The sequence below is a fragment of the Cornus florida genome, unplaced genomic scaffold, assembly GCF_030987335.1.
Source record: "Cornus florida cultivar Cherokee Brave unplaced genomic scaffold, ASM3098733v1 CherokeeBrave_3.0.0_Hap2_Chr08, whole genome shotgun sequence".
NCBI classification, from domain to species: Eukaryota; Viridiplantae; Streptophyta; class Magnoliopsida; order Cornales; family Cornaceae; genus Cornus; species Cornus florida.
Window position 1 is genome coordinate 63,644,778 of NW_026775578.1, and position 71,889 is coordinate 63,716,666.

A 71,889-nucleotide genomic window follows, 5' to 3' on the forward strand; every position below is an offset into this window, starting at 1 on the left:
TTGTAATATATGCACCCTAACCATGATCCTTAGACTTAAACTCATATCACAGTACCATAAGTATATATATAAATCCCTCCTAATACAGAAACATAACACAAACATCCGTTATGTCGTTCAACTATTTTAATTGACAGGACATGCATACATATAGGATTTAACTGTTTTAGTTAATCCATTTTGTATGTATAAACAAGTAGGACTTAGCGTTTTGATCTAATCCGTCCCAGATATGCCACCATCCCATACCGGTGCATATGATGCATATGATCCATAAATGATGCACACTCAAATGAACATCAAGTACATCCAGAAACCAACATAATAGAAATCAGTTATAGATAAGTGATCTGCGCTGAAACGTAAGTATTTAAACCCCTTAAGTTTAGGCATTCTAGTACCTTTATCTATCTTACCTTACCGTTTTAGATTGATTTCGTATTATTTCTATTTTCAGGCACTTATCCCGAAAATAAGCTAACTCGGCCAAATAAGAGCTTAATTGAAGCAATTCTGGGATGAATCAAATAAATGAGCCAAGTAGAAGTAAAAGGAAGAAAATTGTGAAAATCAACATCTTCGATCGATCTCAGATCAAAGTTCGATCGATCCAACATGATCGATCTCAGCACTTCAAGATGGATCAGAGACATGATGACATTTTCGGAGATCTCAAAAGTTCAATCGATCCAACATCATTCTTCGATCGATCGAACTGCTTTGTCGTTATCCAAATGATTGATCTTATCTAGTTGTACCACCCTACCAACCACTTTTGTCCTTTTCCCAAAAATATCTTCAAAATATCTCAAATTTGTCTTTATCCAAAAAGCACCACCAATAAAGATCGATCCAGCCTAAGTTCGATGGATCTCAGTAATGTTCGATCGATTCAAGTCCAAGGTTCGATCGATCGAACTTCTTCCAATGCGAAAAGGTTAAATTTCCAGCTCATTGAAAGTTGTCCTTTATCCAATCATTAGGGAATATTGTGTACACGAACCCAGCTCATTTTTGGGTGTCATTTAACTTACCTATATAAGGATAAGGATTGCTTTTTACAAAAGGGGGAGGGGGGAGCTAATATCATATCATATCATCTCTTAGAGAGCAAGCTTAGAGCAGGAGAAGGCTAGAGAAACCATTGGAGTTCTTCATCAACAAGGAGCAGATTTCTTCCAAGGAGTTAGCCCTTGAGGGTTGGAGCAACATCACCATGAGTGGCTAGACATCCTCTTGGGGCTAGAGTTAGCCCCAAGCATGCTTTCTATATCTTAATCTTGTGTATTATTGAGGGATTAGTGTTGTAATTAATGTTTTGACACTTTGATATATATAGATCTTGATTGTTCAATGATTTATGTGGTTAAATGCTGTCAATTGATCATTTCATTCTATCCATATGTCTATGTATGTTAGAATAGATGTTCGTGTGCTTGTCTCTAGATTTTGTGTTATTGATTCATGTCTATGTGTATTGATGCTATAGATTTAGAGATTGTCAAAACATAGTACTTAATGAAATGCTCTTGTGATTTTATTGATGGTTCATACTTATTCCTTGATGGATTATGCCTCTCCCTTAGTTTATTTTCATGCTAGTAGTGTAGTTGTAGTATAGTTGTAGTGTAGTTGTAGTGTAGTGGTAGTGTAGTGTTAAATGGGAGGACAATCCATACTTGTTGTTTGATGATCCATGCTTTTGAATGCAAGTAACATATGTCTCTAACCTTGTGTTGTATTTGGATTGTGAGCTTAATGAAAGGATTAATGACTTTGTTTTGATTTATTGTGTCTTTCACATGTTGTTTAGACAATATATGCTTCATTGCTTGATATATTGTGCCTTTCACATGATGTTTAGACAATACATGCTTAATTGGTCATCCTTGCTAATTGAAATAACTTTATACACACACACACATCATTATTGCAACACATCTTTCCCTCATTAGTCACTTGTCAATGGTATAGAAATGTATTGCTTGGTGGTGATCTCTAAACCCCAAGACTCTTCTCTCTCTTATTTGCTCTTAGTTGCATTCTTTTGTTATCACTTAGTTTAATTTAGTTGCTTTCTAGTCTAATCAACCAACCAACCAATTGTTTGATCACTTGACCTACTAGCCCTAATAGCAATTCCACAACCTTGTTCGACCCTCACAATCCCTTGGGACGATCCCTACTCGCCCTAACTATATTTATAGTGAAAGGTAGTAGTGGCTTTTATAAATGTAAAACTCTTGGCCCTCGCCTAAAATTCACACTCTCAAATTTGATGGTAGTGCGATAGACCAGTCAGTTTTTGGTGCCGTTGCCGGGGATTGATTTGATTTGGCAACGTCGGAATTGTGGAATCAATTAGGATTAGTACTCTTTTGATCATGTCCTTACTTTATTTTTATTTTTCTTTTTGGTTACTTATTGTGTTGTTCTTACTTGACTAGGTGCATTGTTGGAGAAGAAGCAAGCAAAAGAGCATTCAAGCAAAGAAAGTAAAAAGCTAAAAATTTAAAAAATTTGTTGAGCTAAGCTTTAAATTTGGAGTTGAAGTGCTGAAGGACCTTTGTGAGACTTTCTTTACTCAATCCCTTAGTTAAATCATCGGCCCGCGTGGAGGCTTGTTTTTAATTGTTCTTTGCATCATTGTTGTTAAAGCATGGGAGTATGAATTAAGTGTTTGTGGAAGAAGTCTAATTGCATTGTTGTGAAGGTATAGTGTTTGTCATTCTTTGTGCTTGTTGTGTTTTGCATTGTGCATGCATGGTCGTCGTTCATTGAGACCAACTCTTGTCCCTCTTGATTTGCATCTTGAATCCGTAGTTAGAAATCCTAAGGGAAGAGGAAGTTCTAGTTCTACCCGATCCATTACATCAATGGATGACCATAATGATGATCATGTTAAGGACCTTGGTCACATAGACCAATAAGGTATTCTTCATCCTAATGTGCACAATGAGAACATACAAGTACTATTAGGAATGCCTAGGCCATATATTCACCAACCACCACAACAACAAGGCCAACCTTCATATGGAATGCCAAGGCCAATGTATGCTCCACAACCTTCCATCATCAATCAAGGAATTCAAAACCAAGGTGTTCATGTTGCACCTCAAGTAGTTAATCCACCTCTTGCTTTAAGAGACCATTATGTGCCTAATGAGTATAATGCACCTACATGCATCTAATTGCCTCCATTTAGAGCACATCATTATGAAATTAAGCCACAAACCATTCAAATGCTTCCTAACTATCATGGACTTCCAAGTGAAGAACCTTACAAGCATTTGGATGAGTTTCTTGAAGTATATTCCACCGTAAAATATACGGACGTGCCGGAAGAGGTCTTAAGACTCAAACGTTTTCCATTCACCTTAAAAGACAAGGCAAAGTATTGGTTTAACAATCTTAGGCCTTTTTCAATCACTTATTGGGCAGAAATGCAACAAGAGTTCTTGAAGAAGTACTATCAGGTTTCTAAGACCAATGCCATGAGAACCTCAATTCGAGAATTTTCACATGGGGATGGAGAAACGTTTCATGAGGCATGGGAACGCTTCAATGAATTGCTTAGGAAGTGTCCACATCATGACATGGCCAAATGGAAATTAGTTCAATATTTCTTTGAAAGCTTATCGTACAATTATAAGGGTATGGTTGATGCTTCCATGGGTGGCTCATACATTGATAGGCATGGGGATGATGTGTGGCATCTTTATGAGAGCATGAGTGAAAATTTGTTGCATAGAACATTATCATCTAAGAATGGTAGAAATTCACAAGGTAGTAAGAGTGTTGGCTTACATCAAGTCGACTATTCAAATGAAATAGCCGCCGAAATGAAGTCTTTATCTCAAAGGTTTGATCAATTTTTTATTAACTAAAACTCGGCGAACCAAGTATCTTCCTTCCCTAACCATTCTCATCGTGCATCAAATGAAACATGTATGACTTGTTCTAGTGTTCTTCATTCTACTTCTCATTGTCCTCACGGACAAGTGCAAAATGAACCTAATGAACAAGTCAATGCAGCTTTTGTGAACTAAGGGAACAATCCTTATGGTACTCATTATAATCCAAGTTGGAGGAATCATCCGAATTTCTCTTGGAAAAACCAATGTGAGGGCTCAAACCCTTCCCAAGGCGATTTTCAAGGGAAGTACATTCCACATCCACTTCAAAACCAAGGATCCTAAGGTCATAGACCTTATCAATCACAAGGGAATCAATTTGCTAATTCTCATTTTCCCAACCAATCTTATTCCCAAGGAAATACTAGAAGTCCCACTTTTGAAGAAAAAGTTTTGAATGCTTTGGGCACTTTAGAGGCTAACACACAATTGCTCCATTCTCACTCTCAATCTATTGCGAAGCTAGAAACCCAAGTAAGGCAAATAGCAAGCACTCTTAATGCAAGAGAGAAGGGAAAGATGCCTATTAATGTCCCACCTAAGCAACAATGTGTTGTGGAAACCCATTCCTTATCGGAAGGCCACACCATTGAATATGTTAATGCGGTGACTACCTTGCGGAGTGGTAGGGTTGTGGACAATCAAGTAGAAATGTCCAATGAAGAGAGTGAACTGGTGCAATCCCAAGTTGTCACACATCGCGTTTCACATCACATTCCTCATTCGTTGCATATACATGATCTTGTGAATGAGAAAGTCTTGAAAAATGAGTTTGAAAAAGAAGTTTTGAAAAATGATGATGAAAAAGTTTTGCTGAAAAATGATTTGAAACAAAGTGATTTGAAAACTTCTTGTGTTGAAGAGAGTTCAAAAGAAAATTCTGAAAAAGTGTTTGAACCAAAAGTTCCATTTTCAGATGCCTTAAAAGGATCCATTTCGAAAGAAAAGCAAAAGGCAAAAACCAATGAAATCATGGAAATGTTTAGGCAAGTAAAAATCAATCTTCCACTTCTGGATGCAATCAAGCAAATTCCGGCTTATGCCAAATTCTTGAAAGACTTGTGCACCCAAAAGCGGAAGAACAAGAGCCAAGCACCAAGAAAAGTGGTTTTGACCGAGCATGTAAGCTCAATTTTGCAACATAACACTTTGTCAAAGTTTAAGGACCCCAGTTCACCTACTACTTCATGCATCATTGGTGATCATATCATTAATAGGGCGCTTCTTGACTTAGGAGCAAGTGTTAACATTCTTCCATACTCGGTTTATGTCAAATTGGGCCTAGGTGAATTAAAACCGACGTCGGTAGTTTTGCAACTTGCCGACCGATCTATCAAGAAGCCTAGGGGTGTCATTGAGGATGTTTTGATTAAAATTGATAAATTCTTCTTCCTAGTTGATTTCGTTGTCATAGACACGGAACCGGTCCCCAATCCTAAAAGCCAAATTCCCGTTATCATTGGCCGTCCTTTCTTGGTAACCGATAATGCCAACATCAATTGTAGGATGGGGATAATGAAGATCTCATTTGGCCATATGAAGGTGAAGTTGAATATCTTCAATCCCACACCTAATTCATTTGACAAATATGAAGGAAAGGTTAATGTTGTAGATAAATGTCATGATCTTCAATGTCAAGGAAGTGAGCTTTTGTGTAAGACCAAAACTTCAAAGGGATCATCTTCAACCTTGCATTCTCAAAGTGTTGTTTCAAATTCTTGCTTTGAAAGGGCATGGAAGCCCAAAGGTTGTGATTGCATAGACAAAGGATCAAAAGTTTCTTTTGAGCTTAATCCAACAAGTTCTTCAAAGAACCATTTGTTAGGTGGAGTTCAAAGCATCTATCACCCCAATAAGGAGGGGATGCATTACAAGATCTTTGATCCGGGCTAAAAGTGCCCAATGTCTTGCTAGAGACGTTAAAGACTAGCAAAAACATTTCGTAGGGTGTCAAAACCCTATTCCTCCCTCATTTCTATCTTAAATTTCATTTCTTGCGAAGTCTAGATACTTATTTTTGGTTCATATGCATTGCTAGGAATTATGATTAGGATTGCATGAATTATTGTGTTGTAATTGAGCATTTTGCATAAGTTCGATCGATCTCAAATGAGAGTTCAATCGATCGAACTTCCACCTGCATCTAATACTTAGAAAATTGTTTGACCTGCATCCAAATCACCTCTCTGTCCCATCCTTCGAACTTATTCTTAGATCGATCAGGAGACCTTCGATCGATCCAACTTCAAAGTTTGATCGATCTCATGATCCAATACTTAGAAAAATTTTGAGCCCGCATCAACCTGCATATTCACCTCTCTGTCTCATTGATCAAAAACATTCCAAGATCGATCTGAACTTCTTCGATCGATCCAACTTCAAAGTTCGATCGATCTTCAAGTTCCAACACTTAGTCAATTTTCTGAGCCATAAACCTGCATATTTTTGCCCTCTGTCTGATCGATCGAACTCTTGTTCTGATCGATCTCAGTTCTTCATTTCATTATTTTGACTTTTCAAATTTCAAAAATCCAAAAATATTTTCATTTTTATTTTATTTTATTTTATTTTCATTTCATTTCATTTTATTTTTCAAAAAGTTTTCAAAAATACAAAAATATTTTAGTTTATTTAGTTTTTAATTATTATTGATTATTCAATTAAAAAAAATTCAAAAATATTTTATTCTATTTTATTTTATTTTATTTTACAATTTTTAATTTTAATTCTAATTTTTAATTTTAGTTTTTCATTTTTCAAAAATTTCAAAAATATATGTGTAAAATATATGGCCGGGCACAAGATCCAGCGGAAAGGAGACTATTTGACAGCCCTCTACGCATTCTACACAGGCCACTGGGTATCTATTCCCGCGCTCATCTGGAGCGTGATGAGGAAGCTATTTGACAAGTATATCAACAAGGAGAAGCCCGGACGGGCTAAGTCTCTCCCATTCGGCCACCTCATCACCCAGATTCTGATCGACCAACGCTACCCTATTCATCCTCGGGAGCACCCTGAGAGAGGTTCCTATCATTTCTTGAAGAAGGACTGGGACAAGAGCTACAATGCCATCATTACTAGACTGCAGGACCACGCAGTAGTGGCTGCAGAGGAGCTAGAGGCTGAGGAGGCAGAGGCAGCAGCTCAAGCAGTAGCAGCAGATCCCGCAGCGGACGATGTACCAGTAGGTCCAGCTACCGAGCATATAGACATTGATTTGGAGGGACCTGCAGATGACGCAAAGCAGCACTCTCCAGCCAGGTCGCCAGTACATGAGGATGAGCAGACTCAGGATCTTTCTTCTGACTCTTCTATACCTGAGGCTCCAGATCAGACCCCCGGCTTTGGAGTACGCCTGCAGACTCTTGAGGATGCTGTTGTTGCTATACGAGCTGATCTTACGGCCCACAAAGCTGATTTTGCTACCTTCCGTACGGATGTCGCGACTATGTTTCGAGATCTATCCAGAGATATTCGCGGAGCCCGACTTGCCCGTCCTACCTCATCGTCCTGAGTTCCTAGTTCCTTCTATCTTTTGATCCATCTCTGTTCTCTGATCTCTATTTTTACCATTGTACAGTACTATTATTTTTGCAGCCGGTCTGTCGGCTTTGATATTTAGGTTGTACCTGCACTTTATCTGTTTTATATATCTGTTTTTGCTATGGATGTTATATATTACATTCTCATATCTGTATGTTTGACTCCATCAGGTGCATCATAGTGACTTTAGTGAGAAAGTGCTACCTGATTTTCAGGACCACCCTTATACCTCTCTCATCTCTTTATTTGTTTATCCCATTTATACTTGCATGTCCACTGTGCACTAATTATCCCATTTTGTTATCTGATGAGTTTATCCAAGTGCCAATTTTTAGGACCACAGTTCATTCCAAGTTTAGGGGAGCCATGCCACCCACTTTGGATACTTCAGTCCCAATCATTCTTACTTAGTTGCACTGGTATACTCTTTCTTTTGTTCTCTTTACACATTGAGGACATTGTGCCATTTAAGTTTGGGGGAATGGTGCTTTGCAGTGTTAGCTTTAAATTTCAAGATTTTGAGCATGACTTCTGTAATTAATGGAATTTTCTATGATTGGTCCATATCTAGCGATGATTTTGATCTTTTGAGGACTATATTGCTTAAAATTTAAAATTTGTTTGACTTGAGAGTCCAATACTCCTTGTATGCTTTGTGGAAGCCATTTAGGAGTAAATTTTTCAAAAGATTGATATCTTGCTTGCACTTGTGGTCTACATCATCTTAATTTTGTAATTGTTTTGAGATTTATTCTAGGATTATACACTAGCACCAGCGCACACTAGCATTCATTTGTGGGGTACTTGCTTTATTGATTATTGAATTGGTTATATCCCAATTGAGCTAGTAGTGCATTGAAAGCTTTCATTCTTGATAAAGGTGGATAACAACCCATTTTCACTAAGTAGCCGGAATTCTAACCTCATCACGCACTGAACTTCTCGCGGCGAAAGGTGGAGGGCCCCAACTCTAGGTTAATAATTGAACTTGCTTATAAAATAAAAATAAATTAAAAAAAAAAAAGAGAAAAAGTTGTAAAAGCAATAAAAAAAAGTGAGGACTTCTTGAGAAGTGGGAAATGATTAGATGGAGGTTGTCTTGATTTGTAGCCTAGTTGATTTGAGCTAGTAAGTCCGTAGGGGTATTTGAATGCCTAATGCCCTAAAGCCGTCTGGTTTGGGAGTTATTGACCTAACGCTCGACCTCATGAATTACTAGAAAGCTTAATAGATCAACACATTGCACCATGCTTCCATCTTTGATCCTATCCAAAAAAAAAAAAAAAAATCGAGTGAAAAGAATAAGCGCACCTAGAACAATAAAGCTTTAATAAAAGGTCCACTTTTTGTCTTGATGATTGGTACTAGATTTGTGTGCTAGTTTGAGGGTAAGGATGTGATCATTTCTCTAGGTGGCTAAGATAGCAACATATTTGATGCCGGTCCACTCAAAAAGGATTCTAGAGTTGTTTTGATTTGCATGATCATTTTCTTGATGTGTGGAGGACCATACTTGTTTGCTTGATGTTGAGATTTTAGGAGATTGCTTGGAAATGTTTGAAAAATCGCATACTTGAGGTAGTTTTCTCCCAATGCTTGTTTGCAATATTGGTACCTCTTTTGAAAGAATGAGCTTAATGTTTGTGGGTACCATTTCTGGAAACCCTCACGAGACTTCACTCGTCTACTAGGGGTAACCTAAGGGTTTAAAAGGCTTATTGCATATGCTAAATGCAATCGTATTCCCTACAAAAGTGGCGTTATCCATTTATTATTTTCTAGTTCATAGTTGTATAGTTGTTCATTTCATTCCTTTACTTTCTAATTCATTGCTATGGACTAGCAATATTTAAATTTGGGGGTGTGATGAGCGCTGAAAAGTGCGTATTTAAACCCCTTAAGCGTAGGCATTCTAGTACCTTTATCTATCTTACCTTACCGTTTTAGATTGATTTCGTATTATTTCCATTTTCAGGCACTTATCCTGAAAATAAGCTAACTCAGCCAAATAAGAGTCAATTCTGGGATGAATCAAAGAAAGGAGCCAAATGGAAGCAAAAGGAAGAAAAAGGTAAAAATTAACATCTTCGATCGATCTCAGATCAAAGTTCGATCAATCCAACATGATCGATCTCAGCACTTCAAGATGGATCAGAGCCATGATGACATTTTCGGAGATCTCAAAAGTTCGATTGAACCAACATCATTCTTCGATCGATCGAACTGCTTTGTCCTTATCCAAATGATTGATTTTATCTAGTTGTACCACCCTACCAACCACTTTTGTCATTTTCCCAAAAATACTTTCAAAATATCTCAGATTTGTCTTTATACAAAAAGCACCACCAATGAAAATCGATCCAGGCTAAGTTCGATGGATCTCAGCAATGTTCGATCGATCCAAGTCCAAGGTTCGATCGATCGAACTTCCTCCAATGCAAAAAAGTTAAATTTCCAGCTCATTGAAAGTTGTCCTTTATCCAATCATTAGGGAATATTGTGTGCACGACCCCAGCTCCTATTTGGGTGTCATTTGACCTACCTATACAAGGATAATGATTACTTTTTACAAAAGGGGGGGGGGAGCTAAAATCATATCATATCATCTCTTGGAGAGCAAGCTTAGAGGAGGAGGAGGAGGCTAGAGACACCATTGGAGTTCTTCATCAACAAGGAGCAGATTTCGTCCATGGAGTTAGCCCTTGAAGGTTGGAGCAACATCACCATGAGTGGCTAGACATCCTCTTGGGACTAGAGTTAGCCCTAAGCATGCTTTCTATATCTTAATCTTGTGTATTATTGAGGGATTAATGCTGTAATTAATGTTTTGACACTTTGATATATATAGATCTTGATTATTCAATGATTTATATGGTTAAATGCTTTCAATTAATCATTTCATTCTATCCATACGTCTATGCATGTTAGAATAGATGTTCATGTGCTTGTCTCTAGATTTTGTGTTATTGATGCATGTCTATGTGTATTGATGCTATAGATTTAGATATTGTCAAAACATAGTGCTTAATGGAATGCTCTTGTGATTTTTTTGATGGTTCATACTTATTCCTTGATGGATTGTACCTCTCCCTTAGTTTATTTTCATGCTAGTAGTGTAGATGTAGTGTAGTTGTAGTGTAGTGTTAAATGGGAGGACAATCCATGCTTGTTGTTTGATGATCCATGCTTTTGAATACAAGTAGCATATGTCTCTAACCTTGTGTTGTATTTGGATTGTGAGCTTAATGAAAGGATTAATGACTTTGTTTTGATCTATTGTGCCTTTCACATGTTGTTTAGACAATATATGCTTCATTGCTTGATATATTGTGCCTTTCACATGATGTTTAGACAATACATGTTTAATTGGTCATCCTTGCTAATTGAAACAACTTTATACACACACACACACATCATTATTGCAACACATCTTTCCCTCATTAGTCACTTGTTAATGGTATAGAAATGCATTGCTTGGTGGTGATCTCTAAACCCCAAGACTCTTCTCTCTCTTATTTGCTCTTAGTTGCATTCTTTTGTTATCACTTAGTTTAATTTAGTTGCTCTCTAGTCTAATCAACCAACCAACCAATTGTTTGATCACTTGACCTACTAGCAATTCCACAACCTTGTTCGACCCTCACAATCCCTTGGGACGATCCCTACTCGCCCTAGCTATATTTATAGTGAAATGTAGTAGTGGTTTTTATAAATGTAAAACTCTTGGCCCTCGCCTAAAATTCACACTCTCAAACTTGATGGTAGTGCGATAGACCAATCAATAAGATCCTATCATGCATCCAGTATATGATTATAATCATAAAACCTCCGTTTAAATTGCCAAAGTAACATTAAACAATTCAAACTATCCACATCCACATAATTCACAGAACCGGAATTAAAACAGTTCATCAATTAACATCCACAACATAGTATAATGATAATCAGTGGTATCAACTGAGCATATCAAACCAAAAATCCCAAAGATCCTTTCATACTAGCCCACTAAATTTAATAAACAAGACTAGTAATTTAAACCTTCCACTATCCTTAACAGCATGCAACTTATTATATAAATTTCATGATGTTCATTAAATCCTTAATTATGAATCCAAAGCCTGTTATAATCATACTCAAATCCCCCCAAATATATTCATATTAGTCCGTTTATTTTGCTAATCCAACCAACAGTAATAAAGCTTCCCTATTCCGTGACAACATGTAAATTATTATTTAAATTTCATGGAGTCCATTAACACATTATAAACCAACATTCCTGGCTTTCATTAAATTATATATATATATATATTAATTACATAAAAACCAAACCACAACTCTCATACCAGTCTGTTTAGTTTGCTCAACAAACTAGAAATCAAGTCTTCCTCCTTACTCGACAGTATGCATATTTATCTTTAAAAATTCATGATGCCCCTTAATATTAGCACACTAGCATAGACTAACCATTTTAAGGCTTTAACATGTTAATTTCAAACATTTAAAACCCCACAATATTTTCCCGAAATTAGCTCCAAGCCCCTGGAATCTGAAAAACATCATAAAACACCCCCGTAGGGGTATTTTTGCAAGGGAGCCGGCTCCCCCATCATGGGAGCTGGCTTTTAGGCTTCCAAAGCCAGCTCTCCCTCATGGAGAGCCGCTTTTAGGCTTCCAAAGCCAGCTCTCCCTCATGGAGAGCCAGCTCTCTCATCATGGGAGCCGGCTCCCTCCATTAGGGAGCCGGCTCTTTCCCCGGGAACCCCTCTCTGCTTCGTCCGTTTGTCTTCTGCGCTTCCGGCGAAGTTCAACATCCTTGTCCCAAATATTTTTAACATTCCTAGGGTTCAATTTAAGTTCTTATAGTCCTAGAAACTCCTCACATTCCAATATAAATTAATTGACAAAAATCTAAAACGGAAACAAAACAGTTTATGCAGGAAACCGACATCAGTTAATTAAACATACAAACAGTTTACAGTCTGATAACTTGCATCAAATTTCTGTTTTAAAGTTGAATCAATTCCTGGAGACCATATAGAATGCACAGAAAACAATTTTATAGGAAGGAGATAGAATGAAACTTGCCTTTAGGTTTTTGGTTTGAAACCTTTCAACGTCGTCTCTAAATTCCGGCGAATCCCTAAACTTTTCTCCACCTCTATTCACTGCTCTCTCCTCTGTTGCCTCTTGGTTCCTCTCACGAGTAACTCCCTTTCCTTAATCTCTCAAGACCTTCTCTGTTTATCTCTCAAAACCATTCTGTATGCCTCTATTTTCCCTCTCAAGACTATTACGTGAATAGGGTATTCAACCCTAGTAGACTATACTGTTCTATATATATAGGCTGTTATCTTAAGTCGGCGACCAAAACCTCCTAAAAATAAAACCCTAAACCTAAACTATAAATACGACCATATCAATTAAACCAACTAAGTCACACAAGTCATTTAAATAAAATACGTAATTAAAAATACCAATAAATCAAATAAATAAATTAAATCACAATTACACACTTAAAGTAAAACAAATAAACAATTTAATTTAAAACAAATGCACAATTCCAATTAAACAAGTAAAACCATTGAACACATAGCCAGATAATCATATTTAAATGCAAACAAAACAAATAATCAATTTATCAATTAAAAATGCACATAAAATAAATAATTAAATTCCCATTATATTCTTTTGAGAATTAGGGGTATTACAGGTGACCTAACATGCATTATGTCCAATTGCACAAGCAGTTACAAAAAGAAAATTTTGAAGTAAAGAAAAACCAACAAGAACTAATAGATAGTCCTGAAACCGAAACTTCTTTTCCTTTGGCATCTTTGTCCTCGCTGCTAGATTCCTACACTTGAAAAGAAAAAAAAATAAGGTGAGATATCAGAAAGTCCGAAGACTATAAATCAAAATAACACTAATTGTAAACTCAATAAACCGTTACATAGTCCCCGGCAACGGCGCCAAAAATTGTTGTCGAATAAAATTAACCACTCGTAATAGCAAGAATCTTTATATGATAGGGCTATATTAAGGGTGTAGTTTATTAAGTGTCCAATTAATACGATTTTAATTTGGTGATAAAAGATTGTTTGATTTTGTGTGTGTTACGAACATAAAATAAAATAAAAGAAAAATAAAGTAAATAGGTCAAAAAGAATGGATCTTAGGGATTGATTTCACCATAAACCTCGTATTATGGTCAACCATTCAACCTTGGGATTCCAAAAATTTATGTATCATAAAGAATTAAATTCAATAGCATTCATTTAATTGGAGTTTAAAGAAAGATGTTTCATGAATTTCAACTAACAATAACCTATCTTCGGTTAGCATGAATTATCTACCTACCTACTTTTAGCTAATTTTGTAGTATAACTCGTCTTCCCTAGGCATAACCTATGAAATCATTCATTTATGAAAAACGTTAGAACACCATTGCATGATCTCTATTCTTATTGTCGAGAAGCCCTTGTGTCGCCATCTCGTACATTAAGAATAGGTGGGAAACAATTTAAGAATAATTAAATCTAAGACAAGGTATTAATCATTTAAAAATTATTATTTCATTAAAACACTAATTGATCTAAGTCAATTGCTCATAATCATGCAATCAAGATACATAAACTATTAAATTCCCAAAGTTAGAACAATCAAACCATAATACTCGGATTCAGGTTACATTAATGCCCTAAGAGAGGAATTAGCTAACCATAACGACGCAAGATATCATCTGTGTTGTTATGGTCTTTATCATCATGGATTGCACTTCTTTGCTGAGGATCTTCACTTTCAATATCACCAACAACCCTAAAAGCCGCCACCAAATCTAAGAATAATCAAGAGAAAATTCAGAGAGAAAATGGACCAAAAATCGAGTGATTTTCTATAGCCTTATACCTCATTTTATAGAAAAACTGACTTCTAATAAAGATTGGATGGGCTTTAGGTCTTTTGGGATCCTCTGAGCCCGTCTGGGATGAATTACGACATAATTAGAACAAATCCTACAACTTAAAATTTTGACTTAACAACCAAGGCTCGAGCAAAGAAGCTTCTGCTCGAGCTTTTTGGGCATAGGCTCGAGCCTTTTGGATGGTACTCGAGCCAAACTTCTATACTTAGTCAAATTTCTTCAATTATTTTTCGAAGCTTCTTTTTCATTAACACTTAAAATATTTTTGGAACTTTTCTTTATAGTGCTCGATCACCTTAACTTGGTGCTCGAGTCTTGGGACTTCGGCTCAAGCTTTTGAGGCAAAGGCTCAAGCTTTTTGACTTCTGCTCAAGGTCTGGCAACATGGAACTTCCAAAGCGTCTTTTCATCTTTCGAGGCATATTTTACTGTAGCACTTTTGCAAAGGCTCGAGTACCTTGTGTCTCGGCTCGAGCCAAGAGATCTCTGCTCGAGCTATGTGGCTTTAATTAATTTTCTTGTTTCAGTTGACTTTGTACTCGAGCCTAGGAACTTATGCTTGAGCTTTGGCACTTAAACTTCTCCAAAATCACCATTTTGACTCCAAGTTTGCTTTAGATGATCGGCAATGACTCTGTAAGTTTCGATATCAGTCTTTTCATCATAAAATCCCAGTTTTAACCATTTCTTTAGGAAAGTACCTACAAACACGAAGTAAACATAAATCAGTTTAAAACTGGATAGAAGTACTACTTTAGGTCTTAACATACGTATATTTAAGGGATCGAATATGCAATATTCAGTACTCATCAACTACTTCATTTTAACTCTCTTTTAGGATTTGGATAACTGTAATAACTTGTGCTAAGTATACATTACACATTTTAGCACTTCTATATGCAGTCATGTATGAGATACAGGGTGAAGAGGTCCAATGAATCTTTATACAGCTGAAACTCCAAAGAATTATGGACCTTCATTTTATAGATGTCCAACTTGGGAGGTATAAAATCCATTGAATGTCAATTTTTTATACACACATGTTATTATCACGGGGGCATTATAATTATATACAAGTGTTTAATGTTTTAGTCACTTACTCATGCATTTATATGGTTGGATGGTATGCACCAAGGTGTGCAAGTGGATGGTCATGTGGATCAAGAGTTGGAGAATGAAGTTGTTGTTATGCAAGCTCAACAATATAGGCAAAACTACATTATCTATGGTGGCTGTTGTTGTCTTACTATTACTATATTATTTATGTTATTACTTATGTTGTTGTTGTTGGTTATTGTGGCGGTTGACAAATAATGTAATATATTAGTTAAATTTTACTTAAATATTTTTATTGTGGCTGTTGACAAATGATGTAATATTTATGTTTTGGGATACTTAAGATGAGTTTTGGGAGTGAGATTGCTCTTGTGGTGAGTTTGGTGTGTGCGCTTGAGAGAGAGACATGGAATGTGTAATCTCTTGAAACTCATGTCTGTAGAGTGACAAAGTTTGATAATAATTTGTTGACCAATATTTTCATAGTCTATTTCAATTCACGCGTCTAGAGATATTGAAACAATATCCAGCATTCATAGATTTTTTAATATCTAATTCAACAAATTTGACAACATATCAACCCTCCAAAATTTTTTAAAGAGGGAAAAAAAGGAAAGGAGTGGTATGGTAAAATATAGGGAAAATTACCATCAAGTTTTACTTTTTTAATTTAAAGATAAATAAGTCTTAAAAATTTTCCTTTAGTAAATTAGATATACTCTTGCTAAATTAGGTATAAAATCAAACTTTCATTTTACAAAATTAGACAAAATAAAATTTAATAAAAGGGAAGAAAATACATTTTATTGGTTTTTATAGATGAGTTAAAAAAATTGTAATAAAATTGGGTTGCGGAAGAATTTTTATAAGTATTAATTATTATTTAAAGCCCTAATGTAATATTATTAAGTAAACTAAAACTTAAAATAAATTATATAAAAAAAATTAAAAATTATATCAATTGTAGAATAAAATTAATAAATAATAAAATTTTACTTTATATTTAGTAAAGTTATAAATTTTCAAACCATATAAAACAATGTACTCTTATATATAAATAATATTGTATTAATATAATTTAAATTTTCAAAAATAAATTAAAAACACTCTTTACCAAACATATTTCATATTTTTGTCTTTACCAAACATATTTCATGTTTTTGTTTCAGCAAATTTGGCTATAGATTGACTCTGCCAAACATATTTTGTTTTCATATTTTTTGAAAGAAAATATCTTGTCAAACATGTTATACATGTTTCTGCTCCGAAATTCCAGACTGCAAATTTTTGTCGCCAAATATGTTTCCATTTTCAACCCAGAAAACTCAATAACAAAACACTTATTTTGTTTTAGACTAACTTGTTTTGTTTTAAACTAAAACAAAATCCCAAAAACACTTGCGTTTCCAAACATACCCTTATAAGCTCATTCAATTCTTTGTTCCCAATTACAACATTAGTTAAATTAAATGTAATGGGACCATTATTTTGTTATTGGAATTGAATCAATTTACTTATTAAATTCAAATTTATTGATTACTAATTAATACAAACACCTTGTACATACATTACATATTTTTATCAAATAATATACGTTAACTACACAATTCAACTCCGTCTTAAACTCAACTCAGACCTAAGCCATATAACAGTTTCCGCTACACAAGCCAAAATTAAATTCATGTCTGAATAACATTTTCCGTTTCCCCTTTCCGCTCCCAATTCAATGGCCTCCTCTGCAACTCTCCCTCCCATTCTCTCTCTAAACCTCTCTTCCTTCCCAGTTCCCAAGCCCTACGCTCGAACACTCTCTACCAATCACTCTCTCTCCTCTCTCTCTCCTCTCTCCATGTCCTCTTTACTCCGCCGCTTTCATCTTTTCCGGCAGAAACACAGCGGCCGACGATCCAAGGGCTCGGCCTATTCCGCTTACGTGACTGGTCCAGCTTCTGATCCCAATTATGCCGAGAACGATCCCAAAGTTGACTTTTCGAGCCTCAGTGATGGTGAAAATGCGCAACCGGTTAATGCCATCAGTTGGGGTCTGTTGTGGAGTCTTCTGGGTCGCCACAAGTTGAGACTCGCGGTTTCGGTTCTCACTCTTGCGGGTTGTACCACTTGCACTCTCTCAATGCCCATATTTTCAGGTAAAATATGTTCATAGTAAAATTTCTACAATGGTTGGTTGCTCAGAAACCATAATAAAGAAATATTGTAGAAGAGGGAAACAAGAAAATTGAAAATTTTGTATTTCTGGTGAAATTCTGGTTCGGTTCAGAAACCATAGTAAAGAAAAATTGTGGATAAGGGTAACAAGAAAGTTCGAGAACTCTTTAATGGGTTCGGTTAGTTGCTCAGAAAAGGGAAACAAAGGAAAAAAAATTGGAATTTTGTATTTCTGTCTATTTGGTTTCTGGAAAAATCAGAAGGGAATTTAAACCAAAGTCCTATAAATTGTAATATGAGATTCAGATATTCTTTTCCTTTATTTTCCTCTCTTTTCTCAGCAACCAAGTGGAAGCAGCAAAGGTGTCAAAGTTCTATTTCTGGATATACGGAGGAAGAGATGGTTCTATAAGCTAATATGAAAATTGTATATTTTGCTATAGGTCTCCAGTTCAGATAATTATGACATTTCTTCAAGTAAACATGAAAATAATCCATTAGTTTGCGTCCAATTACGTCAATAAGCTGAATAATTCTCACAAAAAGAAAACATTTCATGCTAATAAGTTGAATAATTGTTTTGCCATAGCTTGAGATGGAAAGAAGTGTAAACGGTTACATAATGCAAGAATGTGGAGTAAAAAATAGAAAGCTGATTCAATTTCGAAATATAGATATCCATTCTATAACTCAATTATTATTACTTTTTTGGGATCTTCATTTTATATATATATATTATAAGAATTGTGGGTATGATTAAGAAAATCTTCAAAACATGCACATCCAATTCTATTTATTAACTAAAGAGTTGCCAATAATGAACAGAAAAATAATATCCACTATTATCTGATGACTAGCTGATGATTATTTTAGGGAGATTTTTCGAAGTACTTATTGGTACGAGACCTGAACCTTTATGGAAGCTGCTTGGTAAGATTGGGGTGCTGTATGCATTGGAACCAATTTTCACTGTTATTTTTGTTGTGAACTTGAACACTATATGGGAGAATGTGATGTCAAAATTAAGAGCTCAGATATTTCGAAGGATATTGATTCAGAAGGTAAAAATAACTTTTATTTCTTAGTAATTTTCTCCTTTTATTGTTGCTTATTACTGCTGATATGAGTATGAAATAATGTGGTCTAAGACATGAAAAATGGATGTGGAATGGTAATATTGAGGATATAAATAAGTTACATCATTTCGATCAATCTAAGCTTCTAGAGTAGTCAATTTTTAAGATGGTACCATGGCATTAAGCTTTTATGCTCAAAGTTTGACATCATTAAAATTTTAAACCAGTTGGTTGTTAACAATTGAGATGATGGTGGTATTTTTCGTTTCTTTTGAAAGTTGATTGTCCATTCTTAGTTTGATAAGGAATCAAAAGACTCAAGATAAGTTAATAATTTTGTATTTCAATTTGGAGAATGTTACATTTTCTTAATTTTATTTTCATTTTAATAATGGGAATATTAGATTGTTCTCACGTCTTGGGATGCTTCGTGCCCTTTAGGTTGGATAGAGACTTGCTTGCACAATTCAATTTTCCTTGGAAACATTAATCTGAATGCTTAAAAATCGTTTTTACTCTTATTCCAAATATTTAACAAACGTATGGTCCTTCGAAAAGTAGTAACACTTGACAAGTAGTAAACATAGGATAAAAAGTACATTTACAATATTTATTTGGCATCTATTGCCATTGATTTTTTCAAAGAGCATAGACCTAATTGAGGCCCAGAAATCTATCTGAAAGATTCTTGTTACGGAAAGTTGTATAAAGTGATTTTTAATTCATATTGAAGATCGAAGAAACTGTAGAAAAGACAATAGCATGCAAACACTTGCGCTTGGATTATCTGTACTTCTTGGGTGAGGGTGGAAGGAGGGTGAAGTGTGATGTTAAATGATGGGATTTAAGTAGGACATGTAGCCCACACACACAATAGTCAATTTTGCATCATAGCCTGTATTGCTTTTTGATTCTTCTCGGCATCAATATTTTATTTTTTATTGTATAGTAAGATATGAGCAGTTTGGTTAAATACATATTATCTGGTGTTGAATGTCAAAGTACTAGGCTATGAAGCTACAAAAATGATTTATTGAATCTATAGATCCTTAAGAAATAGCATGGGGTGAAATATCTCTGTCAATGAATCTTTAGCATAGACTTGAATAGTTTCTTGTTGTCCCCATCTTTCTTTTTTCAGAAAAAAGAAGTTGCAGTAAAGAGTGCCAAGCGGGTGCAGCATCAACATCTTGGGAAGAACATTTCCTGGATGCATGCAAAAATGTTCATTTTTAGACCATTCTTCAAATTTTGTGGATTTAGTAGTCTTTGTAGGCCCATTGTGGTTTGAGAATATATGGTCAGTGGTAGGGATGGCGCATTGGCTTGGTTGGCACTTGGCGGCTGCTAAGTTTAGTTATCATCCTGTAGCTGCTAGTAGCCGCTCTGCCGGTCGATAAGAAGCAATCACTAAATCTTTTGAGCAGGAAGGTTTGTAAATTGGTTGAGAGGTTAGCTGGATTGAGGGTTGTGTTAGTTTCTGTGGCTGGTAAGAAAACTAAGCTTCTTAGGAGACTTAAGATGCTGAGGGAAATTGTGTTTTGGAATGCATATTTAGAAAAGCTGGTGTTTTCCAATGAGATTAGCAAGTGTTATTGTAGAAAGTTAACATATATTTTTCAAAAGGGTGATTTTTTTGCTTGGAATGATCTTTATTTGGTGTTGTCATGGTGTCAGATTTGCAAGAAATAAATTGAAAAAGAAATTCAAAGTTTTCGGCTTAAAAGGGGGTGAAGAAACTAAATTATGTAAATTGATAGGGTCTTAAGTTCGAGTATTCTTAGAATAATAAGGACAGGATTATCAGCTTGTATAGGACTTTGCATGTAGACATGCATTGCAACCAATCTGGGTATCAGTGTGTGTGGGTGGTGGGTTTTTTTTTTGTGGGTTGGGGGGGGGGGGTTCCTTTTTCTTTGTCATTTGGCCTTGTCTCATTGTACTTTCTAATGTGAAATTGGATGAAATTCTAAAATTTGAACAATTTAAGAGGAAGCTAATGGGCTGGAAGAGATAACTTTTGGAGATAGACTAATTCCAATACAACACTTTTTCTAGTGTTCTTTTAACTTGCTGCATCTGTTGATCAATCTGGCATTTTTTTTGTAAAGAGACTTGAAAAGATCTCTTTTGGAAAGGATGGGTATAGGGATTTATTTGGACTTATGCATTTTTTCTTATTTCTGAAGTTATGCCCCTTGATGAACTAAGTTCTTACTTAGGAAGTTACAACCAAATTTCAGGGTTTTTGTACAATGATTTTGATGGGATTATCAAAATTATCCTCGAGGATGTGTGAAATCCAGGTTAGGAACATGAAACACAATTATTAATTAAATGACTTTTTAATCAATGGCTTTTTGGTGGACAAGGTAGTAGGATGTTTCTTTGGATAATAATCATAATATTTGGTGTGTGACCATTTCCTTTTAGTTTTATTGTCTAGAGCCATATAATATAGCTTCAAAGATTTTTCGTTGGTGACATCACTGAAGGGGTGAGGGAGGAAAGGTATTTAAAATTATGATATGTTAAATTAATTAGTTATTGGGAGCTCAAGTTTGTTTTTGAACTTTATGTCCAAGGATTTTGTTTGGAAGATGGTTTTAAAGGAAAGCAGGGGTGCCATTGTTTTAAGGGAACCAGAAGGGGGAATTTTTCTGTGATTTTTTATTTTTTTAAGAAAAATTAATTGCACTTATGAAAGAGATGATGGCTGAAAGCTTCCCATTGAAAGCAATTTGGGGTCTCCCTGCCCCTTCAAGTATGACCACTTTTTTAGCTTGGATGGTGATGTAGAATAAATTTAATTGCCCTTATGGAAGAGATGGTGGCTGTAGGCTTTCCATTGAAAGCAATTTGGGGTCTCCTTGCCCCCTCAAGTATGACCACTTTTTCCCTTGGGTGGTGTTGTAGAATAAATTTCACGGTTGATTGGCCTATTTTTTTTTTTATTTTTTATTTTTACAGAGAATGGGTGTTTTCAGATGTTATCTGAACAAAGTTGATGTATATAGTGCATATAAAATTTATGTATAAAGTGGATATATATATATATATATATATATCTATTTATTGTATAAATTAGTCCTATATGTTATCATGTTAATAACAAAGACATAGACCCCACTGGCTTGGTGGTTGTGAGGATTTTCCCTGGCTCTCAGGTTAGCTGTTGAAATTTGTGCAATAACGAAATTTCAGATTCTTAGTATACCAAGTGGTTGAAATGTCTAGACAAAGATTGAAAGGAACAGTGCAGGATTCCAAGAAGTGGAGAAAAGGAAATTATAGGAACTGAAATTTTCAGATGTATATTTTGGATAAGTATATTAAATTTTCCACAAGTTGTTTCACCAGAAGCCCACAGATTGGACATCTGAACATTTTAAAGGAAGGTAAAAAGAACCTTCAGGTTTTTGGTTTTTCCTTCTTTAAATCCTGAGAATAGTTTTTTGACATTTCCATTTTTCCATTTTTTTGCAAAAAAAGGAATGTAGCCCAATGGTATGACCTCCCCATCCTCCTAGAGGAGGGGAGGGTTCGAGACCGGGGTGTGGGCAAAAAGTGTGTGAGTGGGGGTGCGGGTGTGTTTCTTGCCAATGTAACCAAAAAAAAAAAAAAAAAAAAAAAAAAAAAAAAAAAAAACGAAATTAAGTACTGACATATGTTGAAATTGTGCATGTCACTCTCACCATATATAAGTTTTTAGTGTCACAGATATCATGTTCCTACTATGATACATGTCAAAACCTAGTTAGGGAAGATTTGGGCTACATCATACATGCTGTAATATTTATATTTTTTAATTTATTAAATATCAATCATTGATTGGAACCATGACCTGCTTGTGTTGTAAAATTTTCAATTGGTGCTATGTGAATGAGATGTTTTTGGGAAGCACTCATCTTCTGTTGCTTTCCAATTCTGATCTTCAGTTGCTTTCCAGTTCTGAACTTGGTCTTCTCATCCATGAAGTCACTCATTGTTTAATTTGTTTTTGTGAAGTTATATCATTCAATTTTTAGTAACATATCACGAGAGAGTGAGATCTTTTTGGGAAGCACTCATCTTCGGTTGCTTTCCAATTCTGAACTTGGTCTTCTCATCCATGAAGTCACTCATTGTTTAATTTGTTTTTGTGAAGTTATATCATTCAAAACTTAAGTTTTTGGTGTTCTGATATGTTACTTTTCTTCTATCTTTGCAGGTTGAGTTTTTTGACCGGTACAAGGTATGGATTAGAGATCCTATCTACATAGTTTTATCTGTTTATGAGATTTAATTTGACTTTTATTTTCTTTATTTAAGTACCTGAAAATATTCTGTATAAAGAATAGTGGTTCATGCCATGATCTTCTTTGAGCTATAATGTCATCCTTGAAAAATGGACTGCAGTCCTTGTGTTAGCGGTTCTCAATATGGCATTTGGCTGTAAATGAACCGAGCCGAGCTTAACCTTTTTCGGGCTTGGCTCGCCAGTGCCAGAAATGTGTTCGGGCTCGGCTCGATCTCGGCCGATCTTGGTCAAGCCAAGCTCGAGCTTGGCTCGGCAGCATTTCGGCGAGCTCGGGCTTGCCTCGGTTCGAGCTTGCCTACCTATCCAACCAAAAAAAAAATCGAACAGCTTCAGATATTTACATTATTATTTTTGAAGATGGAAGAAAATCGTTGGGATGAAAGAAAATTGTTGCCCTCTCTTTCGCCGACCTCTGATCATCTTCCTCTAAGAACTCAACGGTAGGGTTGGCAATTCGTGTTCTCAGGTCGTGTTCGTGCCGTGTTAAGACAGTTAAACTGTTATATGGGTTGATATGAACACGACGCATTATTAATCGTGTCAAGAAACCTTGACATGAACATGACACAACACTAGTAACCTGTTTAATAAATGGATAAAAACTTGACATGACACAAAACGACACGACAAGACACGGCTAAATCATTTTTTACCCGAACAAGACACGTTTAGCTAAATGGGTCATTTTTAACATGAACACGACACGATTATTTGACATGTTTAGTTAAACGGATTATAGACGAATTCATGGGTCAAATATGAACACGACACGTTTGATCACCTTGTCAATTTGGGTCGACATGATTATGACATGAACATGATTAAGCTAAACCCAAACCCATTTATCTCGTGTCGTGTTCGAGTTGTGTTAGTGTGTTGTATCAAATATTGCCACCCCTACTCAACAGCGATAATGATTCCACCAACACAAAAACAGGATTGAGATACATCCGAAAAAAGGGACCCAATGAGAGAGATGTCATAGAGAGATATTTGTTGGAGACCTGTTGCCGGTGAGTGAGAGAGGAGGCGATGCTGTGTTGAAAGGGATTAGGGGTGTTGTTGCGGCTGCATATAATTAGGAGTTTCATCACATATTTATTTGTTCAACGAATCCAACGGCTGATACAAAGACATGGGATGATGGGTGAATAGGTTAAATGGAGTTGGCCTTAAGTTTAATTTGAGTTGGGTTTATGAATGAATGTGAGTTTGAGTTTACAAAGAGTGAAGGTGCTGGGCTTATGAAAGATGTATGACTTATGTATTGAATGGGCTAAACTATTGTATATAAATAAGATTTTGAATTTTTTTTTTGCGTCTTTCAGTATAGAATCTTGTCCACGAGCCTAACGAGCTGAGCTCAACATTGTTTAAGCTCGGCTCGTTTACTTCACAAAAGCTGAGCTTTTAACGAGCTGAGCCCAAGATGTCATAAACAACTCAGTTCCTTTGCAGCCCTAAGTACAAGTAACCCATATCTCTCATATTGACGCTTCGAATCTGCGTAATATGTTTTTGCACAATTCATAGTTTTCCAACTTAAATTTTGGCAAATTAGATAAAGTCTTTTCCTATCAATTACTAATAGCTGCAGTTAAAAGACTTACAACCTGTGGATGTTTTGAGTAATGTGCATCATGTAGTTCTTTGCCGATTGTCTGTTAATGTGTAAGGTGTCAAATAGAGAATGTCAAGAATGAGAGATAAGTGATGAAATTAGTAATTTTTTTGAAACTTTGAGTTTGTGGACTTCAGTTGAAATTTCTCGATAGCAATCATGCATTTATAAATCACACGGTAAAAAATGCTGGGTTGAAAAAGGAGAAAGAAAATATGACATTGACTAGGGAGTTCCTTTGTTGTTAGAGGCGGAGCCAATGGTTGGCTAGGGGGGCCATGGCCCTCCCAATTTATTTTGAAATCTTTTTTAGAAGCCCCTTTTAATAATTATGATTGATGAGTGTGAAAAAAAAAAAATTTATTTGCAGCCCCTCACCCCCCAAATTTTTTTTTTTTTGAAAAATCTTTTATAACCCTCTTAATCAGTATCAGTGTTGAGTTTAGAAAACTTACACGTGACCCATCCAAAGTTCATTAATACCTTTTTATTTTTAATTATAGAAAATTCAAATTTAGTGATAAGAAAAAGTAATTTCATTATAGTGGTATTCCTTACTACAACATATCAATAGTACATTCAAACACACACACACACACACATATATATATATTTATATTATACATATGATCTATATAAATTTAAGAGAGGAAAAAGGGATGTTCAGCACTTGGCAGTCTTATTTTTCGACTGGCACTGTGCTCTCTCTCTCTCTCTCTCTATATATATATATATATATATATATATATATATTTATTTATTTATTTATTTATTTATTTATTTGTTTATTTATTTATTCCTTCCTTTTCGTATTAGTTTGTTCATCATATTTATTTAAATGTTTTTAGGTTATAATTTCAAAAAACTCCATTCCACCTTTTTTTGATGTGATGATTTTTAAAAAAAATGAACTTCATTGGATTGATTCAGAACACCGGGTCTTCAATAGTATCGATACTTTTAAAGTTAGAAGAAAGAATGAATCCCCTTCTTTATTATATAGGTTATATATTAAGAAAAAGAAAAAGCTCTCACTAAGCTCACGCACTTTTAACATTTGAAGTGTAATACATAGACATGCTTTGTTATTTATCAAAAAAACAAAAAAAAAAAGAAAAAGAAAACATAGACATGCTTTGTAACTACACACATTAAGACATATGTTCAACTAAGTTTTTCCCTCGGAAGATAGTTGTTTCAGCAATGACTTGCCGATGATGCTTACATATATAAAGTGATGCATCCATGGGAGATGTGGAACAGAATATCCTTGTAAAAATTCCACTTCTTCAGTTTGGGCTTACCTTTGACTAAGCTTTTCCCTAGGAAGATAGTTGTTTCGGCAATGACTCGCTCCTTTTCTGTTTACACTTCATGCTTTTAGGGTTCCTTGCCCCTTACCATTTAATACTCAATTATTTATTTATTTTTTCATTCCATATAGGGCTTAAATATTGATCTAATAATGTTTGGTCATTTTTCCCTTATTCCTGTTTCCCTAGAATAGTTACATGCCGTATCTATTTATCCCTGGATTCTTCATGTTTTCTTTGATCTTTACCATCCACTATCATAACTCTTGAACTGAGAACTTGTTATTTTCTCTTGATAGACTGGTGAACTCACTGCATTATTGACATCTGATTTGGGTTCTTTCAAAAATATCGTGAGCGAAAACATTTCAAGGGATCGTGGATTCAGGGCACTTTCTGAGGCAAGCTATTCTACACTAAACAAAAGTGAGCTTTATGTTGACGACAGTTAAGCATGTACATGATTCTCCTATGATTTCTATGACTTATCTTGCACTTCATAAGGCGCAATTTCTGAATTTCCTGATTTTGTTGTTTCAGCAATTCTTTTGTTTGAGAATGCTCTAATTAATTATAATAAACTTATAACCTGTTTTTAGGACAGCATTATATCTTATTCTTTTTCATGAGAACTCTATATAATGGTCATTTAAGCTGCTGCTTTCTCTTTTCTTATAGGTTGTTGGAACAATATTCATACTGTTCACCCTCTCCCCCAAGCTTGCACCACTTCTGGGACTACTCATGCTTGCTGTGTCTATTTCAGTTGGTAAATATTTTCCCCATTGAAATTGCAGGCTCTCATTTGTAGTTTGAGTCATGTTTAGTTTTTATTCTTTTTTAATTATAAAGGGTCAAAAGTACAACCTATACTTTTCTTTCCTTCTGTTGAAGGATTTAAATATTAAAGTTACATGCTCTCTAACAACTTAAGCTTTTGGAGTAGATGGTTGTTAACATGGTATCAGAGCCAATGGTCTCAAGTTCAAACCTCACCATCACTCTGAAAATTAAAAATTGAAAAGCACGTGGCCACACATGAGGGGGCGTGTTGAAGTATTTAAATATTAAAGTTACACCATCTCTAACAGCTTAAGCTGTAAGAGTAAGTGGTTACATAAAAAATTCTGTGTAGCTTTGACCAAGAGTCACTTTATCAAATCATCCTGGTGCTTATAGATTTTCTTTGTAACATTGAGTGCCAACTTCTTGGTTTCTTGAAGTTAAGGGATGTTACCCAGTTCTGGTGCCTTCAGCAGAATTCTGGGAAGGGAGGACTTGGACAGACCTAGCCTTTGATATATCACAAAATATCTGCTCTAAAACTTAGACCTGCACCAATGGCACTATGTTCAAGCGTTAAACCGATGAACTAGGCAAAGGCCCCATAGGTTCTCTAAGTTGTCAATAATTTACTGCAAGGTTAGTATTTTTCTTCTGGGTTCAAGGGTTAGTAATTTTCCATCTGGGTTTCACTAGGTGATGTTTCACAAATTATCAAAATATTGATGGATATATTGCTTGTGTCATGCTTAATAACTTTGTTACTTCCAGTATTACTTAAAATTACTTTGGCAATGCTCATCTGATGCTATTCTTTTGAACTGTTTGCACTTTATTTGTTTGTCTCGTGTTTTCTTGTTTTCTTGCTGCCTCTTACTGCTATATATTCCCAGCTGTGTACAAGCGATCCACTGTGCCTGTTTTTAAAGCTTATGGTATGGCTCAAGCATCCATAGCAGATTGTGTTACTGAAACTTTCTCAGCCATTCGTACTGTATGTTTTAAAATGCTCTACTACATCTTATTCTTTTTGTGCCATTACAGAGTTTATATAGTGATTTAGTCATCAGAAGTTAGGAATATTTTCTGTATTCCCTTAAAATTTGCTTTTTTAGGTTAAAAAGGTTTGATCAAAGCTTGGACGTAAATTTGGTGACAAAATCAGTAATATTTGTTGATGTAGGTAAGATCATTTGGTGGAGAAAAACGTCAAATGTCAATGTTTGGTAGCCAGGTAAAACATGGATCATTCGTAAAAGTATCTTAATTTCTAAAATCATTACTCTACATTCATGTAGATACTATTACTCCATCCATGCACTTAGCATCTATTATTGTGGAGTTTGGCAGGTTCTTGCTTATCAGGCTAGTGGCATGAAGCTGGGTACTTTCAAATCTTTAAATGAATCTCTGACTAGAGTTGCAGTTTATATCTCTTTGTTGGCTTTGTATTGGCTTGGAGGAAGCAAAGTAAAAACAGTAAGCACTTGATCTGGTATACATGTCCTTTATATATCTTTAAAAGGTTATATGTGGTCTACTACTTTGGGTTTTCTGCCAAGCAAAAGACGTTGTTGTAGTTATCATACTAGTTCATCCTATCACAAATTTGTTTTTAGGTGAGATACCTCTTAATTGAGTGACTTAATCAGAGTGTTTCACACTCATATCTTGGCTTGCATATTTCCTTGTTTGATAAAATTTTATTATAATTATACCACATCTATTTAAGTCAGCACTGTCTGAAGTTGCATATACCGCTTGCAGGGTGAACTATCCATAGGAACTGTGGCTGCTTTTGTTGGATACACTTTTACATTAACTTTTGCTGTAAGTTCTTTTTTCTGTTTTCACACCCTTGAAATGCTACTTTCATCTGCTATATGCTTTTTAACAATGTCTTTCAGGTTCAAGGGCTGGTCAACACATTTGGAGATCTCCGTGGAGCTTTTGCTGCTACAGAGAGGATTAACTCTGTTTTATCTGAGGGTGAAATTGATGAAGCCCTTGCTTATGGTTTAAGAAGAGAAATCAAGAATAAGGAAGTGCATGATAAAAGTTTTGAACTGTTGTTTATCAATGGTTCTGATGGGAAAAATGAATCTCGTAATATGCATTACATGTCGGCCTTGAAATCAGCTAACAGTCTGGATAGCCTAGCCTGGTCTGGTGATATATGCCTTGAAGGTATCTCTGATGTAGTTCACATGTTTGTTTTGGGGACAGTGAAAAACAAATCTCATTGCACAATGTCTTTAATATGATTATAATCATTCTATAACTTTTTAAGACCATGTATTTTCATAATCTAGCTTGTTGATTTTCATCAGATGAAATCATCATACTTAGCAAAGTTTTACAGGGAAGTTTGCTTTTAAGAGGGAAACATATAAGATGTCCTCTTCTTCCACCAATTCGGTGACACTAAGGATTCAAATGGATTAGGATGGTTGAGATGCTTGGCATAGGGAACATCCTATACTTTCTGTTGTCAATCTACATTTCAAATAACAATCTTCACTTAAGCCAGTTTTTCTAGTTAAATATTATACTTCCACTGCTGAAAACTATGCCTTTATTTTGTCTTGCAGATGTGTACTTCTCTTATCCTTTGAGGCCTGATGCGGAAATCCTAAGAGGTCTCAATCTAAAGCTAAAATGTGGAACTGTAACTGCTCTAGTGGGCCCAAGTGGTACAGGGAAAAGTACAATAGTACAGCTATTGTCACGTTTCTATGAGGTTTGTTTTATACTATATTATTTGCTATTGTTGAAATTTAAGTTACATTTTCCCTGTTATGGATTGGGAAAGAATGACGTGCATCAGTCAATGTCCTAATTTTGCAGCCAACCAAAGGTCGTATAACAGTTGCAGGAGAGGATGTACGGACATTTGATAAGAGTGAATGGGCTCGGGTTGTTTCCATAGTGAATCAAGTAATTTGCGAATCTTTATTCTTAAGATCTAAGCACTTTCACAACCTAAGAATGACATATGTATATTTATAGATATGTACATAGTCATTGTACTGCTCCTGACAATCCATCGATTTTATAGATACAATTAATTAGAGTTAGGCCCAAAGCTGATCCCCTGCAACCAAATTGACCTCATTTAGTATTGGTGGAATTTATAAACATTATGCTGACAAACTTGAAACTAGTTTGAAGTCAAATTTATTTAGTCCAGGGACTTCATCGATAAAACCCAATCCAACAATACAACCTTTTTGTGCACGAGTATGCTCAAACACGCGCGCGCGTAATAATAAGAATCGCTAGTGGCATACGTGGAAACTTAGCATTGCTTACATTCTAACAAGGCTCAACAAGGTTGACTTTAGATATTTGGGGTAAATTGAGTATTAGGATTGAGGAGTTAATTGAATAACTGGGTTGGGTCTACCTTGAGGAGTTAACTCTGATGTGAAACACTGAACCAAGTTGCATAGCAAGACAATACTATTTTTTTAAAAAACAAAATTCTCTAATTCTCTAAAATTTATATAAATAAAATTCCATAGGAACCTGTTCTTTTCTCGGTGTCTGTTGGAGAAAATATTGCTTATGGGCTCCCAGATGACTATGTATCCAAGGATGACGTGATAGAGGCAGCCAAGGCTGCAAACGCTCATGATTTCATAATCTCGCTCCCACAGGTGTGTCATCTTTAAAAATATGTATGCATAACTTCTGCTAATTTTTGAATTTTTTGCTGACTGTTTGTTTGACTGAAAGGGTTATGACACGCTTGTTGGCGAGCGTGGAGGTTTACTAAGTGGAGGACAGAGACAGGTACTATACTAACTAGACGCAGAGAGAGTGAGAGATAGAGAGACATATCAATATAGAATGAGAGTTACTAATGCTGAATTTCTATCCTATTTGCAGAGAGTTGCTATTGCTAGGGCTCTGCTCAAGAATGCCCCAATCCTGATACTCGATGAGGTATGATTTTAGTTTGCTTCTTTGTTCTTATGTATGTTCTGTCCATGCTTGGATGAGGCCAGTGATATGTCAAACTAGTCTTGATCAGCCAAATGGAACAAATGGTGGAATCATTATAAGGTCCAGTCTAGGGACGGAGCCAGGGATTTTTGTCAGGGGGCACATGTACATTATAATATATATTTACTGTATATGCATGTAAATAAGTGTTGGGAGGGAGAAAATCTGGGGGGCCTATACTCCCTCCGTCCCTGGTCCAGTCCATGTCTTTTCAGGAAAGCTCTTATGTCCCTAATTCAAAACATGTTTACTGTTTTATGTGAATATAATAACATTATAAAGTTCAAATATAGTAACCTGTTAGGATTTTTGGACCATTGACATAATCATGCCTTTTTCGTTTTATTGGATTTTATTTTTGCTGCAGGCCACCAGTGCTTTGGATGCAGTTAGTGAGCGCATGGTCCAGGATGCTTTGAATTACCTGATGAAGGGAAGAACAACAATGGTGATTGCTCACAGATTAAGCACAGTTCAGAATGCACATCAAATTGCCCTCTGTTCTGACGGGAATATAGCGGAGCTTGGAACGCACTTAGAGTTGGTGGACAGGAAGGGTCAGTATGCGTCTTTGGTTGCCACTCAAAGGCTTGCATTCGAGTGATATTGATATTTCTGGATAGCACCACTCAGTCTGATCGAATGCCAAGCGCCACACACGTGAGTTGCACAATTTGATTTTCCGTGAGCTCTTTTAGGTTCCAGCTCACCAATATTGATTCCAATTCCGAGTTCTTCGGTTATGCAGTTTTTCTTTTTTGCCATGTTTGAAGTAAGGTCATGGCTAAAGGGTCTCAAATTAGAGGTTAAACGAGACAGTGCATTGAAAAATAGGAACAAAATCTTCATTACATTTTTATCAAATTATAATTATGACACCATTACAATGCTAATATATGTTGTACAGTGATATAACAGTGAATAAAAAGGTAAATGATTGCTGTTCAATTGTTTCAATCTATTTATAGACCACCATGTTTGCTATCTTCAATATATGATGACGTGCAAGCAGCAAACCTCCTGCCAAAAATCTAGCCAGAATTACCCTATTTGGAAATTGGAACCCAAAATTTAGGACTTCACTCCAAGGCGAAAGTGTGCTTGATAGATGTTGAACTTTATTTTAGTAAATCTAATTTTGTGTTAGAACTTTATTTATTTATTTATTTTCAGTCATTTATGTTAAAGCATATTTTATCATAATTTTAAAATTGGAAAATATATTAAGGGTTATTTTTATTTATTATTTTTCTTTTCGGAGTAGGTTAGAATAATATTTTAAGTTGTGCTATGTTTGGGTGCACTGAATAGCCGGTTTGAATTTGAATTTAAAAGGAATTTAGTTAAAACTTAAAAGCGGATTCGGCGTTTTCAACCGCAACATTACTGCATTCAGAGTGTAGCATTATATTGCGTACTTGTTCATGATCTTATACGTTTGAAGGGAATTAGTTTGGTTATTTTGGTCTTTTAGACTTCTTTCATGTAGATTCTAATTATGAATTGAAGGATAAGATCTATTGTTATAGGGTATCAAGATCTATAAAAGAGGTTGTAACCATCTTTTTGGAATCCTCACATTCAGTTGGTCTTTAACCAAAAAAAAATCACATTCAGTTGGTGTCGGCCTCTTCACTTTGTGATGCCCACGAGACAATCTCTACCCCATTCTTCATGGGGATGGAGTGGTGAGGCTCTATTTATATTTTTTAAAAAAGAGAATCATAATTTAATTAATTTAAAAAGTCATTTTCTTTACATATTAATTAATTATTATTTTTTTTAAAGAGAGTATTCTTTTACTTTTCATTTTTTTTTTTTTTTTTTTGTTGAAATGTCTATAAATACCACATTCAATTAACTCAAATTTTTTTTTTCCTCATAATTTGCATAATTTAATTTAATTTATTTTATTTTATTATTTGTGAGAGAATATTTATAATGTATTTCTATTTATTTTCTTTAAAATAAGTATAATGTCAACAAATATAGCCATTTCTCTATATATGTAATATGATATTTCTTTATGTATTGTTTTCTTTAATTTTTTTAAAAATATAATCAAAGCAAAAATTTATAATTTTCTTTATTCATCAACAATATGAAAATTACATTTTATTTGAGTAGCCATTAGAAATATAGCCGTTGAAAAAACACTGGAAAAAAAATAAATTTAAAAAAATTCATTTAAAAATTTTAAAATAATAAAATAAATATACTTAACACTAAAAGACATGAATTTCCAAATAAAATAAATAATAACGTCAAAAGATAAGGTGGTTAGTTACGTCAATACAATTGCTGAAAACCTTCCACTAGAGATCCTGTTAAATGACAAGGACATGATATGTTAGCATGATGTCTTGTTGGCATTTGTATAGAATTGATTTTAAAGTCTTAAAAAATTGTGCAGAATTACGGAGTATAGGAGTGGAAGATTATAAAAACTTGTAGAAGTATCAAGAATAAAAAATATTTTAGAGAAGTAGAGATTGAATTATGTAGAGTCGTATGTATTTTAGAAGATTGTTTTCAACAGTAAATTCTAATAGTTGATGATCACCTATTCTAACAGTTCATTAAAGAACAGTAAATTCTAACAGTTGATGGTCACCTATCCTAACAGTTCATTAGGGGTTAACAATTAGTCTATAGTTTGGAAGAGGGACGCGAGTGTTATTTCAATTGCTCAATATTTGTAATGATTTTAATGTGTATGTTCCTAACAGTTCATTCAAGATGAGAATGGCTATAAATAGAATAGGGGTTAACAATTAATCTATATTTGTAATGATTTTAATGGGTATGTTCCCCTAACAGTTCATTAAAGATGAGAATGGCCATAAATAGAATAGGGGTTAACAATAATTCTATAGTTTAGAATAGAGATGCGAGTTTTATTCCAATTGCTCAATATTTGTAATGATTTTAATGGTTATGTTCCCAAGTTGAGATAACAACAGGAACAATTAACAAAAAAAATTATATTTTAACTATTTACAACTGATCGAGAAGATGTCATCATATGAAAGAAGATAAACATGCTGTTAAATTAGTTTGGTATCAAGCTGTTAAATTAGTTTGGAATCATGTCTAAATCATTCTTTTGGAATTTACTTTTGGAATTTACGGTGATAAAGAGTATGTTAGCTACTTTGTTGGTGATTATTGGAATATTTTTCTTAGATTTTTCTCTTAAAAAATTATTTCTGTTTTTGTTTGCTATTGGAAATGATATTCGTTCACATTTGTATACGTTAGTACCTTTTCTTTTAATACAACAAAACATTTAAGCCCCCCCAAAAAACATATAATTTGATTTCTAATATATTTTTATTTTTGGGCCAGAGGTTTAATTGAAAATGGTACTATTAACGAAATATTTAAAAGTAAAAATTCAGAAACTAAATTTATATCCCATACATCTATTTCATTTGTTGAATCTCTATATAGATCAACTCAACTCAATAAAATCTCCAAAATACCAAATACTTCTTTAATTATTCAACTTTATTTTGATAGATATACATTAGTCCAGATGATATAATCCCTCTCCCTTCCTTCTTGGTAAGTATAATGTAGGTAAGTTTACTTGAAGTTGAAGAAAATAAAAAATAAAAAATTGGACATGCATTTTATTATAGTGGTTTCATATATCTGCACATTGGAAGCAAAACAGAGAAGTACTACTTCTATGGTCTTCTTTACTCATTTTTTTCTGCAACAAGAGCAAGATTCTATAACAGTATATATAAGCAGTGATGTTGAAAAATCTTTTAATTGATGGAAAAAGAGATCATGGCATTCAAGATGGCAAGGCATTCAGTAGGAAGGGCAAGGAAGGAATCCAGAAGAAAGTCATCAATAGGTTGAACAGTCGCCACCCCAACCAGCCTGCACCTCCCTTCTTTATCCAACCTCTCCCCTCTTCCACTCCTCAATGTTCCCTTTGATTCCTCCGACGTCAACACCGTCGCCACCACCAACGGTGGAGCTTTGTAGACACTCCCAACAGAGAACCAGAATTTGGCCTTGAACTCAAGATCAACCTACAAACACACCAACAACAATAATCTAGCAACATCAACAACAGAAGGAAGATGTGTTTTGAGAATTAACTTTGAAAAATACTTGACTTCAATGACTGCTAGTGATTTTTGTGAACTATTTTCTGTATTATCTCGAGGTGAAAGTAGAATATGAAGACCTTCAATTAGGACCAACAGGCCTAGCTGTATTAGATTTCTACTTCCCAAAGGGATGTAAGAGTTCGAGTCTCAGTGGAAGGACGTGTGTTTGAGCACGAACTAAGAAATAAAAAAAACTTTTAATTAGGTGTGATCGAACCAAACCGTGAGAAAACGGTTTGGTAGTTGTTTCACAGTTCTAGGTTTTTTTATAATTCAATCTAATATATATATGAATTTAAAATATATATTATATATAATATAATTTTCTATTTTATATTATGATATACAGTTGATTGGTTAAAAGGTTAATCTTATTATTCTATTATTTATATAATACAAAATATATAAATATATAAACAATTTATAAAACGGTTTGGTACGGTTTAGTGTTATAGCATCTCAAGTTGTTTATAAACGGTTTCATATTTTTAGAACCGTAACCGAATCGATTCGTTAAAAAACCAAACCAAACCTATCGATCGAGTTTCGAGTTTGGTATGGTTCAGTTTATCAGTTTAATCGGTTTTTTGTGCATCCCTAGTTTTAATGGACTTGAAAGAACCTATTGTTTTTCGATAAAATTAAAAATTAAGTACTAAAAGTTTTCAGAGCCGAATTACATGATAGAAGTTTTTAAGTGGCAAAAAATATTTTTTAGTATTATTTTTGAATTTTAATCCGTTAAGCGTTAAGTGATAAGTTAAAACTCTTTTATTTAAAATATTCCTCCATTTCAAGTAATGCTTACCTTTTTCCTTTCTATTCGAGTTGCATTATCACTTAATTCGTTCACAAAATGAGGCGTTGAATTGGATTATCAAATAGTAATGTCATCAAGAGAGATTTGCAATAAAAATGACTTTAAATTTACTGTCATTAAGAGAAATTTGCAATAAAAAGACTTTTAATTCATAAATTGTAGTGTAATTTTGATTGGGAAGAAATTATTCATGAACGAACTTGCTAGTACCTAGTAAGCAGTAACATCAACAACATAATTTGCAATAAGTATGAAATGGGTTGTGGTAAAAAAATCTACCTTGCCAGATTCTCGATCAATCCTTCCTTGAAGTAGCTCTGGAACAATATGTATTTTCAAAAAGGGTGGCAATGGCAATCCCAAGAACCGAGTGGTTGAGCTCATCAATGGCGGAATGTACAGCGCTTTCAGATCGAAACAGACCGAGATTTCGCCATCGAAATCATCATCTATGATCTTTGTACCTGTCCCAGTTCCCCTGCCTCCCTCGGCATTGTATTCGAAGTCTGGATATCTAGAAATACCAAGCTTGCAGCCACTTAAGGTCTCAAATTTGACACTGTATGAATCAGTTTTTGGTGCTTGGGTTTGAGTGAGTGTGGTGGTGGAAATGGAAATGGGCTGTTGTTTGGTTTGATTGTTGTTGTTGTTGTTGTTGTTGTTCGAGGAAGATAAGGTTACTGTTTGGATTCTCGGCTTTGGTTGGAGTGAAGGAATAGAGAATAAATGGGTTGGTTTATTTCTGGGAATTTTGCAGAGAATTTGAGGATTTGAGGAGTGAAGTTGACACCCCATTTGGTTTGATTGTTAAAAGGCAAAGAGAAAAAGTTTTTGTAGACGAAGATTAATTGTGGTGAGTGGTGAGAGTTCATGTGGAACAATAAGGTGCACATTGAAATATGAGGTTGAATTGTGTCCATAAGGCAGACCTTATCATTATCATAAAAGCCTTACCTCATATATTAAATAAGAGTGTGTGTATATATATATAAATATATATATTTTTTTTGAGGCTATGTGTTTGACTTGTAATTTGATCTAAATCGAAATCTAAATTTTAAGATTGAATTTTGATTTTGAATCTGAATTTAAATAGGTTGGAAATGTTTCTTCTTTGAAATGATCAACACGATTTTGGATTAGGCTTGAATATGAGCTGACATAAAATATATTGGTTTTGTTTGTTTGAGCGTATAATATATTTCAAAAAATATTATTTGCGTTTCATAATGTTTGGTTGTCGTAAAATATTTACGACAAAAAAAAATTAAAATCTAATAAAAATAATTTATTTATTAATTTTTGACAAACTATTTTACACGCCTCACTCGATGGACTCGTTCTCAACCTTGACATAAACTTTTTGTCTAAAAAAAAAAAAAAAAATTCTCCAAAAAAATATTTTATCTCAAAACAAACCAAACCTATTCAACTCAAAATCCGATTTAAATTTGGGACAATTTTAGTATTTTAAGACTTACATGGGTTGTATGAGTTGAATATAAATTGTCTAAATAGGATCTACTTCGAATCCAGATAAAAACACAACATTAAAATATAGATTTAAACTCAAATTCACATAGATCAGCTCCATTTTGAACCATAATAATCCTTTACACAATCTACCCATCATGAAACTTGACATGTTTCCCTTTGAGAATTTGTTTAAACCGTCACTCAACTAACCTACCCGTGCAATTAAATCTAATTATATTTTGTCACATAATTAAATCACTCATGTCCACCAACTTAAATCATTTTCGGTGCAATTATACTTGTGGCGCGCTGAAATTATTTCAATAACAAGTGAAGTCCGTTGTTTAATTGACCTCAATCATTTTTAATATATACAGTATAAAGTAGTCCAGTGATCTCGTGTCATTGGCGTCATCAACCCAATTATATTTCGTTACATAAGTAAAAAACATATTTATTTCAGTGAAGCCTATTCACTATGTTAACATTTAATCAGTTAGTAATACCATGTCATCATCAATATCTTATGAGTATTGATCCCTTTGGGATTATTTCTCTATGGTTTAAAAGTCCTTTTATTTTGAAAAATTACATTTAGATGTGTTTGGTTACTCTATTAAAAGGTGTTTTTAATAATTTTTAAATTTAGCTCTATAGAGATTTTGAATGAAGTTAAAGAATTTTGAACTTTCAAAATTAGAGATTGAATATTTTAGTTAACTTTTTTTCATTAAATAATTTTGTATTTTTTATTTTTTATAAAAATAATTACACACTTTCCTTAATAAAGTTATTATTATCAAATATAGTAACATCCTATTAAAATATATTATTATAAAAATTACAAAAATATATTATGAAATAATTTAGTTATGAAAAATACTTATTATAATGTGTCACCAAACACCTAATATGCTTTTTATTCATCGCAATTTTTTGATAGCTCCATAGATAAAAGCATTTTTTTTTTTTTTTTCAAGAGCACCCTAAAACGGGTTATTAGTAATATTTGGGAAATATATGTAACTGGAGAAAATTTTCTTTTAAAAGTTTGATGGGCACTAGTCAGTTGTGCCCTATTCAATACCCCATCCTGTATCTCTTCCCCTTCTGATGAAGATGTAAGGGGCCCTAAAACATGATTGCATGTACCTTATTAGGGCAAACATTGAAGCTCCAGTTAGGGTTTGGCTGTCTCTCAAAATGGGGCCAGAACACACGAATATGATTACTAATTTATTCAGTTTGTCTTTTTTATTTTTATTTTATTATTATTATTTTTTTTACCTTTATCTTAAATTCAAATTGATATCCAATTTTGAATGACAGCCAAACCTGATTACTAATTTATTCAGTTTGTCTTTTATTTTTATTTTTTATTATTTTTCCCAAAATAAGTATTTTCAACCATGCCCATAATGAACATGTTGCTTTTTAATGGCTCTACATTTTGACTGTTTTTTAACAAATGGTATGTGAATCTTCTTAGTTACCCATTGGTAAGTGATAAACTGCAGCCAACATCCATCCAAGTAAAAATATGAAGTCAAATTTACCCCTATCTTCCCATGTAAAATGGGACCTATCACTTGACAATTTTGTGGTAAAAATAGAAAGTCAAATTTACCCCTATCTTCCCATGTTTAAGCTAAGAACTCTATTGATTGTATTGGCATGGGAGGAGAAAAACTGGGACCTATCACTTGAAAATTTTGTGGTAAAAATAGAAAGTCAAATTTACCCCATCTTCAATTCCCATTTTTAAGTTAAGAACTCTATTGATTGTTTTGGTCTGGGAGGAGAAAAAAATGGGACCCATCACTTGACAATTGTGGACTCTTTTTTCTTGGAGTGGAGCAATGCTTGCATTGTGGATAAAGGGAGCACCATTTATTGACATGTCTCTTGGATATGGTAGTTCAATTGATTGCCAAAATTCCCTACCCCACCCCCCACCTTCGGGTGCCTCTCAATCAATCAACCATGTGCACCTAACTCATGTTGCCTGCAATGTCAACACGTATATATGTGAAAAAAAAAAAAAAAAAAAAAAAAAACACTTATATATGTGTGTGTTTGTGTGTGTGTGTGTGGGACCCTTTTTCTTAGATATTCTTGATTTCTTACAACTCAGCAATAGTAGAGACAATACAACACAAATTATAGTGGTTTATATCATTGCATTACCAAAGTGGATTCTGGCATATTTTGAGTTGGATGGGGTCCACCAACTCACCCTTTTCACTACACACATTACAAGCCTGGTCTAGTGCAGGTATTGACAAATACAACAATCCTCCCATTTAGTGCAAGACCCTATTCATCAATGTTAAAATTAGGTTTAGTACATGTATTAATAGTTTTAGAACAAGCTTTCTTCTTCTCCTCCTTTTTTTTTTATCTTTTCTTTTTCTCCTTTCAATCTCATAACTCCTCCTTTTTTTTTTTTGTTCTTTTCTTTTTCTCCTTTCAATCTCGTAAAAAGAGCTTACTTAGAAAGTACGAATACAGACACGGAACAAGCGTACTACACAATAATACAATAAATTAAAAAAAAAAAGAAGAAAAAAAGACACAAATACAACGTGAATACGTCAAAAATAATAATATAATATTTTTTTATATGTAGAAAAATAATCATTTTTACTCCTTTTATCCACATAATAAAAAATGAAAGCATTAATTTGGAGTTTAGAATTAAATATTTGTTATTTTAAATTTAATATTATTTTTTCATATTAGTACATAATATATTTTAAATGACATTTAAATTTCATTCTTCTAAAAAATATAATTACAAAATTATCCTGTCGTGTCCTGAAATTGTCCAAAACATATCATTGCCGTGTTTCAGAAATATTCAAAACGTGTCCTCATCGTGTCCCAACCATGTCCAATCAAAAAATAAATATTTAAATTTCATGATACTTCTAGTCGTGTTCAGGCCTATCCGACACCGCCAATAAATATTTAAATTTCAAGATACTTCTAGTCGTGTTCAGGCCACTCCGACACCGCCACTCCGACACCGCCACGGCATCCCTAGGTGGAGTGTCCGTGCTTCCTAGAAACCTACACTTTATGTTTCTGAATACCTTTTTGTTACGTTTGGGACAATCAAATTGGCGTCTCGAATTTAAAATTAGAGAAAATTTAGTTCCAAAACCAAGGCATCGATTCAATGCTCCCAAACCTAACATTTAATTATTTACAAAGGCTCACTCAATGAGGCATTATTCTAAATCATTAGAACAATTTGTCCCAGTGGGACTTGGCTCAAGCAAGACTTAATTCAAGTGCAAAAATGAAACTTGGAACAGTTCTAACTCAAGATACACCAAACATTTTTTTGCACAAGGAAAAAAACTCAGTAGCCATCACTTGGAACCCTTTCTATACCACATTGTAAACAGCTAAAACAAACTCCAGGAATACAACACTCATAATACCACATTGGTGAACCTAAACTAACACTGGCAAGTGGCAAATAAGCACTATGTTACAATGACTTGAGCTCAATACAAGAAAACTACCAATAAATTACATTAGATCAGAAAGTTCAAGTGGGCATATCAATTGATGCACTTTGATCCCTCGTCAGATACCTATGGCTCACCCGAGATTTACTCAGCTCGTCGACACTTTCAGCAAACAAGAGAAGATCGCAGTGAAGTTGCAGTAGGAAGGTGAGTGCAAGATGCCCATCGAATAACTGATTCAGTGACCATGATATCAAGCTGCTCGAACTCACCAAGGCCTATCGTGCGATTCCTCTTGCTATGGATGCCTGATATTCTATACCCACTAGTTCCTCCGAGCCTTTTAACTTCAACTGCCTTGTGCTCCATTTCTCTAGCCTCATGCCCAAAGCAAAGAGAAGTATCTGGCAACAAGAACATCTTCTGCAAGCTTGTTTCTGCATATTAGGCAGTAGTTTGGTGTCATTTCATGTCAAATGTTCTTCTAAACACTACATAAAGTTGAAATACAAGAAACTAAACTACCTCTGTGAACTGAGTCTACTCCGGATTTGTTGGCTGAAAAATCCAACTGATGATTTCCTTGCTCAGACAGGGAGCCTGGGCTGAAGAAAGCGAAGCTTGGCATTGAAGAGACAGGTGTTGAGAATTCTAGGGTGTTTGAACCGCCACAGCTACGGAAAGAAAACCCACCAGATTCAAGGCAAGGTGTTGATGGTTCCACCAGAAAAGAGGACAATGAAGATCCGCGTGTGTTTGAAGTTGGTTGTGCATCACAAATAATAGGTGATCCAGTGCCGAAACTGATGTCCTGATCTCTGGCCATAAATGAGGTGCAGAAACAGCTAGAGAAAGAACCTCCACCGAAACCCAATTCACCATAGCTTTCCTGTTCAAACTTGTATGGTTCCTTAGAAACAGGTGCAAGGTCCATCATCCAGGAGTGATCTACAAAAAACATGATGCAAAATCAACGTCTCTGTAATGGGAGATAAAAAGGGAGGAGAGTTTAAATAAGTAGAAAATGGGGCTCTAGACAAAGCCTGAAAGTCAAACAAACATGCAGGTGCGAATATACCAAATTGAAACAGAATTGGACGCTCTGTCTTGATTTGGGACATAAGCAATGCTAATTGACAACACATATACATGTTCAAATTCAAATTAATGACATTAATTTAAGTAATAACGTGATCACACCAAAGAACACCAGTGCTAGATCAATAATATATAGTAAAAAGCCACTCACAACATTTAGGGAAAAAAAAAAAAAAGCCACTCACAACACAGTGTGACAGAATTGCATGCACAGAGTTCAATTTGTTTTTCTACACAATAATCAACTTGTGTAAACTAAAATCTTAAAATGGACCACATATATGCCAAGCATTGATATAGAGTAATCCAACTACTATCAGTTTAGATGAATTTAGGAGAATGTCTTCTCCAGGAGGCTTTTTTTTTTTTTTTTCCTAGTTGGTACTCACACACACGTCTCTTATGAGACTTGAACCCCTGACCTTCTTTTGGGAAGTAAGAGGCCGATACCGCTAGGCCACTGGTAATCCAGGAGGCTTTTTGAACTCTCTGTTTCTGAACAAGGCTGTTATCTCGCGATTCTTTTCAGTTTTGTATTTCTTCCAGTTATACTGATTTGCCCCATTCTTTCGATGCATCTAGTATAATCTTATTACTAACAAAAATGCCAACCTTTATTATCTGGTAAGTGCAAACTTTATAATATATTATCTTCCTACGTCCCAATCTTAACACCTTCCTCATTACAGATATGCATCCTACCAAAATCCAAAGAAGGGTGCCTGAATGTAAAGGTCAGAAATACCAAGATAAGCATTTCTGGTTTAAAAAAAAGGGTAAACCACCTACCTAGAACCTGCTGAGCTGTGATCCTCTGAGAAGGGTCTTTACAAAGCATTGCCCTAATCAGTTCCTTTGCAGATTCAGATATGCGATCCCATGGATCTGATGGAAACCGAAGATCAGCAGCCCTCACTGAATCAAATATTCGAGACTTTGTCTTCCCCCAAAATGGTGGCATCCCACTGAGAAGAATGTACAGAATAACCCCTGCACTCCAAACATCAGCAGCCTGGTTATAGCCTCCAGCCAGTACCTCAGGAGCTATATAAAAAGGGCTACCGACAGTCCCATGCAAGCTCTGCCCTGTTTGGACAAAATCCAAATGTTTATATCATTGAACAATCAGAAATTTTGCAGGGAAATTAGCATCATAAGGTTCATCATAGAAAAATCAGACGCTACCTGGTTTTATGTAGGTTGCAAGACCAAAATCAGCCAACTTAATTGGTGAGGACGAGGTTTTTGTGGCTAAGAGGATGTTCTCTGGCTTCAGATCTCGGTGAACAACACCCTTGTCATGACAATACACCAGCACTAGCATCAAGTGCCTAAATAGAACCCTGGCCTCAGCCTCAGAGAACCTCCCATGCTTCTCTAACAGATGGAAGAGCTCCCCTCCAGCACATAGCTCCATCACCAAATGGACAGAATCTTCATCCTCATATACTGCTTTAAGATCTACAACATTAGGGTGGCCAGATAACCTAGTCATTATTTCAATTTCAAGCTTGATGCTCCGCACATCGTCTGGTGTGACCAATCTATCTTTGGCAATCGATTTGCACGCCAACACCTCTCCAGTCAACTTATCAGAGCAGGCCCTGATAACACCAAACTGCCCCCAGCCCAACTGCTCTCCAAGAAAATATCGATCTTTTAAATTCGAGATCTGGTATGAGTCTAAAATAGTTTCAGCCAAGCTGGCAACTTTGTAGCAATTGCACAGTTGGAAAGATGATGATTCTCTGCTGCTGTTGCTCTTGGCAACAGCCATACGAAATTTTGAAACCCAAAACAATCTGAAGTTACCAAACAAGATCTCGGCTAACGTTTTTGCCTGCTATCCCAGCGTTTAACAAACGATTAACTTTAGTGATACACTCCCCAAATAATGGAAATGCTATGTTTTTAAGTCAAATTTCTTGATCTTTGCTTGTATGCCTTTCCAACCATCTAGAGGTCAAAATACTGACAGAAACTCTTGGTAGCTAGTGGTTGAAGTTAGACAAAGATGCTGACCTGAAGTATACGGCGTATGTGGACTGTTGCTTCAAAATTTAGACCTTGAAAGCATCCAAAGACCAAACTGTGAGCTGAAATTTCACTGTTGAATCACCTGGAATTAACATACAATGAAAATACAAATCAGCCTCAAAATCTAACCACCCAAAAGAAAACACTATTTTCCCTTAAAATATATTTAAAAGAACAGCGCCATCCTATGACAGATTATCTTGTTTATTGTTGTTATAGCCGAAACAAATAATTGAACTCGAACCCAAGTTCAGAACATCATTGAAATTCAATTCAAACACCCTAAAAAATAAAAAATTTCAATTTTGGCGAATAAGATACATAAGAAATCCGATACAAGCTCCTAATCAGCTCAAAACAGACAGAGAACCAAAATCACTTCCAAATAACAAAAGCGTGAATACCCAAAATCGGAAAAGCCCTAAATTAACATCCAACAAAACGATTCAACACAAAACAATCGAAATTTGACCTAAAATAAAGAAACCCAGATCCAAAACGTTCAGACGAAGAATCCCAAAAAAACCCAAATCACATTCACAGATTTAGAGAGAGAGAGAGATACTAACCTGGAGAGAGAAAGTAAAGGCGATCGGAGAGAGCCAGAGCTGTGATTCAGTCCCCCATGAGAGACCCTCTGTGGGCTCTCCTGGTCTCCCCTATGGGTTTGCTAGAACCAACCCCACTTGTATTTCTATGTATATAAATAGTAGATATTGTTAATTTGATTTTATATATAGTACTACATGTAACTGTTTTTGTTGTTTTGTTTCCAATTTTTGAAATTAAAGTGTCTTGGACTTGGCGTTGGACTTTTTTATAGTTTCGATTTTGTACTATTTTAGTGTTTTTATCTACGTAACGGCGTATGTTGTTGTCAACTAACTTGTTTGTATAAACTCTCTGTATCTACGGATCATCTACTAAAAGTTAATTTCCATGATTGTCTTAAATGATTTGTCATGAATCTAATTTGAAACATTTTAAGAAGAAAGTTGTGCTGTTTGTAGTGATCAAACTAATTGATTGGAGAGGCCGAAGCCTCGCCAGCCATAAAATGCAACAAGTAAGACAGTTGTTTGATTAGGGTTATTTTTATTTTTTTTTGAGAAAAATGACGCGAATTGTCTCGCCGACTATAAATTCTTAGATACAAATTATTCGATGATTGAGGGTAAGTCTGTCCTGTCATAAAATAGAACAAGTAGGACAATTGTTTGATTAGGTTTATTTGTCATTTTTCTAAGAAGAATGTTTTCGACAATCATACTATAAAATTATCAGATGTATTTTGTTCGATGATTGAGAGTAACTGATCATCGCCTTTTTCTAATGTGACGAGATAATTGTTTCGACTCTCCTTCTTGAGGGACAAACTTAATTATATTTTGTTTTGAGTGAATCTTTCGCCTTGTTTAATAGACTGAGAGATAAGGTTGCAACTAGATCAAGTATTGAGTCGACCTTTTGATTATTTGAGTTTGAGCTCCATTTCGGATTCGAGTTAAGTTCAAATATAATTGTTCAAACTTGGATCGGATATTACATGCCAACCTTGAACGTAGTTTGTTTGATTCATTTAGTCTATTTCAGGCATATCCTTGAGCTTGAACTAAAATTTGTACTTGATATTAAGATTAATAAGGAAAACAATAACTATCACTCCAAACTAGTCTCAAAAAATGAGTCACATTCACGAGTTTCGGGTGGACTTATTCACGAATGTTTATAAATATGTTATTCAAGTCTAATGAGTCGAAGTATGGATTGTTCAAGATTTATTTTTCAATTGAGTCTAAGTGAAGCTTTAATTGTGCCAAACTTAAATTTTTCATCAACAATTCAGTTTGTGTCGATAATGAAAATGTATCTCCTTAATTAAACCTTGACGATGAAAAACCTCAAGAGGCATGGTAGATGGCCATGTTTTTGAAACTCGTACATGTTGTACGTTTGCTTATTTTTATTCTAATCCAAGATTAATATATTGGGCTTATAGTGTTTATGTAATTTTCATATATATCTCTAAACAAAAAGCATTTAGGGATGAACTTGGATCGTTCCACAATAATTTTATATAAAATAGCATGTTAATGTACAAGGACGCATTCTAAAATTGTAGTGGTTGTTTGATGAAATGAAAACCTAGAAAAATACAAAAAACAAAAAATTTCCATGAATTGTTGAAATGTTGGAGCTTTGAACTTGACTTTTTCAACCGTTATGTCATATGCTATTACGTATGAAGTGACGTTTGAAGTGTTGCATGTTGCTGCTGCTTGAAACTGAACTTTCTCAACTAGTCTCTTATATAAATTCACTAATGAAATCTAGAGATTGATTGGTTTTTATTATTATTATTTTTTTTTATAAATTTTATAAGAATTTTATATTGTTGGTCGGCATGCAATCTTACGTCACTTAGAGTGTAATGAGTGACCATTAGTCCGATTATTCCAACAATTCAACCAAAATATAGTGAATTGAATTTTTCTCTCGCATTTCTGTGTGATCTGTCAGGTAGTCTCTTTGCACATCTTTGGAATACAGATGCACTGGGAGCTCTGAGATCAACCTAACTATGGGTGGGACATGCTGCTAGGTTGATTTAAGCCCCCTTTTTTTTCATTTTTTATTTTTATCGGGATATTTCTTTTTTTATTTTTATTTTTCTTAAGTAAGTCGATATATTAAATCAGAAAGAAAGTGTTGATGATCATGTCATGTGACCTGTTACATGATCAACTTAACACGATACAATTATTTCATACATATACGACTTGCTTAACTTATTTAATATATCAATCAAATCTTAATTTGACACGATATGCCAAAACACATTTAATCAAACTTTCATACTACGGAGTATTAGACGTTATCTTTGGGCTGAAGCATCGTGTCTTCACAAAGCAAATGGCCCAGCTGTATTACCCCTTTTCCTCCAAAGGGGAGGTCGGGGGTTCAAAATATCGGTGGAAGTAGAATGTGTGCGTAATTGCTTTAACTTAAAAATAAAAAATAAAAAAAAAATTCTTTGGGCTAATAACTTTTAATTTTAATCATTGCTGGTTTGAAAGTGATTCTTCTATGGTTTGCAAGGCTGTGTTGTTTATAGATATTTGTCATGTGGAGATTGGAGTTTTAGGTTTTGATATTAGGATTGCGTTTTAGAGAACTCTCTCGTTCCGCATTTAGCCATGTGCGGAGACATGACAACGAGGAGTTCAATGCTGTGGCCAAATTCTCTCCGTGCCATCTCCTTCAGGATATTGCTTTTTCTCATATCCTGATGGATACTCTCCTTGTTCAGAGCAGCCAGTATAAGAGGCTTTTGGGCCAACTCGCAATTAGTATTGTCAAGATTTGAAACGGTGCAAGGAACTAAGGATAGCAATATGCGGGCCCCATCAAATGGCTGGTGATACGTTAACACACTGATTGCCAGCCTTCGACGGTCTCACATGCAACTTGCAACAATTGTTTATTTTATTTTATTTATTGTGAGAAAATATGTCATGTCTTTTTTATTTTATTTATGTAATTGGGAATAAATTATGTAATGTTTTTTTATTTTATTTATTTAATTGTGAAAAAATATGTAACATATTTTTATTTATGCAACCCTCAAATTTGTTAAAGAAATTGTTCAATTCAAATATAATTTTTTTTTCAACTGGTTGGAAAAATAGCAATTGAAGAAAACACAAAATAAAAAAAATAAATATATTTTTAATTCTTTTAAATCAAAATATTAAATATATAAAAATAATAATAAAATGATAATAGTAGTTAACCCATATCGTGACCATCCGCTACCAATACACTATAACTATACAATTGCTGATATGGCTAGCAATCCACGTCCATATTGCCAGTCGGTATAACCGGCTGACCTTAGCAGGATGTTGCTCATTTTGAGGAGAGTCTCTTGATGTGCTGGTTATCTGTAGTGTTTTGTGTGTTGTTTATTGGGGAAAAAAAAGTAATAATAATACTTTAACGGGTCATTTTTAACATGAATATAGATTAGCCCAGGGAACCAAATTTAAGAAAAAAAAAACATGGCAAAACGGATGTATATATGTACAAGTCTCTATACAAACACGCATATTTATTGTCTAAAAAAAATTATTGATACAACATGTAATAATGAACTTGCCATCAAATATCATCATCTTTTGGTATGAGCTTTGTAACGCTCCTCATCTTCTTTGTGTCCTTTATTAGTCCAGTTCATATGTATCAAAATTGTAAAACAAATTTTTTTTTTTTTCCTGGTAAGTAAAATCTAAAAACAACTTATATTCATAGCAGTATCATGATTATCATCACAACATAATCGCAATTGTTCAAAAAATATTTTGAAGAAATGAAAACGCAAAAAATACAAGAAGAAGAAAACATTACTAAGATGAAACACTCGTGTAGTGCTACCAAGGAGGCATAGAAACCATCCTTAATATTGATCAGAGCATCGTGTTTCCCATTCTCCACGATGACTCTATTTCTAACCACCAGAATAACATCCGCATTCTTGATGGTGGACAATCGATGTGCTACCACCACTGTAGTTCGGTTCACCATGACTCGGTCTAATGCATCTTGAACCACTCTCTCCGAATCAGCATCCAGTGCACTAGTAGCCTCATCCAGCAGTAGTATCTTTGGACTTTTCAATATAGCCCGTGCAATAGCCACACGCTGCTTCTGCCCGCCTAATAATTAGACTCCTCGCTCTCCTACTATCGTATCATACCCCTGCATTAAAAGTAGTCAGTATCCTAGCAATTTATTTCAACTCATCAATTAAGGCCAATACAGAAAGTTATGGAACAAAAAGTTGTCGAAACAAAAAAACAAGCAAGAACACACAGATTTACATTGTTCATCCAAAACTAGAGCTAAGTCTACAGAGTCAGAGAGTTCACTATGATGAAGAACAAAAATCATGGAGTGCTTAGAATGATGAAAAACGCCCCCTACTATATCCTTATAGAATTAGGGCTACATAAAGTGTGCTAAGGTGTACAGGCTTCACACATCCTATCAAAAGTTTCAGTTCCTTTTGTGTACCACAACTATTTAGTATGTATTCAATTGACAGCAACATGAAGCTTGATCAATTAATTAATTTCAACAGATTTAGAGTGTTGTAACCTGTTGTAACCCACTAATGAAATTGTGGGCATTTGCCAACTCTGATGCAGCTAAAATTTCTGCCTCACTAGCATTTCCTTCTTTTCCGTATGCGATGTTTGCACGTATTGTATCGTTAAACAAGACAGGTTCTTGGCTCACAAGACCCATCTGCTGCCTCAACGACTTCAACTGGAGCTTCTGAATGTCAATTCCATCAAGCAAAATATGACCTGAATCAGGATCGTAAAATCTTTGCATTAATGAGATAACTGTTGATTTTCCACATCCACTTTCCCCAACCAGAGCGACTGTCTGAAAGACGAAATCCAAAGAGCTGATCACTTAGTTGTATGTATGATGACACAAACACTACATTTTCCTTAAAAATTGGAACTAGAAAAACAAAATAAATGTAATGACTAAACTTTACCTTGCCCCAAGGAATGGTCAAGCTGAGGTCTTGCAAAATCTGAACATCTGGCCTAGATGGGTACTTAAAGCTAACGTGCCGAAACTCAATCTCTCCATTGACGTTCTGTAGTTTCATCCCAGACTCATCGCTTGGGTCTATCTTCGACTTCCTGTCTAGGATGTCAAATATGGAAGCAGTAGCAGTTTTGGCTTTGCTGGAATCAGGGGCTAAGGAGCTTGACTGAGAAATAGCAAGAGATGCCATGGTTAGAGCAAAGAAGACCTGCAATGTAAACAGATTTCTCAGAATTACAGAATCATGTATAGTATAAAAACCTCCGTTTCAAGTTTCTCTTAGCTAGGTGGATATCGAGTAAAATGGAATGAATAAAAAAAAACAGCACTTGAACGATGCTTTGAATACAGTTATTTCAGAGAATATAGAATATATTTACACGGAAAACATCGGAAAATGTTGTATTTCCATCCTCAACAAGCCGGGCTCCTGCATAGAAACTGGTTGCATAGACACAAAAAAGCAAGGCAAAGGATACCCCAAAACCTATCCCACTAACTAACCCTAGCCTTATCCCTGTCCTCATAGGGCCCTCACATTTCCTTTTGTACAGTTCCATCACTTTCTCTTCAGCACAAAAAGAAGCAACTGTTCTTATACTTCCGACTGCATCATTAGCAACTTGGCTCGCTTCCTCATACATCATCTGCAACCATTTAGATTTGAAATCTTTTGAGAAATTGTGTAAATAATTAGAACATTGTTCAAACTTCAACAACAATTTTCAAAATGGCTGTACTGAATGCATAAGAGAATTACTGGCAGTTCTAAATGGGTAACTGCAATATTTTGAATCTCAAAGAATATTTATGTTCTTTGCAAATTCTCTTAGATTAGAAAAACTTTTTTGACCATGTTGCAGAAATGAAGTGTGTAATCAAGCATGAGTTTGAAAACAAGCCTTTGCATCTGCGCTGAACCCTTTCAAGAACTTCACTTGAACATATCCACTAACTCCTATTAGTGGTAGCAAAGCAAGGATGATAAGTGCCAACTCCCAACTTGCTACAAAAGCAATGCCCAAACCTGCAGCTGCAGACGCAGCATTCTGAACCACTTGAGCAAGTGCATCTCCAACTAAAGCTCGCACACTAGCTGCATCTGTAGACAGCCTTGCACCAATCGCTCCACTTGAGTGCTCGGGCTCATCAAACCAACCAACCTCCATGTGAACCACCTTCTCAAAGCACATTGACCTGATCCGTGTTATTAACTTACTCCCAGCCACAGAAAAAAAGTTATGTCTGTGCTGGATACACCAGTAATGATACCAATCCCAAAATTACAAACATTAGGGCCCAAAACTTTAATCCTTCCTTAGTTCACGTGGAGGCTCATAAAATGTTTTGATCATACTTGACATTAGTAGACCAAATACTGGAAATATTGCACCATTAATGACTGCAGATATGGCTCCTGCTATCAGAACCGGAACCTCTGGCTTGTTGAGATAGGCAAGGCGGCGGAGTGGAACTTCTGGACGATTTTCTGACAGTTTTGGTAGGAGGCCACCGGGTTCTGTTAATGCAGTTTCAGGAACACTCAATCTGGGTGGTGCTGGTAGACCAAATGAGACGGAGAGTGAGTGGTGGTTGCTGTTTCCTGCTCCAGATGATCCCCAATTTGTGGAATGCAGGAATGACATTTGTTGACTTGAACGTCTACCAGATTCCGTAGTAATTTTTGACTTGTCTTGCTCAACTGCATCTTGTTGTTCTGAATCTTTGTTCACTTCTTGCAATTGTATGAGCTGAGAGTATGCTCCATCCGGATCCTTGAGTAGTTCGAAATATGAGCCTGTTCAATTAACAAATATGAAACTAATGGATATGTATTTCCTTTGATTTATCAGAACCATGGTGAAAAAAAAAAAAAAAAAAAAAAAATGGTTGAGATTTAGGAACTAAATTAGGAAATTTTCAAAATTTTATAATTACTGGAAATTTTCATTAGAACGTATATATATTTTTGGAGAATTTTTTTTTTCATTTGTGCTAAAACAATTTATAATACTATAGTAGAAAGATAACAATGTTTAATACTATAGTAGAAAGAAGCATATCTTCCAGTGTAACTACTCGGAAGCTGGATTGAATTGGGCATTTTCTCAAATGTTGGAAATATGTTACAGAATGCACAATAAAACTACAAGTCCGCTAAAAATCATACCACCAGTTGACACTTGAGATGAAATCTTTAAATTTTCTTTATATCTAAGCTACCTTTTTCAACCATCTTTCCTTGATGAATCACGGCAATCATATCAGCATTCCTCACTGTGCTCAAACGATGGGCAACAATGACTGTTGTTCTGTTGACCATAATCCTATCTAATGCTTCTTGCACAATCCTTTCGGATTCAGCATCAAGTGCACTTGTTGCTTCATCTAGAAGTAGAATTCGTGGATCTTTCAGAATTGCTCTGGCAATGGCAACTCGTTGCTTCTGTCCACCAGACAGCTGCGTTCCGTGCTCACCCACCATGGTGTGTAATCCCTAAATTAAAATTAAAAATTCAAAGGCAAACTAACAATTCACGTGTTCATGAAAGTGAAGAATAATGCTGAAAGAGTAGCAAAATGGACACAAAGCAAGAACCTGAGGCAGTTTATCAATAAATTTGGCAGCATTTGCTATCTCAGCTGCTGCTTTAATCTCCTCAATTGTTGCCCCATCCTTCCCATATGCAATATTATCCTCAATGCTGACTGCAAACAACACGGGTTCTTGGCTGACGAGACCAATTCTCTCCCTAATCCATTTAAGCTGGAACTCTTTTAGGTTAATTCCATCAATAAGTACTTCACCAGTTTGTGGATCATAAAATCTCTCTGTCAGACCAATCAATGTTGACTTCCCGCTTCCACTCGGCCCAACCAAAGCTGCAGTTGTGCCACTAGGGACAGAAAGAGAGAATGCACTGAATATTTGCTCATCTGGTCTGGTTGGATAACTAAAATGGACATCTCTTAACTCTATGTCTCCACTAATGTCATCCAATATTTTTCCCTTCGTGTCATATGCATCTATCTCCGGCTTCCTATTAATAGTCTCAAACATCTTGAATGCTGCAGCTTGACCTGCAGCAAATGCACTCATGCAGGGAGATGCCTCCCCTAAAGACCTGAAATATACACATTGCAGCAAAAAGACGTAAATAATATGATTTGCTTCCAAACTGACAAACTCAAGCATTAGGATAAAGTGTTTTCCTTTATGTGGTACTAAAAAACTATGGGCCTGCTTGGTTCAATTTTCTGAGAATAGTTTTCTGTTTTCATGGGATTGGAAATCAGAAAATTGTACAAAAATTCTGCTTGGTTCAAGTTAATGAAACTCAGTTATAAAAAGACTTGTTCTCAAAGAACTATAAAAAACAGTTATCTAAAAATAGTTTTCTGTTTTCTTAGTTCTTGAAAACTGTTTTCAGAAAACTGAACCAATCAGACCCTAGCAACTTCATTAGAAACTACACAAAAAGGTAAAAAATAAGCAATCCCACTCACATGGAACCAGTCAATACAGCAACAATTACAGTGAGCACTTCACCCCCAGTATATCCTTCTTCTAGTATCATCTTTGCACCAAACCATATAGCCAAAGCATAACTGCAGAACAAGATAAACAGAGCTGTTCCTGAACCTAATCCAGAAGCCAAGCCTTCGTGAACACTTGACTTGTAAGCATTTACAAGAGATCTATTGTAATTAGACACAGCTTGCTTCTCCCCAGTAAATGATGCAACCTAGGTAGTAGCCAAATGGGAACCAATTCACTAAATCAAAAAACAGCAAAATTAAACACAGTTTATTGAAAGAATTTGATTCTGGGATAGTGACATACAGTTCTGATTGAGCCAAATGTCTGTTCAACGATAATTGCTGCTTTCGCATAAGAATTTTGCCCACGGGATGCCATCCTGGATATGATGAGGGACATGGCTCCACCAGCTATTACAAGTAGAGGAATGGATGATAACATGACAAGTGTAAGAAGCCACCCTCTGATAAATGCTATTACAAAGCCTCCAAAAAATGAAGATACCAATTGTAAAAATTTCCCAACCTGCAGTAAAACAAGATATTGTGATACACATTAAAGAAAAAGCAAAAAGAAAAGCATATTAACTTGGCCACTATTAAGTAGTGGGAATGTGGTAAATGTAGTTTTAGCAGTGTTACCTTTTCGCCCATAGCATCTTGTATGAGAACAGTATCACCAGACATCCTCCCAACAACTTCACCTGTATTTGTTTCCTTGTCAAAGAAAGCAATATCTTGTCTCAATATAGTTTTCAGATAAAGATTTCTTATTCGTGCAGCTTGTCTCTCTCCAGTGATCATCCAGCAAGCCACCTCTAACAAACAACAGACACATATATGCTTTTTAATTCTTGATGCCAATAGTTCAAAACTCTCTTTGCATATAAATCTCTTTCTCTGCATTTTTTTTTTTGTCAAAATAATTTAAAAGGGTTAGATGTATCATGCACTTAGGGAGGAATGATGCCGCACCAGCCCCCAAAGCCAAGTAGACAAATTTCAGTGATACCTAAAAAGTAAGTAGGTAAAGACAATGTTATGCTGGAATTGAGAGCAACTGTCAACCAAACTAGCATTAGAACGAATTATTAGTGAGAGTTTTTTTTTTTTTTTTTTTTTTTTTTTTTTTTCACAATACAGACGGAAAAAAATCTAAAATTTTAGGCTTTATCGAGCAATTTTTACCTTAGAAACTACACTAACCACATCTTTGCTATTTTGGGTTTGTCCAAAAGAATTAATCAGATCCCCAAAAAGAATTGACACAAGGGGCATGCATAACCCATTTGCGATGGCACCAATGGTACCAGCAATCATCAACATAACATCAGCAGAATCTGCAAATGAGAATAGCTTGAAAAATGGGACTGTATTGGTGCTCTTGTGATACCCCTCGATTCTAGAGCCACGAGTGATCAAGTCCGAGCACAGATCCGAGGGATATCAAACAATTAATATTTAAACAAGCATTGGAATACAAGATGAATTAAAAATAAATAAATAATAAGCTGAAGGAAACTAAATAATAAATCCCTATTTTAAAATTCTCAAATAAATAATAATTAAAAATCCAATAATAAAATCCTCCAATCCTCGGATACTAGTAATTAATTAAACTACAACTCGGAAATCCATATTGTGGACCCCTAACAATATCCTAACTGAAATACTGAACTGAAATAAAACTAATAATTAAACCATGAAGAAGAGTCCTACGTAGAGTCGGAAGAGTGAATGACTGTCTCTGCTTGGCACGAACAATCTCTAAGACTGGAACTGACGAACACCTGAAAAATAATGGTGGGTCAGGCCCACATACAAGTTCTAATCTACTACATCCCAAACAGAGACCCGATACACGTACACATCCTAATTAATTCAACAATAACTAAATAGTCCATAAATAGATATATACACACTAAAGAAACCTCACTAGACTATAGAGTTGTCTCAACTTGAATAGTAGGTAACGTGCAAAACGCACATATAGTGGGCATGAGTACCTAGACCTACCAGGGTACACAACTACGCTATATCTAGCTACACATCCCTGGCAATATACGCACCCTAACCACTGATCCTGAGACTTAAGCTCATATCATGGCGTATAATTATCTATATAAAATCCGTCCTATCCAATCATCAAAATAAACTATCCAATTATTATTTTAATAATATGTCATCCAACTATTCCGTTGACCTGACACGAATAAGTAGGACTTAACACTATGGTTACTCCGTTCCCTTATTTAAAATAGGTAGGACTTAACTCTTAAGTTAATCCGTCCCTAATATGCCCCAATCCCATAATGGTGCATTAATCCATATCATAATCAAATAAAAATTTCAAATCCAAGGATAATGTCAATAATGTTTCCATATAACAATCCAAATAAATATGATAAAAATCATATACACATCCTTTACATTTACTTGAGCAAAATATCAACTCTAAGTGGCATGCATTTAATTTACATCACAAGAAATTAACATGCAACTCCACTAAATTGTACATCTCCATGCCTTGTTTAAATTAATTTAAATCTAAACAATTGATTAAAATAATTTAACCCAACCATGTTTAATTAATTTATCCTTTTACAATTAAACCCATACTTAACATGTAAACTTAAATTATGCACTTCAATTCTTAATGAATCTATTAAATAAATAAAAATTTAATACAAAATTCCTTAATAACAAAACAATAGCCTCAGTTTAATATCCAACGTTAATTAGTCTAACTTTTAAAATATTTAATGCATAACTGATTTTTGTAATATACCAGATTTCTTGTCTAACAATTTCTCACAATATCAAATTGTTCTAAGCTGACCTTTCCATCCTCGTGCCGCGTGTATGTATTAGAAAGGAAGTGAAATTTCAATTGCAAATACAATGAGATAAACTGAAACATTCCTAAACTGTTCTTCCTCGTTCGGCGTGCATGACAAAACACAAAGTCTCATTATCCTTTAAATTGTAGTCCGATTTTTTATTTAAATCCCTTATCAATGGTTTCCTCGTTCGGCGCGCACAAATTATGCAAAAACACCGTATGACTTTACCTATATATGCATACACCGATTAATATATAAACTGGTTCATTAATTTTCCCTCGTTTCGTGTGCATTCTTTAAGCATGAACAAATTTTGATTTCATATATATATACACAATACTGACACATGCGAGTATTAATTCAAGTAAAATAAAATAAATTAAATTAAATTAAATTAAAAATCAAGGCCACCAATAATGCCAATTCGGCATAACAGATTAATTAAAACCCATTATTAAAACATGAAATACAATTTCCAAATAAATTCATGTAATTAGATTCAATTAATTTATTTAAAGAACTTAGAATTAATCTAGCATGCATAGGGTACGAATCAAAGGAGAAGAGAAGAATTAGAACTTGCCTTTAGGGATTTGATAAAAACCCTAACCTCCTTCTTCCTTTTCCTCTTCCTTCTTTCTCTCTCTAAAATATAGTACGTAATATATTTTCTAACATCTTTCACAACCTTATAATTATATATTTATAGTCAAATAAAATAACACTAATCCTTTTCCCAATCCAAGCCAAACTAATAATAAAAATAAAATAAAATCTAAATACTAAAAAGGTAACTAAAATATATGGTACGTATAATTTATGTGTAATCCTTTTTATATGTAATATATAAATATATATGACTTTCCTTATATATATATATATATATTTATTTATTTATTAAATATACATATACATGGGTAATTATCCGTACTCATTAAACCCCTTATCCAAGTAGTCCATGGAGCCCAATTAGTTGGTCCATTACTACTATTCATATCCAATTCCTTAAAAATATGAAAATAAAAATAAAATAAAACAATTAAATTCCTAAATAAATACACATCATCACACACAATTTCATTTAAACAATTAAATCAATTAACACATTTAACAAATAATTAAATCAATTAAACAAGTAAACAATTTGCCAAGAAATCAACTAAAAAATTAAATGCAATTAAATTAAATGCAATTAAAATAATTTTTTTTTAAAAAAATTACCGAGACTATCATTTTAAAATTAGGGGTATTACAGCTCTCCTCTTCCTTGCTCTTTTCCAAGTTACTTTGAGCTCCATTCATTCCACTAGTTCTCTGGGCCTCTGTTTCCAGTGTATGGCTTCTTGATGTGGAGGCCATATTGTCACTTCAAAGTATATAACGGCTGAAGAGAAAGGATATAATGGCTGAAGAATAGAGACAAAATAATAATTCAATTTAAAATAAAATGGCAGCTCCATTTCCTAAATGGAAAACCATACCATTTCACTTCAACAAAAAATGCAGATTTTGTATTAATGATTTAAATTCTCACATAATCAAGAATTCAATTAGGAAAACTAGTTACATCACTTAAAAAACAAAGTGCATATTTTGTATTACTGATTTAATATCTCATCATATTCAAGCCAGGTATGATTAAAGTCAACCATGCACACAGTACTTCCACAACAAAGCTGAACATTAAAAAGAAATCAAAAGAAGGGAACGCCAATCAATAATTTAGATAGGTAAAAGAGAGCAAAAGGGAATCAACCTATGCAACCAGCAGACCCAATATTCCAAATTAAAGTTGTGCGGAACTAAACTTGTCAGCTCAGAATCATCATATAGAGAGTAATAAAGCCCATACTGATTCCTGTTCAGAAAATAAAAATAAAACAAAATAATAATAAAGAAATGGAAGTAACTGAAAATTCATTGAGATGGCAAAATCTGAGCATCATCAACTTACTTAGTTCCTTTTGGAGGACCTGAGGTCTTGAACTTCTTCTACCATCCCTTCGTTTTCCTTATCCTTCTGATATATATCTGAGGATAGATAATCAACCGTCAACAAAGATGACTTTCTAGATATTTTAATTTGACTAATGGACTCACTTCATTGTGGGTGAGGAATGAAAGATATATCGGTCAGCAATAATTATTGTTTCTTTTAATTTCATTGCTCTGAAATAGCTTACTGTAACAGCGACGTTATTTGTCCCACTTTGAATTCAAATGAAAAAGTGAACGGATATAAATGGGTGAGTATAGCGTACTACCCAACAAATTGAGCTTTTGGGTAAATCTCCATCGTTTGCAGTAAGAGGATCCGCCCCGCCCTCTGCAACGCCGACTGCGAGCTCGTCGGCGACAACAATCGAGGACTCCCTGTGATTCGCTTCTTGTAATAAACCAAGAACTCAGAAAGTACATAACACAGATTTTCGAGCTTGACGACGAAACTTCCGTCGGAGGAGACAGAATATGATTTGATGGTCGGGAGGCCAAATTTGGGTACCATTTCGTAGGATGTTGGGGGATCGGCGGAGGTGAAATTGGCCGGACTGAGAGGATGTAGAGAGAAGAGAAGGCAACCCAGATGGGGCTTTTTTTAGATTGGGCGCCATGGTTTCTGACGGGAATTTAGAAAGAGAAATGTGGACGACAGAGTGGGTGTTGAGGGCCTGTTTGAGAGGAGATGGTACGGTTGGGTTTACTGTGATTCAGTGACAATGGGTTTACCACATCAATTGCAAAATATATATATATATACACATAAAGACATGGGAAGCTTAGGAGAGAAGGCTACCAAGTTGAGTTATGATCTGAAAGTTGAAGAGGGTTCTACTTGGAATTGATTTCACCCATTTGGTTTGGCTAATGCATGGGGTTATTTTGGTCAGTTACAATAAATTGTTTTAATAAAATATTGTTACTCTATAAAGGGACAAGATTGTTCCTTGGTAAACATTGTCTTTGCCTCTGTTGGGCTAGGCCCAGTGTTCAGATTTCATTGTTAGTATTTTGTTGGGCTCTGTCCACTATTCATGGGCTGGTCCTATTATTTTGGCATGACTTGTAAAGTTCTTACTCATTTATACAATACTTACCTTTCCAAAAAAATAAAAAAAAGATTGTACATTGGTTTGTAAGTTTCTCCGATAAAGTAAACACATTCTTTTACACGACCCGACTAGGCCCTCCTCTCTTTTTTTTTTTTTTGAGGATAGTGAAGTTATGCTATTAAGTGTAATAAGAGTTATTTGTCGCATATCGAAACCAAATGAGAAAGTGATTGGGTATAAATGGGTGGATATGCAGTACTTCTTAACAGTTTAAATTTTTGAATAAATGGACAAGCGCTCACCCGTTCAATTATTATCAAAGGCAAACCCAATCCTTAATTCAGTGTCACGCCAAGCACCTAACTCGGAGGGCATCCAGGTTTGCAGCCTCGATAGATAGGATGGCCTGAACCGCAATGACGGTGTTGCGAATTTGGATGTGGGAGAATACCCCGAACTATCGAAAGTCTTCAAATTTTGGAAGTGTCCAATATGAAAAGTTCACCCTCCTGAGGTGGTTACTCAGTTGTGGTACTCATAAAGTGAAACTTTGAACTTCAAATGCGACCAGCCCTAGTGTTCATTTTACCTTTTTTTTTCTTAATTGGCGAAACATTCCACTAGTTGATGTTGCAGGTATGGCTAGTTTGTTGGTAAATATTTTTGTCCTATTTACTTGATGCATCCTCGCCAATTTTTTCAGTTTGAACCTTTATCCAATATAAATAAATCTATGTAAGCTTCTAAAAAAGAATATATATCTATGTTCAAGTCTACACGCATATTTATATATTTTTTTGTCTGAATTAATGTTAAAACAAAAATGGAACTTTAAACCTGGATTAATAGACCATAAAATAATGCACTTGCCATCAAATATCACCATCTTTTGTTACGAGAGCTTGGTAATGCTCTTCATCTTCTTTGTGTTCTTTTTAGTCCAGTTCATATGTATCTCAAACTCATAAAACAAACTTTTTTATTTTATTTTATTTTTCTGGTTAGTAAAATCCTAAAACAACTTATATTCACATAATTATCAGAACAACATAATTGCAATCTTTCACAATTTTTTTTTTTGAAGAAATGAAAACACAAAAAAAGAATAGAAGAAGAAAAAATTACTAAGATGAAGCGCTCATGTGAAGTGCTACCAAGGAGGCATAAAAACCATCCTTGATATTGATCAAAGCATCATGTTTCCCTTTCTCCACGATGGCTCCATTTTTAACTACCAGAATAACATCCGCGTTCTTGATGGTCGACAATCGATGTGCCACCACCACTGTAGTTCGGTTCACCATGACTCGGTCTAATGCATCTTGAACCACTCTCTCGGATTCAGCATCCAGTGCACTAGTAGCCTCATCCAGCAGTAGTATCTTTGGACTTTTCACGATGGCCCTTGCAATAGCCACACGCTGCTTCTGCCCACCAGACAATTGAACTCCTCGCTCTCCTACTATCGTACTATACCCCTGCATTTTTGCATGATTGCAGGGTGAAAAATGTTCAGTATCCTTGCAATTCTATTAAACACATCAAAGAAGGCCAATACAGAAAGTGATAAAACAAAAAGTTGTTCCGAAAAATACCAGACAAAGAAAACAAGAATACGAGTAATAACACATATTTATGTTGTTCATCCAAAACTAGAGCCAAGTCTACAGAGTCGCAGAGATTTAACTATGATGAAGAACAAACGAATTTCAGTGTGTTTATAATGATGAAAACCATCCCCTACCCTTATAGAATTAGAGCTACATAACGCGTGGTAGTTCAGTACTATTACGCTTCACATGTCCTATCAAAAGTTTCATTTCCTTTTGCGTACCACAACTATTTATTAGTAAGTATTCAATTGACAGTAACTTGCAGCTTGATTAATTGATTAACTGCAACAGATTGAGAGTGTTGTAACCTGTTGTAACCCACTAATGAATTTGTGGGCATTTGCCAACTCCGATGCAGCTAAAATTTCTGCCTCAGAAGCATTTCCTTCTTTTCCGTATGCAATGTTAGCACGTATTGTGTCGTTAAACAAGACAGGTTCTTGGCTCACAAGACCCATCTGCTGCCTCAACCACTTCAACTGGAACTTCTGAATATCAATTCCATCAAGCAAAATATGACCTGAATCAAGATCGTAAAATCTTTGCATTAATGAGATAACTGTTGATTTCCCACATCCACTTTCCCCAACCAGAGCGACTGCCTGAAAGACGAAATCCAAAGAGCTGATCACTTAGTTGTATGTATGATGACACAAACACTACATTTTCCTTAAAAATTGGAACTAGGAACGCAAAAATTCAACATCTGGCCTAGACGGGTACTTAAAGCTAACGTGCCGAAACTCAATCTCTCCCTTGATGTTCTCTAGTTTAATCCCAGACTCATCGCTTGGGTCTATCTTCGACTTCCTGTCTAGGATGGCAAATATGGAAGCAGTAGCAGTTTTGGCTTTGCTGGAATCAGGGGCTAAGGAGCTTGACTGAGAAATAGCAAGAGATGCTATGGATAGAGCAAAGAAGACCTGCAATGCAAACGGATATCTCAGAATTACAGAATCATGTATGGTATAAAAACCTCCGTGTCAAGCTTCTCTTAGCCGGCTGGATATCGAGTAAAATGGAATGAATAAAAAAAACAGCACTTGAACGATGCTTTGAATAGTGTTATTTCAGAGAATATGGAACCTGGGGCCGGGCTCCATACAGAAGTACAATTCAAAGATGGCTTAAGAATGCATTGGATGGATGCCCAGGCATTGAGAAGGAAGGAGCGTTCATTGACGCTGCCACCAAAATGTTGCAATGGGGGGAACCATGACTAGATTTGACATGGGAGGTCGCAGAGGCCGCGGAGGAGTGAAGCCATGGCCCCCGCTGAACCAGCGAAATATCGGGTAAAATTTTAGTAGAACATTAGCACTCAAATATTCACTTGGAAGACTTTTGGAAATATATGGAATATACTTACACGGAAAACATCGGAGAATGTTGTTTTTCCATCCTCAACAAGCCGGGCTCCTGCATAGAAACTGGTTGCATAGACACAAAAAAACAAGGCAAAGGATACCCCAAAACCTATCCCACTAACCCACCCTAGCCTTATCCCTGTCCTCATAGGGCCCTCACATTTCCTTTTGTAAAGTTCCATCACTTTCTCTTCAGCACAAAAAGAAGCAACTGTTCTTATACTTCCGACTGCATCATTAGCAACTTGGCTCGCTTCCTCATACATCATCTGTAACCATTTAGATTTGAAAGCTTTTGAGAAATTGTGTAAATAATAACAACATTGTTCAAACTTCAACGACAATTTTCAAAATGGCTGTGCTGAATGCATAAGACAATTATTGGCAGTTCTAAATGGGTAACTGCAATATTTTGAATCTCAAAGAATATTTATGTTCTTTTCAAATTCTCTTAGATTAGAAAAACTTTTTTGAAAATGTTGCAGAAATGAAGTGTGTAATCAAGCATGAGTTTGAAAACAAGCCTTTGCATCTGCACTGAACCCTTTCAAGAACTTCACTTGAACATATCCACTAACTCCTATTAGTGGTAGCAAAGCAAGGATGATAAGCGCCAACTGCCAACTTGCTACAAAAGCAATGGCCAAACCTGCAGCTGCAGATGCAGCATTCTGAGCCACCTGAGCAAGTGCGTCTCCAACTAAAGCTCGCACACTAGCTGCATCTGCAGACAGCCTTGCACCAATCGCTCCACTTGAGTGCTCGGGCTCATCAAACCAACCAACCTCCATATGAACCACCTTCTCAAAGCACATTGACCTGATCCGTGTTATTAACTTACTCCCAGCCACAGAAAAAAAGTATGTCTGTGCTGGATACACCAGTAATGATACCAATCCCAAAATTACAAACATTAGGGCCCAAAACTTTGAATCCTTTCTTAGTTCACGTGGAGGCTCATAAAATGTTTTGATCATACTTGAAATTAGTACACTAAAGACTGGAAATAATGCACCATTGATGACTGCAGATATGGCTCCTGCTATCAGAACCGGAACCTCTGGCTTGTTGAGATAGGCAAGGCGGCGGAGTGGAACTTCTGGACGCTTTTCCGACAGTTTTGGTAGTGAGTGGTGGTTGCTGCTTCCTGCTCCAGATGAGCCCCAACTTGTGGAACGCAGGAATGACATTTGTTGCCTTGACCGTCTACCACATTCCGTAGTAATTTTTGACTTGTCTTGCTCAACTGCATCTTCTTGTTCTGAATCTTTGTTGACTTCTTGCAATTGTATGAGCTGAGAGTATGCTCCATCAGGATCCTTGAGTAGTTCAAAATGTGAGCCTGTTCAATTAACAAATATGAAACTAATTGATATGTATTTCCCTCTGATCTATCAGAACCATGGTGAAAACCAATTAAAAAAAAGAAAAAAGAAAGGAAGTTGAGATTTAGGAACTAAATTAGGAAATTTTCAAAATTTTATAATTACTGGAAATTTTCATTAGAAGGTATGTATATTTTTGGAGAAAAAAAAATTTCATTTGTGCGAAAACAATTTATAATACTATAGTAGAAAGATAACAATGTGTAATACTACAGTACAAAGAAGCATATCTTCCAGTGTAACTACTCGGAAGTTGGATTGAATTGGGCATTTTCTCAAAAGTTGGAAATTCGTTACAGAATACCCAAGAAAACTATAAGTCCGTTAAAAATCATACCACCACCAGTTGAGACTAGAGATGAAATCTTTATACTTTCTCTATATCTAAGCTACCTTTTTCAACCATCTTTCCCTGATGAATCACGGCAATCATATCAGCATTCCTCACTGTGCTCAAACGATGGGCAACAATAACTGTTGTTCTGTTGACCATAATCCTATCTAATGCTTCTTGCACAATCCTTTCGGATTCAGCATCAAGTGCACTTGTTGCTTCATCAAGAAGTAGAATTCGTGGATCTTTCAGAATTGCTCTGGCTATGGCAACTCGTTGCTTCTGTCCGCCAGACAGCTGAGTTCCGTGCTCACCCACCATGGTTTGTAGTCCCTAAATTAAAATTTAAAATTCAAAGGCAAACTAAGAATTCACGTGTTCATGAAAGTGAAGAATAATGCTGAAAAAGTAACAAAATGGGCACAAAGCAAGAACCTGAGGCAGTTTATCAATAAACTTGGCAGCATTTGCTATCTCAGCTGCTGCTCTAATCTCCTCAATTGTTGCCCCATCCTTCCCATACGCAATATTATCCTTAATGCTGACTGCAAACAACACTGGTTCTTGACTGACGAGACCAATTCTCTCCCTAATCCATTTAAGCTGGAACTCTTTTAGATCAATTCCATCAATAAGTACTTCACCAGTTTGTGGATCATAAAATCTCTCTATCAGACTGATCACTGTTGACTTCCCGCTTCCACTCGGCCCAACCAAAGCTGCAGTTGTGCCACTAGGGACAGAAAGAGAGAATGCACTGAATATTTGCTCATCTGGTCTGGTTGGATAACTAAAATGGACATCTCTTAACTCTATGTCTCCACTAATGTCATCCAATATTTTTCCCTTCGTGTCATATGCATCTATCTCCGGCTTCCTATTAATAGTCTCAAACATCTTGAATGCTGCAGCTTGACCTGCAGCAAATGCACTCATGCAGGGAGATGCCTCCCCTAAAGACCTGAAATATACACATTGCAGCAAAAAGACGTAAATAATATGATTTGCTTCCAAACTGACAAACTCAAGCATTAGGATAAAGTGTTTTCCTTTATGTGGTACTAAAAAACTATGGGCCTGCTTGGTTCAATTTTCTGAGAATAGTTTTCTGTTTTCATGGGATTGGAAATCAGAAAATTGTACAAAAATTCTGCTTGGTTCAAGTTAATGAAACTCAGTTATAAAAAGACTTGTTCTCAAAGAACTATAAAAAACAGTTATCTAAAAATAGTTTTCTGTTTTCTTAGTTCTTGAAAACTGTTTTCAGAAAACTGAACCAATCAGACCCTAGCAACTTCATTAGAAACTACACAAAAAGGTAAAAAATAAGCAATCCCACTCACATGGAACCAGTCAATAGAGCAACAATTACAGTGAGCACTTCACCCCCAGTATATCCTTTTTCTAGTATCATCTTGGCACCAAACCATACAGCCAAAGCATAACTGCAGAACATGATAAACATAGCTGTTCCTGAACCTAATCCAGCAGCCAAGCCTTCGTGAACACTTGACTTGTAAGCACTTACAAGAGATCTATTGTAATTAGTCACAGCTTGCTTCTCCCCAGTAAATGATGCAACCTAGGTAGTAGCCAAATGGGAACCAATTCACCAAGTCAAAAAACAGCAAAATTAAACACAGTTTATTGAAAGAATTTGATTCTGGGATAGTGACATACAGTTCTGATTGAGCCAAATGTCTGTTCAACTACAATTGCTGCTTTCGCGTAAGCATTTTGCCCACGGGATGCCATCCTGGATATGACGAGGGACATGGCTCCACCAGCTATTACAAGTAGAGGAACGGATGATAACATGACAAGTGTAAGAAGCCACCCTTTGATAAATGCTATTACAAAGCCTCCAAAAAATGTAGATACCAATTGTAAAAATTTCCCAACCTGCAGTAAAACAAGATATTGTGATACACATTAAAGAAGAAGTAAAAAGAAAAGCATATTAACTTGGCCACTATTAAGTAGTGGGAATATGGTAAATGTAGTTTTAGCAGTGTAACCTTTTCACCCATAGCATCTTGTATGAGAACAGTATCACCAGACATCCTCCCAACAACTTCACCTGTATTTGTTTCCTTGTCAAAGAAAGTAATATCTTGTCTCAATATAGTTTTCAGATAAAGATTTCTTATTCGTGCAGCTTGTCTCTCTCCAGTGATCATCCAGCAAGCCACCTCTAACAAACAACAGACACATATACGCTTTTAAATCTTGATGCCAATAGTTCAAAACTCTCTTTGCATATAAATCTTCTTTCTCTGCATTTTTTTTTTGTCAAAATAATTTAAAAGGGTTAGATGTATCATGCACTTACGGAGGAATGATGCCGCACCAGCCCCCAAAGCCAAGTAGACAAATTTCAGTGATACCTAAAAAGTAAGTAGGTAAAGACAATGTTATACTGGAATTGAGAGCAACTATCAACCAAACTAGCATTAGAACGAATTATCAGTGAGAATTTGATAGCATAAAACTGCAATATCAAGTATGCAATTCTTTTTTCTTTTTTCTTTTTTTTTTTCACAATACAAACGGAATAAAATCTAAAATTTTAGGCTTTATCGAGCGATTTTTACCTTAGAAACTACACTAACCACATCTTTGCTATTTTGGGTTTGTCCAAAAGAATTAATCAGATCCCCAAAAAGAATTGACACAAGGGGCATGCATAACCCATTTGCGATGGCACCAATGGTACCAGCAATCATCAACATAACATCAGCAGAATCTGCAAATGAGAATAGCTTGAAAAATGGGACTGTATTGGTGCTCTCCTCTTCCTTGCTCTTTTCCAAGTTACTTTGAGCTCCATTCATTCCACTAGTTCTCTGGGCCTCTGTTTCCAGTGTATGGCTTCTTGATGTGGAGGCCATATTGTCACTTCAGAGTATATAACGGCTGAAGAGGAAGGATATAATGGCTGAAGAATAGAGACAAAATAATAATTCAATTTAAAATAAAATGGCAGCTCCATTTCCTAAATGGAAAACCATACCATTTCACTTCAACAAAAAATGCAGATTTTGTATTAATGATTTAAATTCTCACATAATCAAGAATTCAATTAGGAAAACTAGTTACATCACTTAAAAAACAAAGTGCATATTTTGTATTACTGATTTAATATCTCATCATATTCAAGCCAGGTATGATTAAAGTCAACCATGCACACAGTACTTCCACAACAAAGCTGAACATAAAAAAGAAATCAAAAGAAGGGAACGCCAATCAATAATTTAGATAGGTAAAAGAGAGCAAAAGGGAATCAACCTATGCAACCAGCAGACCCAATATTCCAAATTAAAGTTGTGCGGAACTAAACTTGTCAGCTCAGAATCATCATATAGAGAGTAATAAAAACCATACTGATTCCTGTTCAGAAAATAAAAATAAAACAAAATAATAATAAAGAAATGGAAGTAACTGAAAATTCATTGAGATAGCAAAATCTGTGCATCATCAACTTACTTAGTTCCTTTTGGAGGACCTGAGGTCTTGAACTTCTTCTACCATCCCTTCGTTTTCCTTATCCTTCTGATATATTTCTGAGGATAGATAATCAACCGTCAACAAAGATGACTTTCTAGATATTTTAATTTGACTGATGGACTCACTTCATTGTGGGTGAGGAATGAAAGATATATCGGTCAGCAATAATTATTGTTTCTTTTAATTTCATTGCTCTGAAATAGCTTACTGTAACAGCGACGTTATTTGTCCCACTTTGAATTCAAATGAAAAAGTGAACGGATATAAATGGGTGAGTATACGTACTACCCAACAAATTGAGCTTTTGGGTAAAGCTCCATCGTTTGCAGTAAGAGGATCCGCCCCGCCCTCTGCAACGCCGACTGCGAGCTCGTCGGCGACAACAATCGAGGACTCCCTGTGATTCGCTTCTTGTAATAAACCAAGAACTCAGAAAGTACATAACACAGATTTTCGAGCTTGACGACGAAACTTCCGTCGGAGAAGACAGAATATGATTTGATGGTCGGGAGGCCAAATTTGGGCACCATTTCGTAGGATGTTGGGGGATCGGCGGAGGTGAAATTGGCCGGACTGAGAGGATGTAGAGAGAAGAGAAGGCAACCCAGATGGGGCTTTTTCTAGATTGGGCGCCATGGTTTCTGACGGGTATTTAGAAAGAGAAATGTGTACGACAGGGTGGGTGTTGAGGGCCTGTTTGAGAGGAGATGGTACGGTTGGCTTTACTGTGATTCAGTGACAATGGGTTCACTACATCAACTGCAAAAAAACAAAACATATAAGTCGCCCAACAGTGGCCTAACCGTCCGTTGTAATTTGATTGGTCAGATTGAGGTTGTGCTTTTGTTTTTCTTGTTTATAGTGAAAATATAATTTTGAGTTCTTTTTTAATAGTTAAACGGTTGTTGTAGTTTCTCTTTTCTTTTAAACCGGTCGTCACTTTTTTTTTTTTTCTTTTCCATTTTCCTCTTCATCACCAATCTCATTCCACAGTTGCCCCAGTTCTTGCCGAGCTCAAGACCAAACACCAGTGTTGTCAAGGTACAGGTGCAATTTTTCACACCCGAATACTTAAGAAAATATATCTCAAAAAGATTTTGAGCAAGAGAATAGAAATAATGTGCAATTTATATCTCAAAAAGATTTTGAGCAAGAGAACAGAAATAATGGGCAATTTTGACAGTAAGAGTAGTATGATTGGGATTCGATGATCTTCTCTTATTATTCATGCTTTATTTATAAGCTTGTAAAAAGATTTACATGGAGCATTTTTTGGACTTGGGCGTTTATGGCCTCTTATTTTGCGACATTCTCTTTTATTGTGGACGTTATGGAAATCTGAGTTTGCCAAACTTGGGCCCTTTCGTGGTCTGCTTCATGTCAAGTGGAGCTTCCTTCATTAATAGGGCCGACTTGACATTCTTATGGACCTTTCTTATTGGGCTTCTTGCTTGTGCTGGGCTTCAGGGTGATTTTGGATAGTAATGGGTTTTACACTCATTGATACGTAGTGTATTGTGATTGGTGGGAAATTTTTCCTCCACATTTGGCCCCCAATTCCTTTTACGATTGGAATTCATGTATGAAATTGTAACTGTTTTCAGGTAGTGGGAAGTTTCTGCGGCTGTTACTGCTTATCATTACCATTTATGCTCCCGATTTTTGGGGTCTCGTGCTTGCCTCTTCGTTTTTTGCTTCACCTTGTTTATATATTGCGTTCTCATCATTCGGATATTTGCATCTGTGATCTCGTCTTTGACTTAAGCAAGAACCTGCTTACCGCTACATAATCCTCTTTTCGTCTATTGAGGTTAGTCATTCTTCTATTCCTTTTTTCTATCATTATGAGTCAAGAGAGTAGTGAACGAACTTATAGCGTTCGTGCGTCCAATTCTGAATTGGCGACGTTGGCGGTGAGTTCGAGTGGTCATGTTGAAGGTCCAATAGTTCTCCCTCCGGATATTGTAGAGGGAGTCTTTTTCTGTTGCACAATTAAGAAAGAAAATTCGTGTCCCTTCTGATGTTACCCTAGAAACGTATGATCACGATTTGAATTTTAGTACTGGAGAGGGTTTGGGAGAGGGAGAGATGCTCTTCCCGGCTTTGCACTCCTCTGCTTTTCTATTTTTCCTTAACCTTTTCTATTTTCGGGTCCTGTCGATGTTGAATTTGGCTCCCCTTCAGCTTAACCCTAACTTTTTTTGCACTCTCTCTTGCCTTTTTGCTTTGAATAGTGTTGGAGGTTTGACCTTAAATCTTCCTGACCTTCTATTCTGCTATACGCTCAATAGAATAAAAGGTGAAGAGGGTATATTTCACTTCCATTCTAAGACGGGTAGGTACCTTTTCTCTCATCTTAACACTTCTGATAAGTAATAGAAAGATGGAATGGTTAAAGTCGGAGGGGCGTGGCGCTTCTCTTCCGCTCAAGATTTTTCTATCCAAACGAGCTTTCATGTTCCATCTGTTCCTGCATTCGATGATTCGGGTGAGTCTTCTTGCTTTGTTTGTATCGTAAAGCATTTTTGTTATATTTATGACTTCTTGGGCCATAAGATTGACTTTTTTTCTTCGAAATTTGCAGATATCCGACTTGAATATTTGCAAGTGAACATCTGGGGTGACGTTCCTTCCGCTCAGATCTGGCTTTCCTCTTCCTTTCTTTAGGCGATCTCTTGAGACTCCCCTGTGATTGTTCAGAATGCCGAGGTGACTATCAACCTTAAAGCCTTTGATACCGAAACTGATTTTGTTTTGCCTGCCCCTCTTCTTCTCTCCCAATGGGCAATGGAACTTCCTCCTCCCAAACCCCGTATAACTAGGAAAAGAGAGGAAGGCGGCTGCTAAGCTGCTGTAGGAGAGGAAGAATGCCCTTGTTGAGGCGAGTAAGTTCTCTCCTTCTCAGAAACAGAAGGGGGTTTAGTCTAGGCAAGGGTACAAGCGCCCTTCTACGAAGAATGATCCTCCTTCCAAATGCCCAAGCTTATGGTTAGGGCTTTCAGGGGCAAAGGTGCCCTAGTCCCTGCTGCTGCTGACGTCGCAGGGGGTGACTTTATATGGGGTCCGCCGAAAGGTGGTTTCTCGATATGCTAAAGGCTAATGGCTCTTCAATCACCCTTGGTGATTCTGGAGCCGAGGACCCAAAGACATTGATGGGTTTGGCAAGAGGGATATGGCCACCTGGGGACGAGATTCTACAAGAGCAGATGAGTGTCGATGACCTCCTTTCTCTTGCTCCTAAGTCCATCATGGAGGTAATTTTACTCACTTTTTTTTTTTTTTTTTTTTTTTCATGTTTCGATAATATGCTACTTTCCTTTTGTAGAGCTCTTTCTTGATATTTGCCTTTATGAAGAAGTTTTCAGCTGATTCTCTTTAGGTAAACCAAATAGTTGCCCTTCAAAAGAAGGTAGATTCTCTGGAGGCTTCTCTTACTAAGGCTAAGAAGGAAAAAGCTAAGCAGCTCAAATCAATTGAGTATTTTGATAAAAGGGTCAACGAGCTTGAGAACAAAGCAGCCAAGCTTGCCTTACAGCTCGGGAAAATGAATTCCCTCATCCAAACCTGCAAGGATGAGGGTTTGGAGATGTTTACTCGCTTATCTCAAATTGCGAATATCTGCTATGCCAAGGGATTCAGGCTTGGCTCTACTTAGGGGCATGTGCAACTTCTTTATAAAAAGAGGGATTATGGTGATGCCAACGAACATGACGCTGAGTAAGGGCTCCTAATTACCGGGGAGTATGTTAAGCCTCCTACTGATGAGCTCTAAAAAGTATGCATTTAAACCCCTTAAGCTCGAGTATTCTAGGACCTTTATCTATTTTATTTTCCCGTTTTAGATTAATTCCATGTTATTGCCCTTTTCAGGTGCTGATCCCCAAAATAAGTCAATTCAGCTAAATTAGAGCATAAAAAAAGCTATCTCAAGCTAAATGGAAGAAAGGAGCAAAAAAGAGGAAAGTGGTGGAAAAACAACAAGGTTCGATCGATCAGACATACCTTCGATCGATCTCACTATGATCGATCCAACCTCACCAAGATGGATTAAACCCCTTGTCCTTATCCTCAAGAATTTCCATCTTCGATCGATCCAACTTTCATTTCGATCGATCGAAGTTCTTTGATCTTATCCCCACCTACCACTTTTATCTTTTTCCCAAAATATCCCAAAAATATCTCAGACTTGTCCTATTCCAAAAAGGTGCCGCCAAGGTTTGATCGATCCAGCCATCGATCTCATCACACTTCGATCGATCTCACCACAATTCGATCGATCGAACTTTCTCAAATCCGAAATAAAACAGAGTCCAGCTCATTTAAAGATGGCTCGTGGTGCAATCATTGAGGGGACCCTAATGCACGAGACCTGACCATTTGGTGTGACACTTGAGCTACCTATATAAGGATTTTGAGCCATTTTTACATCATATCTATGATAGAGGATCATAAAAAGCAAGAAGAGAAGAGGAGAGAGCTTAGAGATTAGAGATACATACACTACTTGGGAGTTCTTCCATTCATTTAGGGTTTTCATCAAAGAGGAAATATTTCCTACCAGGGTTGGATGACTACATCAATGAGTGGCTAAACATCTTTTTGGGGCTAGAGTTAGCCCTAAGCATGCCTTCTAGATCTTGATGTTTTGTATTTTGAAGGGATTTGTGTTATAATCTTGTCTTGACACTTGATTTATATATGAATCTTGTTTTTACAATGATTTATGTTGTTTAATACTTCCAATTGATCATTTCATTCTATCAATATGTCTATGTATGCTAGAATAGATGTTCATGTGTTTATCTTTTGGTTTTGTGACATTGATGCATGTTTATGTGTGTAGATACTAAGAATCTAGAGATTGTCAAGGTATAGTGCTT

General features: G+C 35.6%; 4 protein-coding genes and 2 pseudogenes across 6 annotated transcripts; 1 reads left to right on the forward strand and 5 right to left on the reverse strand.

Annotated features, from left to right (window-relative positions):
• Positions 1-3,499: 3,499 nt before the first annotated feature.
• LOC132272082 (small nucleolar RNA R71) lies at positions 3,500-3,598 on the reverse strand (annotated as a pseudogene).
• Positions 3,599-17,061: 13,463 nt separating this feature from the next.
• On the forward strand, positions 17,062-31,666 carry LOC132271885 (ABC transporter B family member 28). Of its 2 annotated transcripts, XM_059773381.1 has the most exons (16): positions 17,062-17,585; positions 18,478-18,665; positions 22,891-22,914; positions 26,214-26,351; positions 26,593-26,683; positions 27,591-27,691; positions 27,881-27,931; positions 28,048-28,176; positions 28,465-28,527; positions 28,605-28,884; positions 29,289-29,437; positions 29,545-29,634; positions 30,222-30,356; positions 30,436-30,492; positions 30,589-30,645; positions 31,073-31,666. In XM_059773381.1, the coding sequence occupies exons 1-16, from the start codon at positions 17,165-17,167 to the stop codon at positions 31,307-31,309; spliced, it is 2,211 nt and encodes a 736-aa protein (XP_059629364.1). In that variant the 5' UTR covers positions 17,062-17,164; the 3' UTR covers positions 31,310-31,666. The 2 variants fall into 2 exon arrangements, with proteins under 2 accessions (XP_059629364.1, XP_059629363.1); XM_059773380.1 differs by lacking the exons at positions 17,062-17,585; positions 18,478-18,665; positions 22,891-22,914 and having other exon boundaries at positions 26,214-26,370.
• A 2,512-nt stretch (positions 31,667-34,178) lies between these two features.
• Positions 34,179-36,513, reverse strand: LOC132271886 (uncharacterized). Its single transcript, XM_059773382.1, has 2 exons — positions 35,935-36,513; positions 34,179-34,754 (listed from the first exon to the last, which is right to left on the reverse strand). Exons 1-2 carry the CDS (start codon positions 36,448-36,450, stop codon positions 34,482-34,484), a joined length of 789 nt encoding a protein of 262 aa, XP_059629365.1. The 5' UTR covers positions 36,451-36,513; the 3' UTR covers positions 34,179-34,481.
• Positions 36,514-40,502: 3,989 nt separating this feature from the next.
• Positions 40,503-44,460, reverse strand: LOC132271888 (calcium-dependent protein kinase 26-like). The gene is made up of 6 exons (XM_059773383.1): positions 44,315-44,460; positions 43,731-43,827; positions 42,894-43,548; positions 42,498-42,794; positions 41,136-41,558; positions 40,503-41,047 (listed from the first exon to the last, which is right to left on the reverse strand). The coding sequence occupies exons 3-6, from the start codon at positions 43,483-43,485 to the stop codon at positions 40,776-40,778; spliced, it is 1,584 nt and encodes a 527-aa protein (XP_059629366.1). The 5' UTR covers positions 43,486-43,548; positions 43,731-43,827; positions 44,315-44,460; the 3' UTR covers positions 40,503-40,775.
• A 3,567-nt stretch (positions 44,461-48,027) lies between these two features.
• On the reverse strand, positions 48,028-57,611 carry LOC132271887 (ABC transporter B family member 21-like; annotated as a pseudogene).
• A 2,142-nt stretch (positions 57,612-59,753) lies between these two features.
• LOC132271889 (ABC transporter B family member 21-like) lies at positions 59,754-67,766 on the reverse strand. Of its 2 annotated transcripts, XM_059773384.1 has the most exons (14): positions 67,295-67,766; positions 66,989-67,065; positions 66,791-66,892; positions 66,097-66,440; positions 65,835-65,889; positions 65,521-65,694; positions 65,183-65,404; positions 64,846-65,084; positions 63,938-64,463; positions 63,562-63,835; positions 62,308-63,125; positions 61,786-62,052; positions 60,725-61,018; positions 59,754-60,281 (listed from the first exon to the last, which is right to left on the reverse strand). In XM_059773384.1, exons 6-14 carry the CDS (start codon positions 65,680-65,682, stop codon positions 59,928-59,930), a joined length of 3,156 nt encoding a protein of 1,051 aa, XP_059629367.1. In that variant the 5' UTR covers positions 65,683-65,694; positions 65,835-65,889; positions 66,097-66,440; positions 66,791-66,892; positions 66,989-67,065; positions 67,295-67,766; the 3' UTR covers positions 59,754-59,927. The 2 variants fall into 2 exon arrangements, with proteins under 2 accessions (XP_059629367.1, XP_059629368.1); XM_059773385.1 differs by lacking the exon at positions 66,097-66,440 and having other exon boundaries at positions 65,521-65,696.
• Positions 67,767-71,889: the final 4,123 nt, after the last annotated feature.

Bases quoted from the DNA above. Each gene is read 5' to 3' on its own strand.
- LOC132271886 (XM_059773382.1), bottom strand. From the start codon at position 36,450: ATGGGGTGTCAACTTCACTCCTCAAATCCTCAAATTCTCTGCAAAATT. The intron at 34,755-35,934 runs GTAGATTTTTTT...GTGTGTTTGTAG, and splicing joins TTGATCGAGAATCTGGCAAG to GTTGATCTTGAGTTCAAGGC.
- LOC132271885 (XM_059773381.1), top strand. From the start codon at position 17,165: ATGGCCTCCTCTGCAACTCTCCCTCCCATTCTCTCTCTAAACCTCTCT. The intron at 28,177-28,464 runs GTAAGCACTTGA...TACCGCTTGCAG, and splicing joins GAGGAAGCAAAGTAAAAACA to GGTGAACTATCCATAGGAAC. The intron at 28,528-28,604 runs GTAAGTTCTTTT...AATGTCTTTCAG, and splicing joins CTTTTACATTAACTTTTGCT to GTTCAAGGGCTGGTCAACAC.
- LOC132271889 (XM_059773385.1), bottom strand. From the start codon at position 65,682: ATGATCACTGGAGAGAGACAAGCTGCACGAATAAGAAATCTTTATCTG. The intron at 65,405-65,520 runs GTTACACTGCTA...GTTTTACTGCAG, and splicing joins AAGATGCTATGGGTGAAAAG to GTTGGGAAATTTTTACAATT. The intron at 63,126-63,561 runs GTAGCTTAGATA...TTAATTGAACAG, and splicing joins GGGAAAGATGGTTGAAAAAG to GCTCACATTTTGAACTACTC.
- LOC132271888 (XM_059773383.1), bottom strand. From the start codon at position 43,485: ATGGCTGTTGCCAAGAGCAACAGCAGCAGAGAATCATCATCTTTCCAA. The intron at 42,795-42,893 runs GTAGCGTCTGAT...TTGTCCAAACAG, and splicing joins TGCAACCTACATAAAACCAG to GGCAGAGCTTGCATGGGACT. The intron at 41,559-42,497 runs GTAGGTGGTTTA...TGTTTTTTGTAG, and splicing joins CACAGCTCAGCAGGTTCTAG to ATCACTCCTGGATGATGGAC.